We start from the raw sequence: 71,708 nt of genomic DNA, 5'->3' as shown, positions 1-71,708 counted from the left end.
AAGGTACTGAGCCCCAGTCTAGGATTAAGATCCTAGGATTATCAAGTCCACGATCATCCCCCTTTCCTTCTACCATATACAGTATTTCATGTAGCAAGTGAATAGAAGGTAAGGATGGTCTCCAAGAATCAGGCTAAGACAAGACCAAAGCAAAATAACAAGATGCCTAGGTCAGGTAGAGCTAAAGATGGGCTTACCTATGTCAAGGAAACATCCCCAGAAATACAGGATAGAAAAGATCTGGTTTGAGGGGAGTTCATGTGAAAAAGACTTGGAGGATTTAGCTGACCACAAGTCTAGTATAAACCTATCAAGGTGCAGGACTCCATGAAGTAGCCCACACATTCTGCCAATATTATCCATCTTCTGCACTTAGTGTTTGGGCATTCAAAACTTGATAAGGAGACACAATGTTGACAATACCAAGAAAATAATAGATATTGGATAAATAGCAATGAATTGATATTATACCCTTTAGTCTCAATCATTTGTGCCAAACGTGGGTCTTTCCTATTTTGTTGTTCAGTTGTGTCCAACTCTTCATGACCCCATTTGGGATTTTCTTGGCAGAGATACAAGAGTGGCTTGCCATTTCCTTCCTAACTTATCTTGGCAAAGATACTGGAAAGGTTTGCCATATTCTTCTTCAGCTAGTTGTACGGGGGAGGAAACTGAGGCACACAGGGTGAAATGACTTGCCCAGGATCACACAGCTAGTAAGTGTCAGAGACTAGATTTTATCTCAGGAAGTCCTGCTGACTCCAGGCCTGGTGCTTTATTCACTGAACCACCTAGCTACCTATTTACTATCTTTTTAGTACCTAGAATAAAATGAAGGCCACTTATTTTAGCTCCAGTTGTACAGATGAGGATACTGAGGCCCAAGGAGGTTAAGTGACTTGCTGTTTTTACATCCTAATCTCCTTACAGATAGGAACTATTTCTGTGTAAAATCACTTTGCATCGTATTTACTAACCAACTTATAGGATAATAGAGATGAATGTATTACTTGACAGGAGGGTTAAGGCTTTTGGAAGATTTGTGGCTGCGAAAGAGACATGAAATTGAAGGTGAAATCTAGTTCTCTAAGGGGTCCCATTTTTCTTTACAATATCCTAGGTGCTGGCTTTTCAACCATCAAATTGTGGACCAAAAAATATCATTTATTTCTAATAATGCTGGCAGATATTTAACATGGTCCTTGACCCTGCAAGGAGAAGAGGGCAAGGACCATCGGGGTCAACAGAAGAAAGAAGCAAGACTCAAAATCAGAGTTGGGAAGGGCCCCTCAGAACATCTTGTCCATTGTGTATCTGAATGGAAATCCCTTCTACAAACGATTTCTCTGGCAAACAGTCATCCCATAATAGGGAGTACATCTCTTGTAGTAGTAGCCCATTACACTTTTTACATAGCGTCCTTTGCTGGGATGTTTTCCTTTTTAACAGAGATTCTTAAGCTGCATCCAGTGAATTTGCAATTAGTTTTTTTTAATACATTTTAAACTGTATTTCAGAATACTGATCACCTTTATAATCCCATGTATTTTGTTTTATGCCTTTAAAAGCCTTGTTTTAAGAAGGGGTTCCTAGGCCTCACCCAACTTCCAAAGGGGTCCATGACACAAAAACAGTTAAGACCCCCCAGATTAAGGCTGTTGTCGTTCTCAGTTCTGTCTTATGGAAAAGGGAAAGCGGAAATTGTTCACCTCTTCCCCAGACCAAAAATCCTCAGTTTCTTGAACAAGTTTCATTTGGATGGCGTGGTGTCAACTCATCTCCCTATACTAGCCACCCTCTGCATGCACTTCAATTTGTCAGTGACTTTCCTGAAATGTATCCCAAATTGAACCAAATATTTTAGATGCTATTTGACCGGGGCAGAAATCAATCGGACTATCCTCTCCCTGGCCCTTGATGCTCTACCTCTGTTCAGGAAACCTAAGAGTGGTTTCCTCAGCTTTTGGGGGCTGTCAAGTCACGCCTGACTCATTTTTAGCATACTATTCACTAAACCCCCCAGATATTTGAAGTACAATTGTTTACCCATGCTTCTTGTATCCTATTCTCGTGCAATAGATTCTGACTCTTCTGCTTCCATTGTCTAACTTTGGGGTCATTATCTGGAATTGCTAATGACTTGTATGTACCATTTGCTGCTGGAAACTGAGCCTCTAATTTGGTTCTCATACCAATGAGAACACCAGTTGGTTCTCTAAACTTAATATTTCTTGTAATGAGGACCTCTTTGGGGTGCATCATAACTTAAGGATGCCATCAGCTAGCCTTCCCCTGCCTCTCTTTGCTTGGAATTGCTTTATATAGTTGATTACGTAGCTGCAATATATATACCAAGTAATGGTAATTATATGATTTGTTTCCATTTTGCACTTAAAGTTTAATCAGATGAAGCAAAGTCACTTTCCTTAGACTACATGGAATCAGAATTACAGTTTAGTGTTTCTGGCCTGAAAGTTCTGTCAGGGAAAGAGAAGGGGGAAGGGCATAAGCATTTATATAGCACCTACCTTGTATCAGGGACTGTGCTGAACACTTACAGATATCTCCTTTACAAATATCTCACAAGCCTTCGAAAGAGGTGCTATTATTCCTGTTTTACAGTTGAGGAAACTGAGGCAATCAGAAGTTAAGTGACTTGCTCGGGGTCACACAGAAAGTAAGGGCAGATTTGAATTCAGGTCTTCCTGACTCTTAACCCAGCACTCTTATCTGCTGGGCTGCTGTTAGATGGGATGTATAAACTCACCTCACAATTACAGTCAGATCTCACTCATCATTGGGATTCCACTGCTTTAGAAACTGACCACGCTGGTTGAAGATTACTTCTATACTGCTGTAACTACAGGAAGAAAAAGGATAGGCCCTTCCTAAGTAAATTACAGTTATCCCTTCCACATGGGGGGGGCACAAGCACCCCCAGACCTGGAAAATCCACACAAAATTATTTTTTTTGTCTTTTTTTTGAAGGGGGAAGGCTTGAATGTAAGAAAGGTACATTCTTTAAAAATGCTCTATAATTCATCCTTTCTCCCTAATTGTATATTTCCCCCAGTTACTGTGGGTAAAGTGTTTCCACTTGTAATTGTTGCCAGAGAGTCAGGGGCACTGTCTAATGTGGCGTAGGGGAGGGAGGCGGGTGTGGATAGTACTTTGTGCTTTGATGGTTCATTTACTCTTTTTAAAAAAAAAACTTGAAATAGGGTGAAAGACTAATGATAAATGAATCAGAGGCTTGAGAAAGAGATGAAATTTGGCTGTCTTTCCTTCCGGCAACCTTATGCTGGGCTGGTCCTAAATGGAGTCAAAACCCTGGAGACTCGTTGGCGTCCTTTGCTGGCAAGCCAATGCAGCTGCACCATCGCTATTCACATTGCTCAAAAAGACTGGGAAGATGAATCTTGGAAGTATGTACTGGTGGAGAGGCTTGGAATGACGAGCACTCAAATTCAGGCATTATTGGATGAAGGGGAGAAATTTGGTCGAGGAGTTATTGCTGGTGAGTGATCTTTGGCCTTGAGTGTATTAGGGCCTTAATAAAAGCTGATCAAATTGAATTGAATAGAATAACTAAAAAGTTTGACATACACAGACTCTTCCTACCTTAAAAGACACACACACACACACACATATACACATGCATATATACACATACAAATTTACCCAGCAGTCATCTTAGAAACATCATTGAATTTGAAGTCTGAGGTCCTGGATTCATTTTCTAACTGTTCCCACTAACTCATTGCATGACTCTGGCCATACCATCTTGACTTCACTTTACTCCACTGTTAAATGAGAGAATTGGACTAAATAAAAGGCCCTGGAGAGCCCTTCCATTTCCAAACCTAAGATCCTATGCTCCTATGAAGAGATTACCTTTATGGTCCCTTTTGGCTCTAATAATTTAAGAATCTTTATAAGCATTTCAGTATTCCAGGATCTTTGAGGGTTGCGGGGTTGATGGTGGTGGTGGTTGTGGTAGTAGGCTGGTGGTTTTGTCTGTAGGTGTATATTTTTTTTAAATAAAATGTCTCCAATGTACTTCAGTGTAACCCATTCATAATGTTTATGTTACATTGAGTAGAGATCTCCTTGGAGATCATTGAATTATAGAGTGATAGAATGTTTGAGCTAAAAGAACTCTTAGAGACCATCTGGTCTAACCCCTTAATTTTACGTAAAGAGAAACTGAGGCCCAGAGAGGAGAAGGAACTTGCCCCATGTCACACAGGCAGTTGGTGGCAAAGTTAGGACTCAAACACGGTTTTCCTAACTTCCACTTCAGGATTATTTCTATTCCAGCCTAATAAAAATACAAATATTTCCTCTTCTGTCTTATTCCAGGCTGGGAGAAGACTAGCAACCTTAGTTATGAGTCACCAGATTTTTCTAAGACATGATGTTATAAATCTATATTCTGACTCATTGTGACCTGGGCCAAAATCATCTACCAGGATAAGACTTTAGGGGAGTTACTACTTTAAGCAGCACCAACCTTTCAGACAACAAATCAATGGTGGTCTTTTTAATCATCTGGGGGACAAGGACCATTGGTCTCATATCTACTTGTCCATCCAGATGTAGACATCCATATTCAATCTAATGTCAGCAGCATCATTTTTGAAGATGGACAATGGCGTTATTGCACAGTTACATATATGTGTATGTGTATGTGTTTGTGTGTTATGGGAAGCTATTTATACAGCCCTTTCCAAAGACTAGAGAAAGTGGATGTTATCCTGAACCCTCCCTAAAGAATCATAGCCCTACATGGCAAACATCTGATATAATACATAGTTATAATTCCAAGCTCAATAAGCATTGAAGTTATGAGAGTAATCACCCAGCATAGCTCTCCTAATCCCCCATATAGGGAGAAGTCTAGTCTCCCTGAAACGCTGAGGGGGCCATTGCAGATCTACCTATAAATATTGGTTACATGCAGGCCTCCCAGTACTTGTTTATGTTGTGGGCGGGGGGGAAGGAAAGGGGAAAGAAAGGCATTTATTAAGTACCTACTGTGTGCCAGGCACCGTGCTAAAGTGCTTTACAACTATATCATTTGACAAAATATACCATTTACATGGTATTTTGTCAATAGATGATAGACATCTTTGCTTTACATAGTTCCTATTCTTAACATAGTGTATATACATATACATACACCCCCCCCACCACTGATACCTTAGCATACTCAGGACATGGTCTTAAGTTTTCAAAGGTGCAAGGGCCTAACAAACTCAAAAGTTCTCAAGGACTGGGCCAGCAACAGAATGTCATGTGAGACCCAACCCAGCTAAGCACAGAGGAGCTTAGTGCTGGAAGGTGGAATACCAAGAGATGCCTCAATTTCAGCCTCAACAATTGACAAAGAAAATCTACTTGTGTGGTGGGGTTAGGATCTCCATTACCAGAGGGAATGACAGTAATTTTCATTGTTTAGTTGTTTTCAGTTGAGTCTGACTCTTTGTGACCCCTTTTATTGTGGAAGGGTGAAGGAGGTTTTCTTGGCTAAGATCCTGGAATGGTTTGTTTGCCATTTCCATCTCCAGCTCATTTTACAGATGAGGAAACTGAGGCAAACAGGGTGAAGTGACTTGCCCAGGGTCACACAGCTAGTAAGTGTCTGAGGCCAGATTTGAACTGATTGTCTGATTTACAGTTAGGAATGCAGGAAGCCAGACTTGCACTCAAGGAAGACTCATCTTCCTGACTCCATACCCAGCACTTTATCCACTTCACCACCTCAGGTCTTAAACTTAGGTCTTCCTGACTCCAGGCGCGCCCCCCCCCCCATCCACTGCAGTGCCACCTAGCTGCCTAATGACAAAAAAATAGCTGATGTTTATATGGGGTTTTAAGGTTTACAAAGTTCTTCACATACCTTATGTCTTTTAATCCCTACAATAACCTTGAGAGGATGGTGCCATTTCTACCCTCTTTTTTCCAGATGTTAAAACTGTGACTGAGAGACATTAAATGATTCACCAGAGGTCAGATAGGCCGTCTAAGGCAGAATTTGAACTTACTAGGTCAAAACTTCACAGAGCAGTCCCATCGATAATCTTTGACTTCTCATTTTTCTCATAAAACTCCAACAATGTAGAGAGGAGGCTGGCTATAGTCTGTAGCATCTTTCTTTGGGTAAATTAATACTCTTCCTGTTGCTCATTTCTCACATAGAGAGCTGTGTTCTTTTAATAATGGAACATTTCATATGTAGAAGGAACACATTCTTATTCAATCAAGGGGGAAAAAAACCCTTCATGTGTGCTTCTTTCCTTCCATCCAGGGCTTGTGGACATTGGGGAAACATTGCAGTGTCCTGGAAATCTGGCCCCGGAGAAGTTGGTGGACCTGGAGAACAAAGCTGTACTCACCGACTTGAAACAAAAGTACCTGACACGTCTTTCAAACCCAAGATGGCTATTAAAACCAATACTTGCTAAAGGCAGAAAGGATATATTTCAAGTTGAGATCCCCAAAGAACTGATCCCTTTGGAGCAGGGAAATCTTATCATGGCTTCCCAAGAATAAAATTGGCAGAGAACTGAGCCAAACATCTTTAATGGATATGGTTCCCACATGAGCCAAACTGTAAATTCCTTTTATTATATTAATTGCACTAGATGTCCTCTAAAGGAAAAAAAAAACATCATTTCTCAAAACCACATCAATGGGAATCGTGATTTTCAAGCTAAAGCATCCATGAGGTATATATCTTTTTACCTATTGACAATAATGTTTCAGATCATTAGGTCTAATGCAGACAATGACATCGGCCAATAAATGTCATCATGTTACTATCTTTATCCTTTTTCAATTCTGTACATTTCAAGACTTTAATAAAGTATTTTCAAAAGAAGTTTTGGTTCTGCTAGGCTTGGTTTTATGTGCTGTCCTATGTTAATTCTAATAAAAATGGTATTACATGTCTTACACAAGGCTATTGCTCAAATCAGGCTCTCAGTCCAAACAGATATTGACTGGGAAAGCCTTATTCAAGATCTGAATGATGCCAAGATTTAAACTGATTTTAGAAAAATGGTATTGATCCCTCTTTCTTTTGATATCATAGATGTTTCCTGATATTGCCTTCCTTCCCACTTCTCCCTCCCTTCACCCCATCCTGCCATGGAACCCTTCCTTGTCATAAAGAAAAGTAACTGACATAGCAACTGTCTGATAGGCAAAGGAGAGAGGCCTTCAACTAATCTATCTGTGTACCATCAACATGTTTTAAAATAACTTTTATTCTGTCAAAAAATCGCCCTCCCCTTCACCCCAGATATTCTTCAGTTGGCAAAAATTCCCATCCTCTGACTTTCCCTGTCTTACCAAACTTTAGGATACAGTGATCTATAATAGTGTACGCTCTCACTGTCCACATAGTCCTTAACTCCCTTATAATCTGGTTTCCACCCCCCACTTTATCAGTCCTAGTTTCCCTAAGGTTACCAATTACCAGAATTCTAGAATCCTTGACTAAGTGGCTTTAAAAATAAAAAAATTTTCTTGATGCTTTTTGTTTTTACATCGCAGTTATTATACCCTTCCTCTGAGTCCTTGTCCTAACACTACCACCCAGTGAGCCTTCCCTTGGGAAGAAAGAAAAACAATTAGAAAATCAATGTAGGACATGACTTGTCAGCATATGCAGAAATCTGCACCTGTAGTGGGCTTCCATCTCTCTAAGGAGAGAGGGACTATTAATGTTGCCTTTTAAAAGCCTTCATCCTTCTGGTTTCCTGATTGTCCTCCCAATTCTCATGTATTCTTTACTCTCTTGCCCCCTGAATGTAGACATCCCAGAACCTTCTGTCCTCAGCCTTCTTCTTTTTACACTCCCAGAGATTTTTCATTTGTTCCTGTGGCTTCAACTAGCACCTCTTTCACTAATCCTTCCTATGACCCCCCTAAACTTTACCATATCCCCCCCCCAACCAGGTATGGTGTCCCTTCCCTAGGACCCCACCACCTAGCACTTAATACCTCTCATTAAGTGGGTAATGTGAACAGCTAGGTGGCACAGTGAATGGAAGGCCGGAAGGTCTGAGTTTAAATCCTGCCTGTGTGACATACATACCTGTGTGACCCAGGGCAACCTCACTTTCCTCCCTGGTAAAGGGATAATAATAGCATCCATCTCCCAGAGTTATAGTGAGGACCAAATGAGATACTATATGAAAAACACGCTATAAACTATAAATGCTAGCTACCATTTATGCTTTGTATTAAGGTCATGTTCACATACTTGTGTTATCCCCCTTACTAAATGATCATTTTCATCTTCGGACCCCCTGCCGTGCCAAGTGTAAGGCGCTGTACATAGTAGGCTCAGTAGATATGTGCTGAATGAATGGACAAAATCCCTTTACATGTCAGATCCAAACAAAGGAGCCCTAAGACAAATCTTTTCCTAGATTCAGAGTTTTATTTTAGGAGTGAACACCTTTGCAAAGAACACTCCTACGTTCATCCTGACAGGCTGATAAAGTGTAAGGTGTTGAGGGGGAAAAACAGAGAGAAAACGCTGTCTAGATTTTTTAAATGGTTTAATTTGTATAGATTTTTATAAAGACAAAAATAGGATCATGGCATTCATTACAAAACTGTAATCGTTTTAGTCAGAAGAGCTCTGTGGACTCTGGGATGTTACTAATTGGCTGATGGCTTGCCAGTCAATTGGCAGTTGCAATCGTAGTAATTGCAAACAGAGCAAGGTTGGGCTGAGGAAAAAACCTGCTGCTCTCTGGGCTGTGATAGGGGGACAGTTGAAGCCGCAGCCACGAACATAGTAAACCATGGGTTAGATAAAGTAGTGATTTGAGCATTCAGAGATATAAAGTCAGGGTAGAGTGCAGGTGTCAGCAGCCCAACAATGGGAGGGTCAGTTGCCATAGGTGGTTCTTGGGGTATAAAAGTATTTAACCCAATGCTGTTTGGGACTTCCCTAGGGTGAACTTGGGGTAGATTTTGTCTGGAATGGCTAGCGGAATTCTCCAAAGACCGTGTTGAGGGAGCATGGTAATCATGGCTCCTCTTTTTCTTACTATGCTGAAATTTCTTCAGCATCTTTTTTTTCTCTCTTGGCTATTAATAGCCACCTGATACTCCCTAAAGGAAAGCTGTCTTTTTAGGGCCCGGGCTCTCTTTCTCTTTGGAAGAGGAAAGACAGAGCTTGATGGAGCACTATTCCCAATGCCCACTCTTCTTTTAATTCTTTGAATCAGGAATGGACAGTCTCTTTTAAAGTTGGGATTGCGATAGATCTACAAAGAAATCAAACACATTTTAGCCATTTGCAATTAGCTATAAGCCCCACAAAGATATTCTTTTGGGATTTCAGTTGCTACTCTTCAGTTTGCAGGTAAAAAAAAGCTATCATAATTATTTCATCTTATGCTATGAGACCAACCCAATTTGATTGAGTCGTGAAAAGCACTGTATATTTCAGCCGTTTCTATGTTAAAAACCTTCATATCATGAAAATGTTCCATTTATAATAAGTAAGTATCCTTTTGAAATAAACTAGGTTATTTGCGATTTTTAGTTAATTGAAAACATAAAGAGTTATACATTAAGTAATGAGATCTTGTCAGAGTCTTTACTGTCACCCTTTCCATCAAAAGTCTTACCTGCTCTGAGATATAACCCTTTCAGAGTATGGATTTCCTGTTTGTTTGCCATTAATTCCTTCACTTGTCATAATAGCAAAAGAAAACTAACTATAAATCAAAGAAATTACTTTAGCATAAGAACTAATTTAGTACTTTACCATTATTTTTTTTATCCCCTGATGAAAGCGAGTTGACGGCAAATTTATACGAATTTTAGAGAATCCATAAAAATTAAGCTGTCGAATGAAACTTTTCATGCTGGATATTTCAAAAATCCTTATTAGCCCTTTCCTATCCAAAATTTCTCTTTGGAAAAACTCTTCAATGACCACGAGGTCTCTATTATCATTCCAACTGACAGACTTAAAGTAGTCACTTTCTACTATTTTCCAAAGTTTCCTAGGAAAGGAGAGATAAAGAAGCTCACCAATTTCTGCCAGATCCAGGCACTGGGTACTAAGCTCCCTTACTGGGTAAGTGGGATCCCTATTCATGGCTTGGGAAGCATGTTCCTTCCACAAAAGCCCAGAAGTTCCTGACTGTTTCTGGTCAGTTAAAGAAAAGGGAGTAACCCTTTGAATTGACTCCTCAGAATTCAATATACCTACTGAGGTTTCAATTTTAACTCTGACTTTGCCCTCAGTAGAACTCAGTAGAACTTTGCCCTCATAAAACTAAGCTCTGTTCTGAAACATTTTAACCTGTTATATCCACTGATATGTCTAGTCTAAAATGATTTCAGCAGCAAAAGAGGCATTCATTTAATACTGGTGGCAAAAATCTAGAATCCAACACAAAGTTGAAACCATAGTGACGTTTCTTAGGTGAGTGATGCCATCCATTCCAAGCTCCCTGACTGGTGTGAAGTGCAGACTTAAACATTTAATATCACTTTCCAAAGGTATGTCTGCCAAGCCATGGAATATTCTTGTCAATTTCACTCTCTCTTTTTAATGAAACACAATTAAAGGGGACAAATTGGCCATCAGTTTTTATTAGAAAGTAGATGTGAGGGGAAAAAAGAAAGTAAATGTGGGAGGGGGCAGCTGAGAAATAAAGCATTTCCAATTCCATAGGGGCACTGAAAGACAGAATAGCAAGAAGAATTGTGCTTCACAGTTTTTAGGAGAATGTTTCCTCTGACCTTTTGTCAAACTCTTCCCCCTTTTAACTACTTTGTAAATAAAGCAAGTACTTCTAGATAATTGCTTAAATCCATAGAAGTGGAACTTCAAGGAAGAGAATGGGGGAGGGGCGGAGGAGCATGAATGAACAATAGATCAGCTAGCCTCCTTGAGAGGACTTGGAGGAAGGTACTTCCCCATTGTTCTTTCTCTCCAGATTAGGAAGTTTGGGGGGAGTGAGAGGATCTTCAGGGTCCTGAGGAGAGGAGCAAGTGAGCAGGCTGGCAGTTGTATGTGTGTGGAGTGGGGGGAAGGGGACAGAGGTCGGGGGATCACGGTTTGCTGGCTTTATGAGTGCTAAAGAGTTTGGGTGGAGCCAGTTTGACTGTGTGCCTGGGTAGTACCGATGTGTCTTGCTGTGTAACACAGCATTGCCAAAGAAGATGAGCTGTTGTTTTCTGTGAAAAAGACCAAAGTGACTGTGTTTCTGTGGATAGAAGCAGCTGAATGCTCTGTGTGTCTATGACCCTCCTCCCTACACCCCTCCTTTCTCCCAATGACCTACTGCTTATCTTTTTTCGAGGTGGTGAAGCCATTTGGAAATCCAAGGCAGGCACCCCCCAAACCAAAGATCCCTGTGCCAACCAACACTGGGGCAGATATCTCCCTAAGCTGAAGGGAGGCAAAGCTCCTAAAAAGATACCCTAAGGAGCTCCCCAGGACTAGAACAGCACCCAGATAGCTCGTGGGTATCATGAAGAACACCAGATTTGGGTTCAAGAAGCCTGTGTCCTAAGCATAGCTCTGACACTTGCTAACTAGCTGTGTGGCATCAGACAAGTCACTTAATATGAATGGACTTTATTCTCTGAACAGGAATCATTAAGGGCCTACTATGTGCAAAGCACCTCAGTTTCCTCATTTATATAATGAGGGGATTGCACTGACTTTCCAACTCTGATCAAAGATGACCTATAAACTCCCTTCCAACTCTTATAGAATCAGAGAATGCCAAAGTTGGAAGGAACCTCAGAGTCCATTGAGGCCAAGTGAACACTAATAATGTCTCCTCTATGCCACCCTCAACAATGGTCATTTGGCCTTGGAATTGAGACCTCCAAAATCTTGTGAATGTATCTCTAAGTTATTTTTCATATAAGCAGAGCTATAGGGACATTAGAGATCCTTTCATCCAACCCTCTCATTTTACAGATGAGGAAACTGGGGTTCAGAGGTTAAGTGACTTATAAGTTACAATTACAGTGAAGATATTTTATTGTAATGTTTTATATTACTATGTGTATGTATATCCATCTACATATATACATACACGTGTATATGTATGTATGTATGTGTGCATGTCTATTTTGGAGCTCTACATTGATTGAGCAAGTTTCCTCACCATGTGTTCCCCAGACCAGTGAAAGTACGGGCTCAGAACACTACCACCACCGAAAAGCCAGATTCACCTCATATCTTGAGAGACGACAGGGATGTGAAGGCCAATGGGGCCTGCTTGCTCACAAAAAAATTCAGAAGCATTTAGTTTCTACTGAAGCATTCACCAAGTACTTGTTTATCATTTTCAGTCAGTATCATTTGCTACCTAGTGATATCGATCCATATCACTGCCTTTACATATGAGAAAATTAGTCAACCAGTCTGTTAAAGAGATTGAAGTGATAGACTTCGTGATTTCAGACCCTGCAGTGTGCCCAATCTGAGATAACCCCTGAGCCTAAAGCATGGAATATCCCAACCTGGCTATCAGGACCAGGCTCTAAGGAGTTCGACCATGAGGGGATTGTAGAGACCATTTAGCACCTGAGGCATTTATATTCATTCATTCTTTTATTTAAGAGCCCAAAGTCTAAAGCCCTGACCTTTTTCTCTGGAGCTTTTCAATATTTCCTGTGCACCTAACCCTCCAGCCAAGATTTTGAGAGGCTGTAATGCCAAGCAAAGGCAACTTCCCAAGGTTCAAAATACCAGCATAGGTGCTCTCCATTTTATTCAGTGACAAATTAAGAACAGAGAGAATCAACATATAGCATAATTCAAAATACAGCATTCACCAAGTGTGATTTAATCAAGTACTACCCCACCCCAGGACATTACATTCATTTAATCAATTACAAAGTCCCTCTTCTAAATATTACTCCACCCCTAGGCTGTACCTTCATTTAGTCCATCACAAAGCCCCTCTTCTCAAATGGAGATTAGTTTCCAATCATAAGTAAAGTACATTCATTTGTTTAATCACAGAGCACAAAAAAGTCAAAAGTTCCCCACCCTTGGACTACAATTGAATCTACCCCAGAGTTACAACAAGCTTAAGCACAGCATTTAATACCCAAATGGAGGTCTTTTCTTCATCTTGACACCAGGAAAGTTCTCAGCAATCTTTGTTCCTGGGGAGACAAAGCTTGGCAAGGCCACAAGATACATTGCCAGTGTCTTCATTAATTCATTCTCTGTCTGCAGAACAGTCCTAGGACCCCTGAAAACATTAGCAAAACCCCCTTCCAGGATTTCTGTAAACATACAACAAGAAAATCTTTCTTCAGGGCTTCTGAACCAACAGCAAGGTTACATGACCTCCGCAACAACAGCACTGTCCTTCACCAGTGGACAGTATTCACTCTCTGTCTGCAGGACAGTCTCAGGAGCTCTGAACCAACAGCCAGGTTCCAGAACTTCTTCAACAACAGGACTGTCTTTCACCAGTGGACAAATCTGGCAAAACAACATCAAAACAGACAGACAAAATACCAGCATAACAGTCATGTCTCCTCACTCCTTGGCAGCTCTGGGGGCAGGTCTCAAAAGTCCTGGGCAATTCAAAGTGGCCCTCAGCAATCCTCTAAGCCTCTCTCTGCCTCCAAGATGCTGCTTCCAAAAGGTTCTTCTGCCTCTCTCTTTTCTTGTGTCTCTCTAAATTTACGTCATCAGCTCCTCCCAGTTCAGCCCTCTCTTTTCACATCAACAAGTCCATCCCACAAGTGGGATTCACAAGCTCTGGGTTTTAACACAATCAAACCAAAAACCAAGCCAATACAGGGGGATCTTTAAATTCAATTACTATTACAGAGGCCTAATCTAATCAGTTAGAACAACTTTAAAAGAGAGAATGTGGATTTAAAATTTGAGGAAATTCTAAGCAAACTGTTGAATTTATTTTTCTGACCCAGTTGGTTACTCTTGAAAAAGTCTTTTTCTTGTGAAAAATACCTCAAGGTTTTATTAGATTGTGAGAGAGAGTGGGAGGGGAGAGAGACAGAGGAAAGACAGACATATAGACATAAAGATAGAGAAAGAGAGAGACATAGAGAGACGGGCAGAGAGACAGAAAGAGGGAGAGAGGAGGGAAAGAAAGGGAAGAGAGAGAGAGAAAGACAGAGAGACAAAGAGAGGGAAAGGGAGACAGACAGAGAGAAACACTTCAGAACTTTTGAGCTGGGGGAGATCTTAGAGGTCACCCAGTCCATCCTCTTACAGTCTGGGCAGTGCTCAGTCTGCTGTACCACACACCTGGCCTTCCAGAAGCTTGCATTGTACTTACAAACACTGAAGTTTTCATTCAATTACCAAAAGAATTTAAAGGGTTTTTTTTGGTGGGGGTGTTGTTTATTTAAGGAAAGAAGAGCTCCATTCCTAGAGAGGTGCTGGGCTAATGATTCTGAGCCACTAAGTAGGGGGGGCAGAGAAAATAGGACTAGGATGATTGGGGGTGCCTGGATGTGAGGACTTCTCAAGAGCAAGTAACCGCTTGACCAGAAAAGAAAGCTACACAATCCTTTCCAGACCATACATGCTGTCAGTTTAATGGTAGGAAGGACTATGTAGCAAAACATGGAAATCAAGGGAAGAGTGTCCATTTTTCTTCTTTGTTGTTGTTTTTCTAGCCAGGATATTTAACCCTCTCCCTAATACAAGTATTTATCTAGTTGGTCAAAGGAAGGGACAGTTTATTAGTCCAGCTCTGTGCAAATGTAATGACTGATTGCTCTGGGGAGAAGGGATGAGGCAGCACCTTAGAGAAGTGGGGGGCTGTGGGTGTATAATGTTGCATATGCTGTTAGAAGCTGGGGCTTTCTAATATGGTGGAACTTTTTTGTCAGCTAACAGTGGTAGCTAATGGTGGGTAGAGGTAGTACAACAAATACATGGATAAAACTTTAGAAAACGCAGTGGGCAAATGGGTCAATGCCAGAGTTTGTATGTCTTTTGGTAGTGCCAGAGGGATGGGTTTCCAGAGTTCCATTTTGGGTTATGTTGATTTCAAGGCCGTGGAATTAGTCTTCAGTTAAATTAAATACCTAGGAGTGAGCCCAAATTTGACTTTCAGGAGGAAAATTACTGCTACTAATTAGCTCTACTTAAAAAATGGCCAGTATCCATCAATCTTATCCATAGATAGTCGACAGCTTTAGTGTCCAATCCTAAAAGACTACAGCAGCATGTCACTGACCAGTTTTTTTTATTACTGCTTTTATTTCCTTAAATTTGTGACCATTTTCTGATATTTAAGGATCCCCAAGTCCTAGTCTTAAAAAGGGTAAAAATTTTCTCTCAAGATTACTGTCATGATTCCCAGAGAACACATTCAAATTTAATTTTAGTAATTTTATCCAATGGGGGGCATGGTGAGGCAGGTTATAACATTGAAAATGGCATAAAATCATAGTCTGCCCTCCATCCTCTGGAATAAAAAAAAAAAGCAACTCAGAGCCTCAACATTTCAGAATCTTGCTATTCTATTTTTTTTTAAAGCAATTGGGGTTAAGTAACTTACTCAAGATTACAAGCCAGTTATTTCTGGGTGTGGTGCTAAGTATCTGAGCCCGGATTTGATCCCCAGGTCATCCTGACACTGGAGCCAGTGATATTACTCGCTGAGCCACCTGGCCGCTGCTAAGAACCTTGCTATTCTAAAGCAAAGGCCCTTACCTGCCCCTCCTGGACAGAATACTTCCCAGCTTTGGGCAGAGATAGGGGACCAGGGACCATATAGAAACCAGTGTATATATAAACGACCATAAACAGTTACCATTTGGCTCTTTCTTACTGTTGCCCTTTGTTACAAGTGAAGGTTCTATTAATATGGGGTGGGGGTTGGGGGGAGTTGTTGCCCTCTTAGCCACTGTGGTACCAAAACCAAAAGATGCTCCCAAATGATTAAACAATTTTTTTAAAAGAAAGTTTATCTTTCATGTGGGGAGGGAGGGAATAAGGATTTATTAAGCACCTACTATGTGCCAGGCATGTAAATGCTTTACAAGTATGATCTACTAGAGGCTAATGTTATCCTTAATTTTACAGTTGAGGAAGCACTGGGGCAACTCGGTGCGACAGTGGACAGTTCGGGGTGTGGGGGTGGAGGGGAGCTAGGAGAGAGACAGAAAGACTTCTCCTCCTCCCTGGAGTGGAAAGACTTAAGTTGCAATGCAGCCTCAGACACTTACTAGCTTTGTGACCCTGGGTAAGTCGCCTCACCTTGTTTGGCTCTTCCGTCCAATGAGCTGGAGAAGGAAATAAACCTCTCCAGGATCTTTGCCAAGAAAACACCCCCAAAAAGGAGTTATGAACAGTCGGTCGCGACTGAAAAATGACGACACCGACGGTTGAGGAAACTGAGGGAGATGGGGTTTGGCCAGGGTCACACTAGTACATGTACCTAAGGTAGGATTTTAAATCAGTTCCATTCACGGCGCCACCCAGCAGTCTCCAGGGAATGGTTTGCTGCCTTGGCGTCAAGGGCACAGAGCAGGAATGCACAGCTCCTCCGCCTAACCTGGCGGGCCCCATGCTGGGAGGGAGGGGCCTGCCTGCTGCTGCCCTGCCCCCGCCTCCGCCCAGAAAGTCGGAAACAGGGACAGAGATGTAGAGGAAACACACCTTCTTCCTCTTGGGGGAGGAAGAGGTGAGCGCTAGCGGAATGCCTGCCCATGTCCCTGAAATGTTTTCCTTGTTTCCAAGGAGGAGATTGGGGTGAGGAGCTGGGGGAGGACGAGTTCATTGGAAATGACTACTTTTTAAAAAGGGAGAGCAGTTTTCGAAACCCGAGAAGGAAAGCGGGGACCATATACAGTACATTTTCATAAAATTTACATCACATGGCAAATTGAAAAAATGTTGGAGCACTTAAGATAAGCTTGGGTTGGCTGTCCTAGAAAATTCGCTTTTAAAAACATATTTTTAATTACAATTTTAAAGAGCCTTTTAAAAATACCAATCACTTCCCAGTATATTCCTCATCTCCCAACGGGAACTCTTCTTAAACGTTAACAGAGAGAGACCGGTCCAAGGGACAGGCTCGCCCTGGGCCCCCCGCCTTGCCGACCTGTTCTCTGGGACCGCATTTGATCATTACAATTAATCCGAATTTTTTGAGTATTGTTTTTGTTTCCATAATTGTAGTCTGTGTCCATTGTTCTTGTGCTAAAAAAAAAAAAAATTCACTTTGGCAGAGCATTCCCCAACAATGAGGGATCGCCATTAGGCATAAGACCGCTGGTGGGTGGTGGTTGTCACCCCCCCACTGTGAGGAGGGAACTTGTTGACCTTGGACTGGTAAGGAATCGACCCGTCTTTGCTTCAAGGTCCTTTTTTGATATTCTTCCTTAAATGCCCTGCCGTTCAGGGACTGTTTTTGTCCAATGATTTCACTAAATTATGTTACAAAGTAATTGGGAATGTTTTGATAACTAACACCCCTCCAAATCCAGATTCAGAGCTATGACAACATACAAATGATGTTGTCCTGAGGCTATGCAGATATCTGCTCATTAAACAGATGTCTGAGAACATCTGGAAAAGATCATATTTTAACCCTATGACAGCAGCTCCAGTCAGTAAAATATCTTTTCCCACTGGTCCTGATGAATCACTGGATAAACTGACACCTTCTCAGTCCCCCAAGCTCTAGGGGCCCCTCCTTCTAGCTGGAGAGGATTGGGGGAGCAGGGGAATCCTCCATTTAAGGAGAACACCAGGGCTTGTGACCTTGTCATTTCCCACCTAGCTGCTGCTCTCTGGGACTTCAGGATTTCCAGAAACTCATCATTGTGTAAGCTGAAATCAAAGTTATTAATAATATTCTCAAATAATGTCTTGCACTCATCCTATCTGTGATCATTTAAGTCATAATTCGCATAATTCTCTTTAATTGCATAATCCCTTTAAAATCTTTCCAAGCAAAAAATCACCCCAATTTACATCTTGCAAATTCAGAGTTTTATATACTGGGTTGCTTTAAGCAAGGTACACTGATATTCCAAAGAGTTCTAATCAGAAAACTGCTTAAGCAGCATGTTAATAAAATTGTTTACTTTGCCTTCATTGATTCAACTAAAGATCACAGGGCATCTGGAAACACAATATAAAGTATTACTTTGTTCTTTTAAGAATCCTTATTATTCAGGGTGATGAGCTCAAAAAGTCACAAATACTAGAAAAGCTAATTGTCCTCATTTTATACATGGGACACAAAGCCAAACTACAGACTGTGGCTTGAATTTGGATTTTACACTTCTTTGCTTCAAATATATTTGTCTTCAGGCCCTCTTGTAACAGGGGGCCTTTTAAAAAGAAAACGAGGCCAGTGTGCCTTTCTGGATTTGGGTTTGTTTGGATTTTTTTTGAACACTTTTTTCTCAGTGTGATGTGGGAGGGCTTTTAACCCTATCCTTAAACACCTGCCACAAACTGGTAAGCTTATTCATAATGGCATTTGACACGAATCACCCTCTCTAAACAGATTTCATCTATTACAGCACACACAAGTCAAATATCCCATGTGTCCTAGCCTAAATATCCCATGTGACTCTATGAGAAGACAAGGTCAGCATAAATAAATAAAGTGGTTCACTTGACAGAGTTGAATCTTGGGAACTAACAGAACTATCCTAAACCCAGAAACAACCGAATGAGTACCAGAAAACCCTCAAAGAATGACAGGATTGGAACAAATCTCAAGGGCTTTTAATCTTCTGATCTGTAAAATGAGAATATTATTACAATAAAGCAGAATGCTGCTTATGAGGTAAGTAAAACTCTGAATGACTAGAGGAAATGTGTCACTGTGTTCTCCCTAAGCCCTGGCTTACACAGCAATGCTTGGTTTTTATTCACATCAGGCACTTTCAAAGCTTCCCCATCTCTAATAACTAAACTCAAGGTCAAAGGGTTCCAGATATATGGTTTATATATATAGCACTATACTAGGCATGAATGGTGTTATTGATACTAATTCTTTACCTCCTCCCCCTCCCAATACACATATACTAGAGGTAACTAGAAAGAAAGAAAAAAACCAGGAGTGAAGCAATTAAGTTTATTCTTCAGACCAAATAACCTGAATCATCTTTGTTTTTTAATGCCTTCCCTCTTTAAAAAAAATGAAAAAAGGGACAGAGTTACATTCAGCAGTGTAGCCTGTATACTAGTTGCAGCTTGGATCCCCTCTGGGAGACTGAACATTGTTTGAAGAGCTGCAGTTGCAAAGGGGACAATGTTGGTACTGAGAGGATTGTTGCTGTTCGGAAGACATGGACATCAATGTGGCAGAGGCAGCAGCCATCATGGACACTGAGTAGCACGGGCCACAGAACGGCAGAAGGCTGGCCAGGTGGGCCTGTATGGCTGTCCGTTCAGAGTACACTGCTGGGTACGCCACAGACTGAAAGGAACCATTCTGGATAGCATGATAGAGAGATGCAAATCCATCTGCACTATGCATGTTCAGCTGAGGAGGGCCTACCAGAGGAGCCAAGTAGGAAGGAATGGACTGGTTCAGTCTAGCATGAGGAGCTCCTCCTACCAAGAGTGGGGAAGCAGAAAAGCTGCCTCCAGACGCTGGGCTGCTGGCAGATGGCTGTGCCCTGACATGGTTACTCTCCACACTTTTTGGCCCCTTCTCTCTTGAAGTTGAAGAAGAAAGAGAAGAAGTAGTAGAAGAAGCAGAAGCAGAAGCAGAAGTAGTAGCAGGAGTAGTAGAAGAAGGAGAAGAAGAAAAAGAAAAAGAAGAGGCAGAGGCAGCAGCAGCAGAAGAAGAAGAAACAGAAGAAGAAGGAGCTGAACATTTCTTAGCTGACTTGCTGGTCAGAGCAGATTTCTGGTCTTCTGGCTTTTGATGACCCACTTTTAAGAAATTCTTGCTCTTATTTTGACTTGGCAAGAAAAGAGAGTTAGCTGTATTTTTCACACCCAATCTTCTCTTCAATCTTAACACCAGGTGAGGGGAGCCTCTTTTAAAATTGGGATTACAGTACACCTGTAACTAAAAACCAAAAGGAAAAAAGGTCAGAGGCAGAAGAAAAAAAATCTATCATACTCTATTCCCTTAAAATCATAGATTTTTGGAGCTGGCTAAGCCTTAGAGTTCTAACCCTTAGAGGTCACCTTTGGCCAACCTCTTCATTTCACACACTAGAGAATCATCTCACTAAAATGATTCATAATTTAGCCTCAAGATGCTAAGTGGAAATTTCTTTTAAAAAGTGTTTGTAAAGACATGGTAAACTTTTTTTTAAATACACAATATTCATTAATTCATGACTGGGAGACCCTTGAAAAAATGTAAAATTCTGCTAATTAATCAGCCACCAAAAAATACTGATACTTCATAATTATATACTATTTCAATGTGATATTACATTACATTTTGCATAATTGAAAGTACCATTTTATTACACTGAAATATTTACTCTAATATTAACCTCCTAGCTTAGGTACTCTACCAATGTTAATGGACTAATTTTAATGAAAATACTTTTTAAAAAGGCATTTATCAAAATCCAAACAAGTTAAGAGCAATGGAATTTAGCCAAAACAAAGAAACTTAACTTGAACATTATTATTACATTTAAATAAGAATTTTCATACTTGTATCACAGAGTCATTATCTACTGATAATTGTTAAATCATATTCTACTATTAAAGTTACCTTCTTTGATGGTAAAGTTTCTTTTTCTTCCACTAAAAAATCATCAAGGGAGGCTGATCTTTCCGAGTCTTGACGAACCTTGCTGAAGCCATAGAGATTAAGCTGGCGGATGAAACTGTTCATACTATCAGTTTCAAATATCCTAATAGGATTTTTCTTTTCTAAAATCTCTTCTTTAAACTTCTCCTCATCTATTACTATGGAAGTTCCATCTTCATTCCACCAAATTGACTTGAATCGATCACTTTGAACTATTTTCCAAAGCTTTATAGGAAAGGTGAGGTAGAAAAATTCATTTTTTTCCATTATCAAGCTTTCATTGGAAAATGTAAAACATGTTCTTTTTGCCAAAGGCTCTCCAGTCAAAGTCTGAAAAGCATTTTCTTCAACCTCAGCCTGCAGGTCAGCATTCATAACTGGTATCCCACCTTCTTCCAGAGGTGCAGGAGAAAAAGTAGAATTATTTCTATGTTCTGTGTCAATGGGTCCACCTCGTGGAGAATTTTCTTGCAGCTCTGATTTACCAGAATCCATTTCCAATCTTTCAGTCTTCTGTGTTTTTCTCAGCTATAGCCATTATATCTGCTCACTCTTAGTGCTTTTAAGCAAGTAAACAGGTTAAAATGCAGTTTACAAGAAACTTTAAAGTAAGCCTGGGACATCATAATGGTGGCTCCAGTTACATAGCTGTGACATCACAGGATGATTTTGGTTTCCTAGCAAGCACCACAATAATGATTAGGCTAAATAAGTTACTGAGATGAGGCCTCCTCACAGCCACCTGTCAGCTCTGAAAATTCCACTCGGAATGTTCTCATCGGTGCTGTGAAAAACGGAAGTTTTTACATAAGCATAATTTCATATAATTAATGGCTAGATTTCTAATGGCCAGTAACACTGTTATTGAGCTCTCATCTCTAGAGTTGGCTCCACATGAACAGGACTAGCACAGGAGGGAAGCTAACTGACCTTTTGCCTTCTCACTGAACTATAGATAAACAACGCATCTTGTTCCCTAAAGCTAGTAGTCTTTACATTGCTCAGCAGAAGGGATTTCATGTGACATCACAGGATAATTTTGGTTTCCTCACAAGCACCACAATAATGATTAGGCTAAATAAGTTACAGAGATGAGGCCTCCTCACAGCCACCTGTCAGCACTGAAAATTCCATTCGGAATGTTTTCATCATGCTGTGAAAAACGGAAGTTTTTACATAAGCATAATTTCACATAATTAACGGCTAGATTTCTAATGGACAGTAACACTGTTATTGAGCTCTTATCTCTAGAGTTGGCTCTGTGTCAACCGGACTAGCACAGAAGGGAAGTATACTTTATTTACCCCTTGCCTTCTCACAGCTATATATTCCAAGCATTTTATTTCCTAAAGCTAGTAGTCTTTATATTACTTAACAAAAGGAATTTCATGTTCAAAAATGCTCTACAAAATGACCCAAGTTCTCATACAGGGCACAATTCTTTTGGGCACACACTTCTTTAAAAAGGAAAAAAAAATCACATACCTGGTAAGCTTTGCAGATCAGGCAAAAGTCCTGGGACCAGAGATGTACAGCTGGAAGGGAGCTTAGATGCCACCCAGCCCAACTCCCTCCCTTTTTACATGAAGAAATTTGAGACCCAGAGACAGAGTGACTTGTCTAAGGTCACAAAGTGGAAGAGCTAAGATTTGAACCTAGGTCCCCCTAAAGCCAAATTCACCACATTTTGCTCTGTTATTTGCTTCATTCAATTACTTGGCTTGGTAAAAATCACACAGGTTCAGTTCACTGGGTCTAAACGAAATGAATCAATTCATTTTCAAAAGAAAACAAAAAGGTGCACAAAGAGTAACAAAATAGGATATTATGTTCCCATGTTCAGTCCAAGGGTATGGGAAAGTAGACTGCCCACATTCCCATGAGGAATGGTGTCAGCAAATTTTTCCCATCAACATTCAACAAAAATCCTTATTTCTTCCTCTAAACCCGTTAAAGAGTAACATATCTTGGTTCGCACTCCAGGATTTGAACATCCTAATCATTTTTACATGGGGCAGTGCCAGAAGAACAAGCAAAAATAATCAGCAAAAACTGTAGTCCCCCAGTTAGAAAAATTATTACAACAGGAACATCTTGCTACTGATTGGGGGGGTGGAAACAAAATGTTCTGTAAAAAGTAACAGCACTCCCACCCCCTCACCTGCCCAAACAAAAGAAACAGAAGAGCTAAATCCTAGAGATTTCCTTTTGACTGAAATATGGCCACACTAAAGGTCAGATTTAGAGCTGGAAGGGATATTAAAAGCCACCAAATCCAACCCTCTCATTTTATAGATGAGGAAACCGAGGTCCAGGGAGGTGGTGACTTGCCCAGGGTCACACAACTAGGAAGTGTCTCAGTCAGAATTTGAACTCACCTCTTCTGTGACTTTTTTTCCCCCATGCCCTGCTCAAGTCTTTCACTTAACAGCCTAAAAAAGTGTGACTTTTTTTCTTGACTTCCTGGAGAAAATTTATTTAATTGTTCCAGTTAACTTAGTGGGGATGTATAGTTCTCCTGTTTAACTGTGAAAACCAGTAAATTTCTAACTTACCACAATAATGCCAAGGGCTTAACGGTTACTCCTCCAGATGGACTGCAACCCACTTCTGTTTTGTAATCCCAGTTGCCTGAGACTCAGGGAGTTTTAAAGTGATTTGGATGGGGTCATAGTGTTTCAGAGGCAGCAGCACTGAAATCGAAGCTTTACTGATTTCAAGGGCAGCCCTCTAACCATGACACCACATTGTTTCTAAGAGAACCCTCACTTAATGAATTTCTTCCTGTAGGGTTTAGAATAGCTAGAATGAGACAAAATATAGTTATTTTATTTACTGTGACTTGCTTTGTTGTGTGAGGTATCTTAAAGAGAATGACTCACTTCTGGGCAACTATAGCAGTTAGTTTTCCAAAAATCCAAGTTACAAACTGAATTAGCAAATCACTACGGACTTTTTTATTTTTTTGCTTTTTGGAGGGCATTTGGGATTAAGTGACTTGCCCAAGGTCACACGGCTAGTTTTTGTGTTAAGTGTCTGAGGCTGGACTTGAACCCAGGTCCTCCTGACTCCAGGGCTAGTGCTCTATTCACTGCGCCACTTAGCAGCCCACTGTGGATGTTTTAAAATAGTTCTGTACTTTTCCCCATATATTATTGAAAGTTTATTGTAGAGTATAAGAAGCATTCAATGATGTCTACAAATCAAGTGTTGATATGGCAGGTGCACAAATTCTTTGACACCAGGTAAAAACATACCAAGTTTTATTGACCCCAGAATCTCACAGTGGGCAGAGGATCTCCTGGGGCTTGCACTAGTTTAATTCCTTTTTTCTTGTGCAGCAATTTCGCTGTTGTCTCTTCAGTCAGTTGTCAACATAAGCTTTATTTTTTAAAAATTACACTTGTTCTAACTCCAGAAGGAAAGATTGAGAACAATACCTGGAAGTTTTGAAGAGGGAGGTTTAGGCTCCTTAGACAAGATAGTGGTGGAGTGATGAGACAGCATAGCATGCTCATCTCAAAATCAGGCAGATCTAGGGTTAGATTTGACCTTAGACACTAAGCTGAGTGACCATAAATCACTTAACCTTTCTAAGCCTCAGTGTGCTCATCTGTAAAATGAGAAGAATAATAGCATCAACCTCACAGCATTGAGGATCCATGAGTCAAATAAGGTAACAAGTGCTTTATAACCTTAAGGTCAGCTGTTAGGTAAAGAACAACTTCCTAACAATTATACCATCCCAAAGTGGGACCCAAGGTCAACATCTAAGTGAACCATCTACGGTGAAGGGGCTGCTTTGTATGACTTAGACCATCAGGTTCTCCACCAACTCATGATGCAGGATGAGGGAGGGGTGGCCACTTGGCTGATTGCCCTCCAGCTTCTGAGATGGACTGAAACAGGTCCAGAGGATTGTATGCAAGCAAGGGACATCCAAGAGAGTCCACCTGAAGTCTTACTACACTTATGGAGGATGTTGACTTAAAGGTCAGTCATAACTCCTCAGATGATGGTGTGGCTGCTCCCCATACTCTTGCGCTGAATGAGTTTACTATGGCAACATCACATCAGGAGGGGAAAACTAATGTTTTTAATGACCATCATGCAAAACAAGTTACACAACATGCACATGAAAAATGAGGAACCAGTTTATTGAACAGCTATGTAGAGGGAAAAATAGTTAATTTTAGCTCAAGTTTTTACACACAAAACTGGAAAAACTCTGTTCCCTCCCACCCCCCCACCCCCAAACAGAACATATCTGTCCCTAGGCCAGTGCAAAGATTTTAGTTATTTACATAATTTACATTAAATAGAATTCAGACAATTAAAAAAAGTTGCCGATATTGTCAAACACTTTCAGATCTATCCTGAGGAAAAGTATCAAATCATTCTTTTCATTTGTAGTCAAAACACTGTTATGCTGGAGGAATCTGACTTCTTACCTTTGTAGCACTGGGATAATACTAAAATATTACTTTTCAATTCATTTGTAAAAGTATCTGAACTGGTGTAGCATTATCTATGACCACTAAGTCATTTCTGACCTTAAAATAAAGTTAATTCTGATGTATGTTTCCTCCTCCCAATTCCCATTTTAGTCAACTCTCAGTATTCCAATGATAATGAATGCTTTCTAGTATCAGTAAACTGATTCCAAGCCTTTTAGAAATGGATATGTCATTTATTTCCTTCTAATTTTCAGTGTTCTAAGATCAGACCTGTTGCAGATGTGGTGAATGAAAGTGGTAAATAGGGGACGGCTAGGTGGCACAGTGAATAGAGCACTGTCCCTGGAGTCAAGAAGACCTGAGTTCAAATCTGGCCTAAGACACGTGACACACTTACTAGCTGTGTGACCTTGGGCAAGTCACTTAACCCCAAGTGCCCTCCAAAAAATCAAAAAAGAAAAAAAGAAAGTGGTAAATAACAGAACTGTACAGTATGGTATTGCATTAACAAGACATGAATGACATATGCAAATGAACATCTAAATCTGGTTACTGATGATGTGATATATCAAGCTTTGAAACTGAATTCACTGACTAATATAGACCTAAATATACAAAAATCAGAATTTCAAATCAATACAATTTTCAGTCTCTGTGGTCATGTCAACTGCTTTAATAAGTTCCCATACCCAACAGACACACATTAATATTTTTAAAAGACTTGAAAGGACTTCTTCCATAATAGAACATATATCTTCATATATAAGCTTTTAAAAATAATATAATTATACTGTACAGAACTAGAATTTTAACAGAATATATTACACATTGCTAAAACGTTCATATAAATACTATACAGGCACGGAGTCACTCCATTAGAAAGTTTCACCAGTTAGACCATTAAAGATGGGTTCATGAGCATGCCCAAAGAAAATCTTAACAGGAGCAACACTAAAAATAATGCATAGGATGCTTTGAAACAAGTGGTGGAATAGAGAAATATTTACGCTGGTTGTAGATTATGTTTCACCATTGAGACTAGTACTACTTTTGAAAGGCATGGTAGCATTTAAAAAAACAGCTAGGCAAGTACTCCATTGGTCAATCTTACGAAAACAATTTAACTTGCCGATAGAAACATTTTTAAGTGTCAATCTTGAAAGCTTTCTCACACAGACATATATTAAAATAACTGTCAATATCTATATATTACATACTGATGGTTCACTAGTGGCTGTGATATTTATTCAAAGCATGAGATGAAAAGATTTGACTTTATTTCCAGTTCCAGTTTAGAATGTAGGCAAAGTAATGTAGAAGATATTTGTCTTGTGTATCTTTTATGCCACATACTGTCCATCCAATTCCTGAATTTAAACTTAATCTGGCATATCTATATTTAATTTTGGAGGTGGTAGAACATATTTTCCAGGGCTCTGTGTAATAACTACTCTAGTCTTCTTTCGGAACATAGGAGCAATTTTTGGAGGTTCTGGAACTGGTGTTTCTTCAGTTTCCTCACTGTCTTCATGATGTAGATCATATGAAATATTTCCATATTCTCTTAGAAAAGGGAAAATTTCAAGCAGAAACTGACAGAAATCTTTACGAATTCCAAACCACCCTGAAAAAAAATCCAATTAAAAAAAATAGGTTTAGGTTAAGTAAAATTCATTTTTAAAAATAAGTTTATAGTGGTACAGTCAACTAAAAAGGTGTTTATGAATTTTTTGGATTTTCTAATGGAAAATGAGAAATATAACCACAAGGACAAAAGATTCATTTTGTCTTAAGACTGTAGAAATGTCTTCTTTCTACAAGTCTTTCTACTTTTTATTCCTCCAAAGTGAGGATAAGATGCATTATACGTTTCAAATGAATCAAAGGGTTTCTCCCAAATGAATTTAAAAAAAAAACATTTTCCATTGACAGTTAGTTGTGATACAATAGGTACCACCCAGTCCCTCTAATAAAGCTGCCCCCAGAGTACAGTCCCTGAAAAATTAAGCAGAAACACCTCGCAAAGTGGCTGAAGTGGATGGAGAGCATGTCACTTTCCACTTTGAGGGTTTCCTCATCTGTCAAATTCCCAAGCATTTTTGTAAAGTGTCTTCACTTCACACCTGACCATACAAGGCATTTAAATATCCAAGACAGAAAGTAAAAACTTTTCCTGTCTATCAGGGGCTCAGTCTTTTTGGTCTTGTGAGACCCCTCAGGAAGTCTGATGAAGCTTACAGATGTATTCTCAGGATCATGTTTTTAAATGCATAAGATAAAACACATAGATTTACAAAGTAAACCAAGTATATTGAAATTCAGTTATCAAAACATTTAGGATAAACTAAACCAGGTCACAGACGCCAGAGTAAGAACCCCTGCCCTAAATAAACAACTTTTAACCTATAAAAAAAAGATCCAGAGCTACTCTTAGGAGGCTCTAGAAACTGATTTCTTCTAAAGTGATCACTTCTGATCACTTCTAAAGTGATTTCTTGTCAGCTTAACCTTGGTTCGTAGGTGCTTCTAGTAGAATTCCTGTGTCTAACTCAGGTAGTGGTGTTTCCTGTGATATGGAACTGTACACATCACCCTAGAGATCTCAACCATGGGCAGTTTCTAGAACAGCATGTAAAAATGGAAGCTAAAAGTCTTTTTTTTTTAAGTTTCTTGACTTAACAAAAAATTCTGCTAATTCCTAACCACCAATGAGAACTCGCCTTGTCCTTCATATCTGAAATTCCCATTTTTTTCCTCACAAGGTTATAGCCCTTTTAAACAGGGATAGAGATAAGATTTGTGATTTCATTGGTCGTGGAAACTTCCAGGTGTGGCTATTTCCTCTACTAATGTAGACTGGCATCTTCCATGCAACTTGTAATATTAATAGAGTTGCCTAGATCAGTGGTAGCAAACTCAAATTGAAGCAAGGGCCACTAATCCCTATGTAAGGATTCCTGTGGTTGGGTTACTGTAATTTTTACTTATTTCATTCATTCTGATGTGGTTCTGCTGCTGCACTTAGGAGTGTTATGGGTAATAACTCTGGCCCTGCCAGTATGTATTACAGCTAAGACTTGAACCCAGGTCTTCTTGGCTTGAAGGTGGACTCTGGCTTCACTGTGTCATGCTGCCTCTCACCTTTTTAAATGGCACAGTTAAAAGTTGTCATATAAAACAGCTGAGTGAAATTTAAAACCCAAGATATTTCCAAGATAGTGACTTACAGTGATTGCCTCCTTTTTGTCCAAATGTTGTTGCCATTAGAGTTATTAATGAAAGCCAAAGTGGAACAAATATAGGCACACATGAGAAAGCATTATGGCCATCCAGTTTATGAACTAGCAGAATCTGAAAGAAAAAGTTTTCAACATAATCTGTTCAGAAACATTAAAAAAACGCAGATGAAGTCAGAAGCAAGAGATCTATTAAGCAATGTCAAGTCTAGCAGTATTAACAGTGGATGGTGGGGAAGGGACAACCAGAACCCTGTCTACCTTTAAGAAAAATTCCCCTTTTTGATTTTTCTATCTCTTGGCTACCTACACAAAGCTAAAAATACTATTTGTCAGAGTTGTTTTTGTATTTCAAGAATCTGTGACTTCATCACTGCACATGTTCAGTTAGTCCACTGATGCAGATCCAAAGTCTCCATAACTTAGTATGTTGCCATGAGTTGCTATGGCCCCAAACCATTCATCACCAGTTAGCCAACCATTTGGCAATGAGGCTTTCTGAACTCGGCTAGGCTGGTCCTCAGACAACAGGCTTACAATCTTAAAGCCTTTCCAGATCAGTATGTTTCCAGAGCTTATACTCCACTGATCTAGCCTCTGAAACAGTAGTCACCCTCCATACCATGGGTTGGCATGAGAGAAGGATTTTAGTGAAAGTTACCAAATTTTAAGTTTTAAATTCTAGCATTTTGCATAGAAACATATCCCTCTTGTTCTTGTAAGTGCACAATGACTTTGCCATTAAGGCAAGAAAAAAAGAACGATGGTTTCCCATTTTTATAGGCTGACATGAGAAAACAGAACATCTGACTTTCTGTATCACAACAGATCCCTAATAAACACTGGTACATAGCTGCTGTGAGGAAAGACTACCTCAAATGTAAGCAGTGGAACAACGATTGTCATCCAGCTGATAGCCATTGTTATGTGTGTTCTCCTTTGTTCAGCAATCACATCCATAGAGCGTAAGAACAAGACAGACCAAACTATATAATACAGCACGACCAGGCACAAGAAGGACATCAAAATCCACAGAGGAACACAAACAACCTGGAGAAAAAAGAAGAAAAGACCTCTTTATTAAGGATTTTGTGGTAGGCCTTGGTAAAAAAAAAAGTTCACTATATGGGGGCGGCTAGGTGGTGCAGTGAGTAGAACACTGGTCCTGGAGTCAGAAGAACCCAGATTCAAATCCAGCCTCAGACACTTGACACACTTACTAGCTGTGTGACCTTGGGCAAGTCACTTAACCCCAATTGCCTTGCCTTCCCCCCTCAAAAAAAAAGCAAATTAAAAAATATATATATAAGTCACAAGTTATCATTAGCAGAGTTTAAAAAATGATAATGTGCACTTATATCATATTTTCCTTGTTCATAGTGTTCTCACACACATCATTAGGTAGGTGATCCCTTGAGCATAAATAACTCGACTTCATCCTAATCTAATTCTAACATGCTCTTTTCCAAGCAATGTTCCTATAGGCCTTGTGTTCTTCAGCCTTTGTGTGTGAAATTCTTCTTCAGAACCTTGGACTGTTGCATGGGTTCTCAACCTGGGGTCTGGGAACTTTTTAAAAATATTCTGAAACTAGTATTTCAATATAATTGGTACTTTTATAATCCTAGTTATATTTTACTTTATGCATCAAAAACATTGTGTCCATGGCAGAAAAAATGGTTAAAAACCCTTCTGCAATAAACAAACTTTCTGAGAGGACATTGGAACGAAGGTACCGCCCTTATGATGAATTCAGGATGGGGTGAGTCTGTCTTTAGACTGTGTTAAAAGTACCTTGTTAACAAATGCTTCATCCAGCCTATGGCATGAAAAGAGAGTGTCACAGCAGGGGTTCAGTATGGGATTAGCATTTGTCTGCAATGACTTGTCCTCTACTCTAGAGAGTTAATTTTGTTGCATACTTTTGGCCCTGCCTTCTCCAGACATTTTATTTACAGATACCCTTATTGATTCTTTTCTCGGTTGGATTTTTAATCGACATGATTAATACTTCCCCTATTACTTCCTCTTTTTTAGGATCACAGATATAGAACTAGAAGGGACTTCAGAAGCCATCTCGTTTACTCTGTCCCTACTCATTTTACAGATGAAGAAACTGAGACCGGGGGAGCTTAAGTGGTTTGCCCCAAATCACACAGGTGGTAATCGACACAATTTTTACATACTGACTTAGTGTCCAGCACTGGGCTAAGCAATGGGGATACAAAGAAAGGCAAAAACATGGTCCCTACCCTCAATGGGTGAGACAACGTGTATATTACTAGACACATACAAGATATCCACAGAGTAGAAGGGAGATAAAATGACCAGGACTGACTCCAAGGCCAGTGCTTTTTCTGCCTAATTATATCTGGGAATGCTGTCTAGTACCACTTCATATGCTGAGGCATACACACGATCAGGGCTTGCAAATCTACCCATCCATTTAGAAGTGAATTGCATTTTAAGGTTCTGCCTCTTACTACCAGTGTAAGCTCAGCAAAGTCCCTCCCCCTCTCTGGGTCTCAATTTTCTCATCTGTAAAATGAAAAGGTTGGATTAGAGGGCTTCTAAGGTCCCTTTCAGCTCTAAGAAGCCTATGATCACAGACTAAAGGAGAAATTGGAAACGTCTGAATCACTAATAGCTTTTTCTTGCTGGTGTCTAAGACTAGAACTTCCTATGTTGTCATGGTTTCTGCATCACTCATAACCCGACAGGCCCCCAATCCTACTGTTGCTTTTATACAAAGAACAGTTAGAAGTGAGCACCAGATAAAAACTGGTGCTCAAACTGCTTCCAATGAGGGAGTCAACACCAAAGAACTTAACTGAAGTCTGGGAAGCTCACCTTTACTCATGATAGTTGGGACTCATTTTTCTTACTTGCTTCCTTCCTTTTGACTAAGTGAATAGGGAATTATAAGTAAAATTCACACCCATTAATTGAAGCAAGAGTTTAAAAAGCAGGTACAAAAAAGAGACAAGGTACATACTAGCCAGGGCCAATGGATGATCTTGTCCAGTCTTAAGGCAATAAATATAAACTGAAGAATGTTGACGGAGCACAGGATCTCTAACTAAAAACAGAGAAGAAAAATATTATTTGATAACAAAGCTGGAAAATACTACTATTTCTAAGTTAGCATACTACCAAGTCAATAATGGAAATTGTAATGACATTATTACCTAAAGGGGTTCATAAATTCAGCCCAACACTTAAGTCCTGATTATCATTGTTAATGAAGAACAAAGACAGACAGCAGCAAGATGGAGCTAATTGACACTTGCTCACTCCTTCACTGAGACACTGACAGAACCTCACTGCCCAGGCTGAAAGTAAGGCAGGCAGCAGAGAGGTGGTGTGCTGTGATAACTCCATCTGACACACAATTCTAGCCTGCAAATTCCCTCCACTGCTTGGAATCTATTCTTCAGCCCTTTATTCCCTAGGCTAGGGGCTACAGACTGTATGAATATACCATGTCATTTAATTTAGTTGAAGGAAGGGAGTAAATTGAGAGAATGCATTTTCAGTAGATAGATGGGCAGAGACCAGTGTTTTCTGAGATAAAACAGGCAGGAAGTGATCCCAGGACCTAGGCCATGAAAATACTCTGTCTGGAAAATCCATGTCATGATGACTATCAATATTCTCTTCTAGGCATCCTTGAATATGATACCACAATGAATAAAGCCTGGCTCCAGAAATTTTATGACTGCACATGTGATGGGGCTATAGGACAAAGATATACATGTATGAGCAAGAATCTGCATGTAGGTCCCAGGATAAGGTGGGTGGTGGGAGGGGTGGTGCTCACAACAGTACAATTTTCAAATTTTGCTCTAATTGTATTTTTCTTAAAGAAGAAACAATGAAAGTGGTATGGCAGTTACCTTCAAGAACATGCAGAATTAAGAGAAGGAGGCATATATTTCACATAACAGAGTATAATCCATATCTCATGTTCAGAGATGTGGAGAAAGGCTTTCAGCACAGTGTGTACATCTTCAATGTAGAAATCTTCAATTTAAAGGGTGATACACACAAGAAATGGAAAAGAGGAGAAGGCATAGATAGGCTGTGCTCTCCCCCACACAGGGAGTACCCAAACTAATGAAGGTTACAGGTCTAGTAAAAGATTTGTTTATCCAGGCTTTTTAAGTCAGCCTGGCAATGAAGAACTGAGGAGCTTCAGTTTGCATTTTGAAAAGGTTAACATAATGAAAGAGAAGCAGGATGGTATAATGGCTAGTGGGCTAGCCTTCAAGCTAGGAAGCCCTAGGTCCAAATCCTATCTCTGACTCATACTATGTGACTCCTTAGTGCCCTTAGTGCCCTAGGCCAGGGCTTCTTAAACTTTTTTTTTAAAGCAACTGGGGTTAAGTAACTTGCCCAAGGTTACATGGCCAGTTATTTTGTGTAGGTGCTAAGTATCTGAGGCTGGAACTGATCCCGGGTCTCCCGATGCTGGGGCTGGCGCTCTTACTCACTGCACCACCTGGCTGCCCCAACTTCTTAAAATTTTTCCACTTGAGACACCTTCAGTGCTTCTTAAACTGTGGGTCTTGACCTCTAACTATAAATAATAGAACAGCTGTCAGTCAGTCTTCATGGGTGGAAGGAATTTCCACATCAAGATTCATTCCTCCCCCCCTTCCCCATCACCATGAAATCTCAGGTCCAGACCCCTCCTTATCACTAACCCCCAAGCAACCAAAAGCACAAAGCATCTGTGAACTTCAAAAAAAATTACAATCAATGTAAGTGGCATCATGACATTGCACATTCTCATACAAATACTTGGCAGTATTTTTGAAAGCACTTTTTTAAAAAGATAAATTTAGCCAATCTTCCTAACAGATTATATAGACTCTAAGCTACATTATTATGGTCAGTCAAAAACAGATACTTAGTATCTCAACTGTCTTTCATGTTTTTCATTTTTCTAGCCTACCCATTCTCAACCAATGGATAAGCATTTATTAAGTGCCTACTATGTGCCAGGTTCTGTGCTACAAAAAATGAAACAATCCCTATTTGCAATGAATTTATATTTTAAAGAGGGATATAGCCAATACATGTAAGCACAGAACGCATAAATTTAAAGTAAATAAATACAAATATATATGAAGTAGTTAAAAACAAGGTAGTTTTAGAGGGAGGGCATGAAATCGGGAAAGGCTCCGTATGGATGATACCTGAGTTTTGTCATAAAGGGAGAGGAACTCTATGAGGTACAAAATTCTAGGCACAGTGATGGGAGATACTCCATCATGGCAGCAGGAAACCACCGGAGTTGACTGAGTAGGGGAGAATCACATGGTCAGATCTGTGCTCAAGGAAAATGACTTTGGCAGCAGTGTATAGGATGGACTGCAGTGGAGCAAGAGTTCAGGCAGGGAGACCAATGAGGAGGCCAATGCAGTGGACCAGATGAAGGGCGATGAGGGTCTGAATTAAGTCTACGTGAATGGAAAGTAGGGATTGCCTCTGAGAGATGCTGAGAAAGATTTTGAAATTGACTGGACACATGGCAGAGTGAGCAGTCCAGGACACCAGTAAGTTCAGGAACTTGGACACTGGAAGGATTGTGGTCCCTTCCCTGAGGAAGAGGGGAGGCCTTAGGGGGAAAGATAATCAGTTCAGTTTTAGATTGCTGAATTTAAGATAGCCCCGGGGACATCCAGTTTGAAATTTCCAAAAAGCAATTGGAAAGGTGAAGGTCAGAAAAGAGACAGTGGCTACATATACAGACCTGAGAGCTGTCAATGTGACGGTTAAACCCATGGCGGTGATGAGGTTACTGAGAGAGGGAGGAGGGAAGAGAGAACAGGGTCCAGGACAGAAGTTTGGGGACATCCCAACATGAATGGCATGACATGGATGATGAGCCAGCTCAGGAGGAGCAGTCAGACAGGAAGGAGAACCAGAGATAGTTTGAGGGAATGGTATGGTCAAACAGGGTAATTTCAAGGATGGGAGAGGTCTGGGTATGTTTGAAGGAAATAAAGAAAGAACTAACTGATAAGCAGAGGTTGAAGACTGGAGAGGGGGGATAAGTGAGGCACAAGCTAAGAGACAGGCAGGTTTTGCCATGTTTTCCCTTCTAGTAGGTAGGCCTGCCAAGACTGTGGCTCTGAAAAGGTTTTTCCTCTAACTCTGCAGCTACAAATAACTGTTCCATGTACAACACTGCTAGTATTTATATGTACATTTACTTTCTCAAAAACAATACCAAGAATTACATTTTGAAGTCTGCAAACTATAGGCCAATGAGTTTGACCTCAATTTTTGGCAAATTTCTAGAACATATTATTCAAAAGGATGGTTAGACAACATCTCAAAAAAGAAACAGTGATCACAAAGAGTCAGAAGGGCTTCAACAAGAACAGGTCCTTCTAGAATAACATAATTTGCTCCTTGGACAGCATTACTGGACCAGTGGATGATCAGGGAATGCTGTAGTTTAGTTTACTTAGATACAAGCAAAGTATCTGACACAGACCCTCATGCTTTTCTTGTGGACCAGATAAGGAAACATGGGCTAGAAGATAGTACGGTTGGATGGCTCTGGAACTTGGTGACTAGCCAGATGGCATGAATAGTCATTGATGGTTCACTGTCAACTTGGCCCAAGGATCTGTGCTTGCCCTTGTGCTATTTATCATTTTTATCAATGACTTGGATAAAGGCTTATCTGCAAATTCAGAAGGTATGCCATCTAACACAAAGTTAGATGAGATAATTAACACACAGGATGACAGCATCAGGGTCCAAAAAGATCTGAGCAGGCTAAACTATTTTGGCTAAATCTAGTAAGTTGGCATTTATTAGAGACAATGTAAAGCGTTACACTTGGATTAAAAAAATAACCCAACAACCTTACTAGTACAAAATAAGGGAGTTGTGAAAAGGTTTCTATCTAGTTTTTTTTTAAAGAGAAGAAATGATGGTCTAAAAGCTCAAGGAGTTGACATGTGATATGACAGACAAAAAAGCTCATGTAATTTTCAGAGGCATTAAGAAAGGCGTGGTTGCCATAAGTATGGAGGTAAAATTTATGCTATACTTTGCTCTGGTCAGACCATATCTAGAGTACTTTGTTCAGTTCTGAGCTCCACATTTTAGGAAACGACATTGATGTAAGCTTGAAAGCATCCAGAGAAGGCAAACAGGATAATGAAAAGCCATCAGAAGGGAATGAAGAAGACTGGTCTAGAGAAAAGGAGACTGGTAGGGGTAGGTCATGGAATGACAACTATTTTCAAGTAGATGAAGAACTGTTACATACAAAAGGTATACCTGCTTGGCCTCAGAGCTAGGAGCAATGTTTAAACAGTGGAAAGAGAAAAATTCAGGTTTGATGTAAGGAAAAACATTCTAACATTTAGAGCTATCTAAAAGTGGAACAGATGATCTTAGATGGTCATCAGAAGGTAGTGGGTTTCTCATTAGAGGCCTTCAAGCAGAGGCTAAATAAACACTTGTTAGGTAGGTTGTAGCAGGGCTTCCTATTACAGTACAGATTAGATTCCCATGGGAAAATTTTTCTCCACTGCTTTCAAACAATGCCTATTGAAATTTCTTCTTGGGGCAGCTAGGTGGTGCTGGTGATAGAGTACCAGCACTGGAGTCAGGAGGACCTGAATTTCAAATATGGCCTCAGACACTTGACATTTACAAGCTGTGTTACCCTGGGCAGGTCACTTTTGCCTAGCAAAACAAAAAACAACAACAACAAAAAAATTTAAAAAGAAATTTACTCTTTACATAGTCAGGAAGGAAGTTCAAAGGGACTAACAGAAACTTAAGTCAATTTGATGAATATAAAATATTTTAAAATGCTAGAAGTAAAGGTCAAATAACCAACTTTAGATATAAAAATCATTATAAGCTTCTGATGGATCACTTTATTACTTTGTATACACTTTTTTAAATGTAAGAAAAGGACACTGTTATTGCTAGCTTCTTGTGTTTTTATACATACACACACACATACTCAACTACATTAAAATGACTGGTTGGAAATTCATGATAAAAAGTAACCAACAGTTTTACTGTAAAATATCCACCTTCAGTTTATGAAATTTTACCTCAAGTGACCTGTCATGTCGGAATCCCCATACACAAGCTGCAACAGATACTGGGGAGACAAAGAACAGCGGCATGAAGACCAGAAGCCAAAAATGGCTTCCCCTCTCAATCCTGTCACAGACCAGAACCTCAAACATCAACAGGAGCAGGTGGATGCCCACGGCAATTAACATGGCTTTAAACTCCACACAGGTTTCTCCTTCTGCTCTAAAAATGGTCAAGAGGAGAAGAAAAAAGAAAACACCAAATATCTCTGTTCAAATTTCTGTTAGAAACAAGTGTTCTGACAAAACAGTACCAAATATTGTATTCGTATAAAGGAAAGTAAGAAAGATTTTAATGTAAATGGAATTTTTAAAATGTAAAGGAACTACCCCACATGGAATCAAATGACAGCTCAGACAACCAAACTAGACTGCCCCACCTTGTGACTTCATTGTTTTATTTTTACTTTTTGGGGTCTGGGGCTGTGATGAAGAATGTTAAGAATACTCATAAGCAAAACACCACCAGATGCTTCCCTGTCCAGTGAACCTGGTGCTGGCAACCATCATAGAAGATTAAAGATGACATTACTATACCAAGTCTTTTTTTTTAAATTTTTCAAATGATTTATTAACTTCTGATTTACATCATTCATTTCCACCAGATTTTGAGTTATAAATTTTCTCCCAGTTTTTCCCCTACCCACCGTCCCAAAATAGCACTATACCAAGTCTTAATGCTGCCACTGGTATTTTTGCATACAACTTTAAATTCAAGTGTAACTTTCTTTTCCAGGATTACTACCACAGCCTCATACCCTTTTATATATCTTAGGATCATAATTTTAGAGCTGGAAGGACCTAGAAGGCCAACTACCACAAGTGTTAGAGGGAGAAACTGAGGCCTGGAGAGGTTAACTGACTTGCTCAGAGTCACAGAAGGGGCAGCAGTTGTTGACAGAGTTGGGATTTGAACCCAGTTCTCTGACTTTAAATCCAGCATTCTCTCCACTGTACCACAGTGAGTTTATCGGTAAATAAGAAACTCTGCAAACGACAGTCTATTCTAATACAATTTAAAAGCCTCTAGTCTCTCTAGAAAAGCTGAAGAAGTGGCAGAGAAGGGAAAGCTGGGTAACTTACAAATGCTTCCCAATCCTGAATTGAGAACTGCTTAGAAAGTATTTTTTCTAAAACCTTTGAAGTCAAATAGCAAGTAGAATTAATTACTCTCACTTTACCAAAAAATAAACAAGAAAATGCAGAGGCAGTTCAGTGTAGTGGAGTAACACTGGACTGAGAGGCAAGAAGCCTGGGTTCTAGCCCTGGCTCAGCCATTTCATCTCTCTAGGCCTCAGTTTTCTCACCTGTAAGATGGAAGGATTTAACTAGAAGATGTCTAAGATCCATTTCAGCTGCAAAATTCTATTATTCTATGATTCAAAAAATAGAAAAAAAAACCACTACAGGTTTATGTTCATATGACTATTCCATTTTTTCCCCTCTGCAAGTCATATGCTCTGTATCAAAAAGAGTACTTTTTAAACTGCAGCTCAGCCCCTTATATGAAGAAAGAAGGACTCACATAAAATTGTGATACACTTTTATAGCATAACCTTGTCAAGAACCATTATATTTACATATACAAAAAAGGGTTTCTTACTAAATTTGAAAATTACTCATATAGCTATGACATGCAGTTATCTCTGATCACTTCAGAAGCTAATCACACACTCTCTCTGACAAAGCAACCTTACCGATACTGGGGGTTACGTGCCCAGACTCCAGTTCCAACGGAGGCACCAACGATGACCATTAATTTCCACAGCCATATTGGAGCAAACACGGCCCAGTAACTCCACTGAATAATACCATCTAGCCGAAGGGCCAGCAGCACGGAAAAGAGCAGCAGGCAAGCATAGATGAGGAATTTACTAAAAGGAAAAAGAGAGAGAGGGGGAGAGAGGGAAAGAATACAATTGAGAAGAATCCCCTTTAGCAAAGCATTATTAGCATGGTGAGGGAGAAAACTGAGGCTCCTTGAAGCATAAAAATATTCTCTACCCAGGGCTGTGGAGATTGATTTTACTTAACTTTCTTTTCTTTTTAAAAGGGGAGGCTCACTGGGAGTGGAAGCAGATGATGACCACATTCAGAAATGACCAGGATGTAAAAACAAAAGGCATCATCAACTAAACTCTGCTTAAAACTTCTGTAAAAGAAAAAATAGTCAAAATCCATGTTCATAACCTAACATTAAACACATATGTACAAAATAATCACAACTCACTTGAGGTAATTAAAACACGTCCCTCTTGATGTCTTGAAAATATTTATACAAAAGTTTAATGAGGTGTTTGAAGGGATTATATAATTAAAATATAAATAAATCTCCCCATATGAACCTTAGAGTATTATTGAGTCATCCTGACTTTAATTATTTGTAATCTATTTTTTTTTCACAAAGAAAAGAATAACAAAATCTTAACAAAAAGAAAAAAAATTCATATAATACTTTAATTCTAAAAAGAGGTCTTACTAACTCCTGGACCTATATGTATAAACATAATGGTGATTTTCCTTAAGCATAAAAAAATCCTACAGAATCAGATTCAGTTGGAAGCTATGACATTTCCTATGATTTTGAAACCTAAGGTTTGCCAATGAAATCGCTAAAGGGGGTTTAATTTCACCTTGCAAAAAAAAACCAACCTACATCCTCCAGCGTCACCAAATGGTAGTGGTATTGACCTTTGGGCTTAAGTCAGGAGTTCTGGGTTCAAATTCTAGGCCTGACACCTGCTGTTTGGGTGACTTGGCACAATTCTCTTCACCTTTCTTTTTTAAAATTTATTTATTTTTAGTTTTCAACATTCATTTCCACAAGATTTTGACTTACAATTGTTATCTCCCCATCTTTCCCCTACCCCCACCCCAAAATAGCAATCCTACTGAATACCTCTTACCCCAATCCGTTCTCTCTTATATTCTCCCCCATCACCCCCCTAACTTTCTACTAGGGCAAGATGGATTTCTACACCCCAGTGCCTGTATATTTTATTTCCTAGTTGCATGTAAAAAACAATTTTTTTTAAACATTTGTTTTAAAAACTTTGAGTTCCAGATTTTTTTCCTTCTTTCCTCTCACCCGCCCCCACTGGGAAGATAAGCAATTCAATATAGATTGTACATATGTAGTTACCCAAATCATTTCTATAGTTGTTATATTGTGAAAGATCTGTTCACCTAAGCTTCAGCTTCCTACTCTATAATGTTTGCATTAACTTACTCATTGAGGTGATGTGGAGAAAGCAATCTATAAAGCTTACAGGGCTATATAAATATGTCTGCTTTGCAGAAACTTTGATGGAGCTCTCTGTGCAGGTCTCTACTTCCTAGCTCTTCCTCTTCACAAGTGAACAGAATGAAAAGAATAAAAAGAGCCAGAGGAAGAAATAGCCAGTAGTCAGTAATACCTTTTGGGAAGCAAACAGAGTCTTTGTTTTTGTTTTTTTATTTAAGCAATGGGGGTTAAGTAACTTGCTCAAGGTTACACGGCCAGTTATTTCTGGGTGTGGTGCTGAGTGTCTGAGCCCGGGATTCGATCTCCAGGTCGTCCCAACACTGGAGCCGGTGCTCTTACTCGCTGAGCCACCTGGCCACCCCTAAGCAATCGGGGTTAAGTAACTTGCTCAAGGTTACACGGCCAGGTGTTTCTGGGTGGGTGCTAAGTGTCTGAGCCTGGGATTCGATCTCCAGGTCTTCTCAACACTGGAGCCAGTGCTCTTACTTGCTGTGCTACCTGGCTGCCCCCAGAGTCTTTGTTTAAATATAAAAGCCCTTGTGCCTGTTCTCCATCCTCTCCTCCAGGGAAGAGAAGTATTCTTACCTCCAACTACCATCTCAAGCAGAATTGAGGGGAAAAAAAGAATATAATGAACGCTTCTTTTTCCCCTTGCATTTTGTAAACCAATACATTTTGTTTTAATACAGTTGAAAGACACAGACAAACCAGCATACTTACTATCTGCAACATGTATTCCTCTGTGCCATACTCGGCCCTGCTTAGACTTCCTTGATGCCAGAAGAAAGCTGGGGGGGGGGGGTTTCCTATCTCTCTCTGACACATCCTGGCTGTGTGACTCCTGGGGAAGTCCCAGGACCAATTCCTTGGTGTTCCAGCCAACTCTCGAAAACTCTTAGAGGCAGAGAAGGTGCTACCCAGCATTGGGAGAGGAGTTTTTTTATCTAGGCGTTCCACCTACCAGTGAAATCCCAAGTCCAATTCCAAACCCCATCCCTACTTGTTTGTGTAATTGTTAAAAACACAAGTGGCACTGCTATGGTCTGCTGTGCTAAATCTAGGTGGGAGGGACCCATCCCAGTTTGCCTTCCTTTACTTACCTGTAGTTGGTACATAGATTAGGATCTACTTACTTCATTCTATATCTCTGCCTACAATTTTTTGCATCAAATTTCTTCATATTCTTTGTTCCTTGTTGAGGTGCTAACAACTTACATACAAAAATAAATTTATACATCATTTCTAGATGCTAGATTCTTCTTAGGAACCTCCTAAGCTTGATAATACAGTTTCAATGACAAATTGTCTCATTTAGAAAGATACCTCTTATCCCCGACACAAAGCAGAACCTTGTGAACAGTAAACAGTGTTTTTGAATAGAAATTTCAACTGTTTTAATTCCAGATGCAAAAGTGTATTATATACTAATAAGGAAGTACATTAAACCATTGGTGTTAAACTCAAATAGAAACAAATACCTGTGGGAGAAATATTGATTTAGAAAATTAAAAATATTGTCTGTGTTGTTATTGCATTTTCATTTACTTTATTAAACCTTTCCCAATGATACTTTTCTCTGGTTCAGCAGGCTCTTAGTGAGGATGATACCTCTGTATTAAACCATACAATAAAAACAAAATTAATGTGGTTCATAATATGCCTAGGACATGAGAGCTGACAAAATTAAAAGACTATCTGGATGACTGAATTAAATATTGGGAAATACAATTACTAACATTATCAACAAAAGGGAAATGTTTTTACCCACATTTTATACTCGGAGTATAAATAGCCAAGACTGAGTAACAAATCGCCCAGAAGGAACACATACTCTAAATTACCATTTGTAACACATTTGGTTCTGGAATTTAATTCAAGGTTTTGATTTGATTTGATGAATATTTCCTCAGTCCTAATGTCCCATATATTGCCGCTCTACCTGTGATCACTTAGGGTAAATGAAAATGCCAAGCTCTCAGATTATGAAACCTAATTAAGGGAATTTTGAGAAACTTCTAAAATGCTTCCTTCATCTCTTTGACCCTGCCAATCCTGCACTTACTATTTTTTCCTTTTTGGAGGGGGGAAGGCAGGGGAATTGGGGTTAAGTGACTTGCCCAAGGTCACACACACAGATAGTAAGTATTAAGTGTCTGAGTCTGGATTTGAACTCAGGTCCTCCTGACTTTAGGGCCAGTGCTCTGTTCGCTTTGCCACCTAGACACCCCCTCTGCACTCACTTTTCAAGAGCACAGGTATGTTTTTATTCAAGAAAAGTATAAATACTATGCTCAGGCTCAACATTCAAAGAGCAACTGTCAGGTCACTTAGTTCCTCTATGGTTTCCTACCCAGGGTTGGGATTATTTCCAAAGAAGATTTTCAAAGAGCTTCTGAGCAATGGCAGCATCACTGAACTAAGTGTATACCCAATGTTCCAAGGGGACTTCTTTAAAGGCCAAGAGTCATTTGGATTTATGTACTTTTATCTGTGTGTGTTTTTGTGCCTGCAGAGTCTAGGTTTCAATCAAAGCACCTCCTTAAACGAAAGTTCCTTATGACATAATGTGGTTACTTGCTTCTGGATTAATTTCTAGAAGCGATCAGGTTGACTGCAGTGAAATATCACTTTATGTTATTTATGTTAGGGAAGATGACTTTTTTATAGATGGTTTGAGATAAGAGATGAAAAAACCCCACATGGAAGGGTAGGGAAGGGGTGAGCCCTCAACCAAATGAACAGCTGGCTAAGAAGATGGTATCTGAGAACAGGAGTTGGATTTCTCAATCACAGCTTAAAATATAGCAGTAATGGGCTCCTGGCCAGGGAGATTTTAGGGCTGGTAAGAATCTACTTGCCCAGAATCTTGTAAATCTAATTAGAAGAATTTTAAATTGAAAAGGAAGGGGAATGGAGAAAACTGCCTCCATATCTACACCAAACTGGATACCATAAAGGGCAGCTACAATGTGGGAGGAATAGCAATAGAGATGCCTAGCAATTCAGAAGACAAAATCCAATAAAAATCGCCAATAAGAGAAAAGGCATGGCCTCAGATGTCTGTACATGAATGCCCAAAGCAAGCCACACTACAGATCTGAGTGCAATGAGGCACATGTGCAATCACTACAGTGTGACTCTGGAAGGACATACCTTCATCAAAAGCAACACCCATTAACCCTGGGCCTGATCTCTGAGGCCAAGCACAAGTCTGATCTCTCTTGCACATGACAGCCATAACACTAAAAAGAACTTATTACTACTTCAAACACTAGGTTTTTGATGATAGATTTTTGTTGTTCAGTCATTTTTCAGTCATGTATGACTCTCTGTGACCCCATTTGGGGTTTTCTTGGCAAAGATACTGGAATGGTTCGCTATTTCCTTCTCCAGCTCATTTTACAGATGAGGAAACTGAGGCAAACAGGGTGAAGTGACTTGCCAAGGGTCACACAGCTAGTGAGTGTCTGAGGCTAGATTCGAAGGGGAATCTTTCCAATTCAAGGCCCAGTGCTCTATCCACTGTACCACCTAGCTGCCCCACTGATGACAGGCAGCATGTATGATTTTTATTTCTTCGCATGTATATTTTTCATGTAATATTCACAAAGTAAAATTAAGAGGTGGCCTTATACCTTACCCTCTATCTGCTCAAGTGATCCCAATTCCATTGCATCTCTACTACCAGATAACCTCCTGTTATTCCCACTCCTATCATTTATTTTCGATCTCTCAGTTTCTACTGGCTCCTTCCCTACTGCCTATAAACTGCTCATTTCTCCCTCATCCTCAAAAAATTCTTATGTGATCCTACCATCCCTGATAAACTGTCTTTTCTACTCTTTGTGGCTAAGCTCCTCAAAAAGGCCTCCAATAATAGGCACCTCCACTTTCCCTCCTCTCATCTGCTGAACTTTCTATTGTCTGGCTTCCAACCTGATCATTCCATTGAAACTGCTTTCTCCAAAGTTACCAATGATTTCTTAATTCACCAAATCCAGTGGCCTCTTCTCAATCCTTATTTTCCTCAACCTCTCTTCAGCTTTTGACACTGTTGAGTATTCTCTCCTCCATGATACTCTCTTCCCTCTAGGTTGTTGCAATACCTCTCTCTCCTGGTTCTCCTCCTACCTCTCTGACCACTGCTTCTCAGACTCTCTGCTGGATCCTCATCCAGATACATCCTCTAACCATAGGTGTCCCTCAGGATTCTGTCTCTCTCTATATTATTTCACTTGGTAATCTCACAACCCCCATGGATTTAATGACCATCTCTATGCTGATGATTCTCAAATCTACCTATTTTGCCCCGACCTCTCTGTTCATTTCCAATCCTGTATCTCCAACTGTCTTTCAGACATGTTGAACATGTCAAATAGACATCTTAAACTCAACCTGTCTGAAACTGAAGTCATTATCTTTCCCCTTAAGCCCTCCCTCCCCTCTACCTTCCCTATTACTGTAGAAGGTAATGCCATCCTTCCAGTCCTCTAGACTCAAAATCTAGATGTCACCCTCCATGCCTCACTATCTCTCACCCTCCCCTTCTCCCCATATCCAATATGTTGCCAAAGCATGCCAATTCTATCTCTCAGATATGCCCCCTTCTCTCCCGATATTGCTACCACCCTGAGGCAGGCCTCCATTCAGCCACCAAAGTGATTTTCCTAAAGCATAGATCCAACCATGTCACCACAAACACCTATTCAATAAACTCTCTCTCTCTTTTGTTGCTTTTTTGGAGGGCAATTGGGGTTAAGTGACTTGCCCAAGGTCACACAACTAGTTTTTGTGTGAAGTGTCTGAGGCCGGACTTGAACCCAGGTCCTCCTGACTCCAGGGCCAGTGCTCTATTCACTGCACCACCTAGCTGCCCCCTCAATAAACTCTTAATGGCTCCCTACTGCCTCCAAGAGCAGATACAAAATCCTTGGTATAGAGTTCAGTGTCCTTCCTAACCTAGCCTCCTCCTACCTTTTCAGTCTTCTTACATCTTACTCTCTGACATAAACTCTCTGCTCCAGTGATAACAGTCTTCCTGGCTGTTCCATGACTAAGACACTTTACCTCTCATCTCCCAGCACTGTTCTCCATCCTCATCTTACCTACTGCCTTACCTAGCTTTCTTCAAGTAACAATAAAAATCCCAGCTTCTCCAGGAAGCCTTTCCCAACCTCTATTACTTCTAGTGCCTTCCTGCTGTTAATTATTTCCCATTTATCCAGCCTATAACTTGTTTGTACATATTTGTTTACTTGTTATCTCCCTCATTAGATTGTGAGCTCCTCAGGGCAAGGACTACCTTTTGGATGTTTTTCTATCTCCACCGCTTAGTACAGTGCCTGGCACATAGTAGGTGCTAATGTTTACAGACTGAATGACTAAGAACTATAAAGCTGGAGAAAGAAACACTATACCCAATTCAGCCAGTGCAGTTGATGCTCAAGAAGATGTAGAGGCCCATTTATTCAATAAATATCATATTACAATTCCTCCAAATTAATTTGACTGAATGACCAAGTTACTGCTAATCCACATAAGTTCAAGATATAATGAAAACTTTTAAAACGTGGAACACAAAATCCACTTGGTTTCCTCTAGATTTTTTGACTCTGATCAACTCCTAATAATAGGGATAGGGAAGGGGTTGAGGGCCAGGCTTGGCAGTGGGGTGCAGTGAGAAGAATGCTGAATTTCGAGTCTGAGAACCTCAGTTCAAATCTCAGTTCTGTCACTTACTACCTATGGGACCTTAAGCAAATTACTTCACCTTCATGGGCATCAGTTTTTCCTCAGCTACAAAATGAGGAAGGTAGAATAGAGCCAATGATTTATGACTCAATCTTCTCACAGTTTGTTTTACAAATAGTCATGGAAAAATAATTAACATTTATAGTCATTTAATTTTAGCTATACCATTTAAAAAAACACCATTATAAATATAAATATTTTGATGACACCTATTAAAGTTCAACCATCAACTTGTTGCTATTCATTTATACTGATATGGCTTTACTGATGTGGCTTTAAAATATGTAACATACTGAATTTTTAAAAGGACTAGTTGATGAATCCTCTACTCTCCTTTCCTCTCTTTTCACCTAGGTTCCTTCCCCCTCAGCTTCACTGAACAATCCAAGCTGGAATGATGCTGACCCCAGACTCTAATTTGTTAAAAAGGATGTCAAGATCTTAGTTCTATCTTAGAGTCTACATGCTTCAGAAGTCCCAGTGATGGCTCATAAGCCACAGGTACTGGGCAGCCTTTTTTATCCTCTGTAGTAAGGAATCTCCAGCTTTCATGATTCTAAAGGATTAAAGTAGTCACACTGATGCTCTGGATACATGCAAACCAGCAGCCACTCTGAAATGAGGTTTAGAAATCCCATGACTAGGGTGCCCCAGTCATTAGAAAGCCTCATTCATGCAGGTAATGACTGTTGATGAAGCCAACATATCTGATTCAGCAGGTCTTAACTTGCTGTGAAACTAGAGAGTAATTGTGAAAAGAATGTCATGATGCTGGAAATAGGCTCACAGCTGTTACCTGGTAACCCAGCCTGCCCATCCAAGTGCTGAGAAACCACCATCAGCCCTATCCTGGAAAAACACCACCACCACCACCACCACCCTGGTCACTTCAATTCCCATAGCTATCCCAGACTCAGAAGGCTGGAATGATCTGGATCCACTGTTGAGTTTAGGTATCTGCCACAGCTCTGGGCCTCTCCCATGCAAATATAATGACAATCTATTTCTGATGGGGATTGGGGGATAGGGATGGGATACCCATGCTTCAGGACTCCATGGAAGTAGTAACTGAAAATAACAGCATGGGGTTTCCCCTAAAGATTCCCAGATTGTAGGATTCTGTAGGGAGCATGGGACGACCACTGCTTCTTAGAATCTTGGAGCCAGGGAGAGAGGCCTTATTGATCCAGAGGTTCTTAACCTTTTTTAGAGTCATGGATCCCTTGGGCCTCAACTTGTGAAGTTTGGATTCAGTCAAAGGGCTGAACCTGAGGAACTAGAGAGCCACATGTGGCCTTGAGGTCACAAGTTCTCCACCCCTGCCTTGGGCCATCAGTCTGGTGAAACACATGGACCCTTCTCAGAATATTTTAAAATGCATAAAATAAAATATCTGGATTTACAAAGGAAACCAACAATACAGAAATACAGTTATCTATTTCTCTCTCTATATATATATTTTAAAAGTACATGGAATCCCGGTTAAGAATTCCTGATCTAATCAAATGCTGTTGTTTTACAATTGAAGTCCAAAGAGTGACTCAATTATTATTAATGGCAAATTTTGCAGAACCAGAACCAGGTATTCTTTCTTTTTATGTAAATAGTATTTTATTTTTTTCAATCACATGTAAAGACAATTTTCAAAATTCATTTTTTATGAGATTTTGAGTTTAAAATTTTTCTCCTTCCCTTCCTCCCCAAGAAGGTAAGCAATCTGATATATCAGTATTCTTTCTATTAGATGCATAATGCCTTTTAAAAACTGAGCTTTATAAGGCAGGGACCCACACTCTCTAATAATAGGCTCTCTCCCTAATTCAACATTGGATAGTAAGTCACTTGAAAGCAAGGGCATAGAATGTGTGTGGTTTTTCATCTTTCTATACCTAGCACAATACCCACTAGCTTAGAGTATGAAACTCCAATTAAGGCAGACATCTATTTAAGTCATACACAGAGTTCCTGGGGAATCGTCTGAGGTTAAGTAACTTGCCCAAGGTCACTATACTACTATATCCTGCTGGTATTGAACTGAGGTCTTTCTTACTCAAAGCACAGAAATTATTCTCTGTACCAGGTTACTGCTATGCCTGGAACAAAATTAGGGCCTAATGTTTGCTTAATTGGTGTTGAATAGCACCCAAGTATATGCCTGAAGGACCCTTTATAACATATAAAGAGGAAAAGATGTCATAAAGACAAATCTGTCGTGCAAAACATACCAAATTCTTCAAAAGTGCCGTTATAGCCTTTGTATGACATCTAATCCCACTAAACTGAAGTAAAACTCTGATTTGTTAGTAGTTTCAAGAGAAAAAATAACACACCTCTTGGAATCTCTATAATCCAGTTCACTCTTAATGACTTCAAAGTGTGCCAATACAAAAACAATACAAAAGATAAACTACAATACAAAAGACAGTTTAACATTTCAAGTATATGTAGTTTGTAGTAGAATTAAAATAATAAGTTGATGATTGTCAAATGCCAATTTGGGAATATGAAATTTTCTTATACTGATCTCAGAAGAAACTCAACATACCAAAATGCTTAAAAACAAAAACAAAAAAAAACTCCTGCTAATGTTTTTGTAGCTGCAACAGCAAGGTTCTTCCTGCCAATACCCTTAGTCACAGGGTCATAGATTGGAAGTTGGAAAGGACCTTGGAGATCATCACCTAGATCCCAGGTCACACGGAGTCAAAGATCTGAACCCAGGTCATCTGACTCCAAATCCAGTGTTATGGCATAGGTAATTACTTCCAATTCTGAATTGTTGGATTATTATCCAACAAATTTGGAATCCTTTTTGGCAGGGAAGTGCTGTACAATCACTGTCACATTTCTGGTGAGAGATCTAACTCCCTCCACTGCTAAAACAAACAGAGGAGTGGCCCCAGGCCACAAAGCAGGTTCCTATGATTCTAGCTCTAGATCAAGATGGGTCCCAGGAGTTTATCTAGTCTAAGTCCCTCATTTTACTGATAAGGAAGGAAACACAGGTCCAAGGAGATTAAATGATTTGCCTAAGATAACAGAGGATTTGAATTTAGATCCTCAACTCCAGAACTAGTGTTTTTTCCACTGTACCATAAGTTCAGTTTTTATTAGTTTTTTCATTTTTTGGCACTTCATTTCTAATTCCATTCCCTTCAATTCATTCTTTATATCCAAATCTCTGATGTTTGCTTGCATACATCTCATCATGCCACTCCTCAAGCATCCCGAAAGGTTTTCTACTGCCTATTAAGTCAGGGTCAAATTCTTCTTTCTGGCATCCATGAGCCCCCACAATCCTATGTCATACAACTTCATTTTACTTCTCTTCAGGCATCATATTCTATCCTCAAGGAAAATGAGGCATTCTCTCTGTTCTTCTTTAAATCCCTAATTTAACCTGCACCTCTTCCTCATTTACCCCTCTGCTTGAATTATTCCCTAGGTCTGGAGGTCCACCCCCCCCCCCCCCCCTTTTTAAAGGCCACCTCAAACATCACCTTCTCCAAGAAGTTCTCCCTGATCACCTTTATTATTTCGGAATTCTCTAATACACTTAGCATGTAATGTACCGTTTTATCCCAGTTCTATGCCCCCCACCCCTGCCCCCACACAGCAGTTTGGTAGATCCACTTAGCCAGAACCTATGTTTTATTTAGACTTTGTATACTCTTCCCCTCCACCTTAGCACAATGCTCTGCAAACAGCAGCTGCTTAACATGTCTGGTGAATGAATGAATGAATGAGGATCAAACATTAGCTCTTAGTGGCATTTATAGTAGTGGAAAACTCATTTCTGAAGCATTGAAAAAGTTCTCCATTCCAAGATACCTGGGATACAACATACCTATGAGGCTAACAATGATGCAGCCTATTTCTATAACACACACACACACAATCCACTACAATCTAAGCCATATGCCTCTATATTACAAAACTTCCAGTTACCTTTTTCCTGCCCCAGGACTTTTGCCTAGAATATGGAGTTCCACAGAGGCATTGCTGTATACAGGAAGACACCATAGCCCGGTTCAACACTAATTTGATGAGGAAAATCATGACTTCTCTGCCTTAGTTTTTTTCCATTTGTGAGATAAGGAACCTAATTCTTGCTTCAGTCAGTCAGTCAGTCAACAAGCATTTATTAAGCCCATGCTATGTGCCAGGTATTGTACTAAGCTCTGGGATACAAAAAAAGGGCAAAATTACAGTCTGCTCTCAAAGAGATCACAGTTTAATTAGGGTGACAAGGTTAAAACAACTCCATACATAGGTTATATATATATATATACATACACAGTGTAAATGGAAAGTAATCACAGAGGGAAGGCTCTAGCAGTCCCTACCAAAGCTGTATGGTGAAGCAAGAAGGTGGAAAATTCTAAGTTTCTCATTAGAAGATGCTATGTAAGGCAAGTACCAGTATATCTTGTCATCAACTCTAGGCTGAGTTCCAGATACAAATTCAGCAAAATAAATAAAGGAAAGAAAAATTTAGGGAGAGCAAAGTATAGGGTTGAAAAATCAAGGAAAACCTTAGGGGTTTAGAGTAGCAGGTCGAGAGCAGGGTGGTAAGACAAGGGTGAGAGAAATGAAAGAGGTCTGATGCTGAGCCCTGGAAGGCAGAGGGGGGTAGGAGAAAAAGAACAAGGGAACGAGAAGGAAGTGGTGAAAACAATGAAGGGGGGAGTCGAGGAAGCGGTCTGTTAGCTGTGTTTGTGTGTGTATGTGAGTAAGTGTCTGGTTCGTAAACTGACAAATAACTTGAAAGCAGACATTCAACGTTTGGCCTAGGAGGGGTGAGGGGAATTGATGGTAATGTCAGGGGAGGAGAAGAATGAAGGAGAACAAGGGTCGTTTCCAGGAAAGGCCCTTTACATAGTAAAAGAGGAAGCAGAGGGGAACAGTATCAGGATCTCTTTCCCGGCCCCCCACGGCTGTTCTCGCTGCTTCCCCCCACCTCCTGCTTCTTCCCTCCGGTGTCTCTGGCCCTTCACTTCCCGGGGGGCGCTGCTGGGCCTCACCTTGGGTTAAAGTCCTGGAAGAGGCCCCTCAGGTTCATGGCGAAGAACTCCGCTGCTTCCTCCTCTTCTTCCTCCCCGACACCGCTCTAGTCCGTCACAACGGATTCATGGTGCTACCCGTCCCGCCGCTGCTCCGGGTCCGTGCCTTTCCTCTTTTGCCTCAGCCTCCTCCTCCTCCTCCCCCTCCTCCTCCTCCCGAGGCCCTAGAGGCCGCCTCCTCTCCCCCACCCCACCTCCAACTCCTCCCTAACCGGCTTCCGTAAAGGGACTGAGCATGCGCTCCGAACCTGACTTACCCTTCGGGCTCTGAGATTCTAACCAAAGGGAGGGAGGATGAGCAGAGTCGGGTGGGGCGGCCGTAGAAGCCCACTGAGCATGCGCTCACAGGCGGAGCATTCCGAGGCGGAGGTAGTGTGTGAGTAGTGTGAGAGGGAAGTTCGCTTGACTTTTCTCAGCGTGGGAGGAGAGTTGGGTTGAGAGAGAAAGCGATGGCCAGGGTCCGTGGTGGAGGAGCTGGGGAAAAAGAGGAAGGGAAGGGAGTGGGGGTGCAGGGAGAAAGACTAGAGGAAGGAAAAAACCGATCAGTTGAGTTGGGGAGGAAGAGAGTAGCCAGATTGAGGGAAGACAGTGGGAGAAAAAGTGCGGGTAGAAGGCTTCCAACGTCTAGACAGCACGCCTCGCTAGCATTAACGCTTTTCCCGCCCTCACACCCCTGGGAAGACTTGTTTTGCAAAACTTTCCACGTCCGCCTATGCCCGTCCTCCCTTAGAAAACGGACTTTTTTTTTTTTAAGTTCCTCCCTCCTAGCCCCTGCCAGATTGGAAGGGCGAACACGTAGGAGAGCGATTAGGCGTGTGGTCGTTGTCTCGGACTGCGTTCGCGCGCAGGGTTCCATGGGAGCGAGCCCAGGCTTCTTAGCCGTCGACCCTCCGAAGGGGCCAGTCGGGGACGTAGCCGAGTGCCCCTGGTGGAGCAGGTCTTCAGGCCACAGGATGGGCGGTCCATGCCCGGTGGCCCTTTTGGTGGAAGGAAAGGGCAGAGCAGAGCACAGGTTGCTGTGGCAGGAGAAGTGAGTGCTCCTTTTCTGCCCACCCCCTTGCAGCCTGGTATTGATGGTTTAATAGATTAATTTAATGCCCCATCATCTTTGGCTAGACTTTCTGCCTCATTGTACAGTCGGTAAAGGACACTTTATTTAGCTAGGTGGGGGACGGGAGCGGCGTTCGCAATGTGGGGGGGAGAGGGGGCAGAATTAGGGGCTATCTCTAAGCCTGAGGGGCTGCCTAGGAGAGGTAAATTTACTCACTGGAGGACTTCAAGTAAGAGCAGGTGATTTTAATTCTTTTATATTTTATATTTTTTTATATATTTTATACTGCAGTCTTCTGCCCCCCCTCCTGCCCATGCGAGGCAATCGGAGTTAAGTGACTTGCCTCGAGTCACCCAGCTAGTTAAGGTAAATGCCATCTTTAATGGTTTTAAAAAGATAGCAAGCAAGGAAGTAAAATTAATAACAACCATTGTAGTCCCCTCGGAGACTATTTTTCTAGCAAAAACATCTGCGTCATCGCCGTTGGCCATTTTGTGTAGCCTCGAGAATAATGGCGGAATAGGGTGATGGAGAAGATGGCCAAGGGGGTAGAACACCTGGCAATAGGGATGTTAAGGAAAAGTGAGTTATAATTGCAAGATAGCTTAGCACTAAGTGGAAGGTAAATAGTGGGATTGATCACCAGAGAGGCAAGTGACTTTCTCAAGCTAGATAACGGCACTACCATTTTGGGTGATGAACGGAATTCGGGCTGTTATTCTTCCTCGGTGCTTTCCCAGAAGCATCTTACCTGTGTTTCCCCGATAATAAGACACTGTCTTATTAATTTTTTGGGACAGAAAAACACCAGAGGGCTTATTTTCAGGGGAGGGCTTATTTTAATGAACATTGACAGCAATTTTAATAAACAGGTAAATGTGAACAAAAAAAATGTACCTTTATTCAATAAGCAAATCACTGGGGAAGAACAGGATGACGCTCTCACTGCTGCAGCTCTGATTGGATGCAGGTGGGAGGGTGGCGTGCGTTTCACAGGGGGGGGGACGGTGCATACAGAGGGTACCGTAATGTAGCGTGTAGCGCAGGGGATCACCTTCACTACAGAAGCAATCTCAATAGGGCTTATTTTCGGGGCAGGGCTTATTTTAGAGGAATCTTACACAGTAAGGGGAGGGCTTATTTTCGGGATAGGTCTTATTATCGGGGAAACATGGTATTTCTTCTCAAACCATAAAGACCGTTCTGTAGATCTTAATTATAAGCTTAACTGTTAATATTCTTACCAAGAGTAGATGAGGAAGAAAAAATCTAAATAGTTTTTCTTTTCTCTCTAGTATCATGATTCCTAACCTTTATTACTTGATCCCCCAAGAGGTCTTCAGTACTCAAATGTTCTAAATAGAATTTAAAATTCAAAAGTTTAGATTGATTTTTAAGTTCACTGTTATTTTGAAAAAGTTAAATGCTATTCATCGTTTGGAGAAGATCTATCTGTACCACCACAGTTAATTACTAGACATCCCAACTCGACTTTTGTGAACATAAATGCATCTGTCCAGTTCTGCTCCAGTTCCTGTGTTCTCCCCTCCTTCCTCATCCCTTCTTCCCTCTATCCTGTACTCCTCCCTCTGATGCTGTGATGAAAGCATAGAAAGGAAACCAAAGAGTAACCACAAATGGTCTGTGGTCACCTCCACAGGATTATCAAATAAGCATCTCAGAATGAAAATCTCAGTGGTGCCATTGGTCTTTTATGTGTAATCAGTGACTTCTACCAGATTTTCTATATGTAGCTATCTACCACTACACTAGACTGCAGACTTTGAACACTCCCCACAACTGTTGATCATCTCCACTGTGGCTTAACTGCTGTTTCTGTTTTTCCTCAACTGAGTTGTATGAATTCACATGGCACTTTTGGCTAATGCTACTGAAAGGGGAGGAATCTGAGTTCATTCTAAATTAACTATCATTTATTAAGTATCTGCTATGCTTGAGACACTTGGCTATATTTTAATATCTGAGGCTGTTTTCCTGGATATGAGGGGTCTGGTATTTAAAGCTGGTCCTTGAGATGAGGGTCTGGTGTCTGAGCCTCTGGGCTTGGTTCAGGTCTTGAAGGTGAAGGAACTGGTGTCTAAGGCTCTGATTCTATAGATAAGAAACCTGATGACTGAGGTTCAATACTTATAGATGAGAGGCCTGGTGTTTAACGTTTTGGTGCAGGCAGTATCAAGGAGGTATAAGCTTTTCTTTGATTGGGTCTTGGAGGTGATAAATTTGATGCCTGAGCTTCTGGTTCTGGGAACAGTCTTTTTTTTTCTTTTTTGGAGGGCAGTTGGGGTTAAGTGACTTGCCCAAGGTCACACAGCTAGTTTTTGTGTTAAGTGTCTGAGGTTGGATTTGAACTCAGGTCCTCCTGACTTCAGGGCCAGTACTCTATTCACTGTGCCACCTAGCCACCCGTGGGAACAGTCTTGAATGCTTGGTTCAAGGCCTTGTGTGAACGCCTAAGCAAGGTCCTCATGATAACAGATCAGGCACCTAAGTCTCTTCCTACTCCTAGACAGTCCTAGAGGTGAGGGACCTTATAAAAATGGCTTTGGGCCTGGAGGCAAATGGTGTGTTTGTTCAACAAACATTTTTGAAGCTCTTATTTTGTGTTAGGCACTATAGTAGGGCCTGGGGGTACAAAGACAAAATAGTCCTTGTCCTGGAGGAACTCATTCTACTGCAGGTACACAAGACATACAACGTATGCAAAAGGAAATAAAGTAGTATAGGGATTGTGGGGGGGGGAAGCACACTAACAATTGGAGGTATCAAGAAAGGCACCTAGGCTCTTCCCTAAATGAAGCTATAGGCCTGGGGGTACAGCTCTTGCAAAGAAGGGAGATGGAATGTCACGTATAAGGAATATCATGTTAGTTAATAAACATTAGTTAAAGGCCTACCATATGCCAGGCACTGTGCTAAATGTTGGGGATACAAAGAAAGATAAAGTACACCCGAACTCACAGTTTAATGGGACAATATGCAAATAACTGTACAAACAAGTTATATATTGGATATATTGGAAATCATTGACAGAGAGAAGACATAGCATTGAGAGGGATTGGAAAAGGCTTTCTGTAGAAGGTGGGATTTTAGGTGAGACCTGAAAGAGGCCAGAGAAATTGGGAGGCAAGCACGAAGACAGGGAGAGAGTTCCAGGAAGGGGAGGGTGGGCAACCAGAGAATATCCCTGGAGTTTGGGCCATGGAGTCTTGTTCAAGGAACAGAAAAGCAGCAGTACATGGGAGGGGAGAATATAAGGTGGAAAAAGAAAGGTGAACAGGGGCAGGTTAGGGTTTTGAATACCAGAGGATTTTCTGTTTGATCCTGGGGGTGATAGGGAGCCCACTGAAGCTTATTGAGTGAGAGTGGTGCTGATGAGATCAGACCTGAACTTTAGGAAGATCACTTTGAAAGCTGGGTGGAGAATGGGCTGACTGGCTGCAGCAGGCAGTATGTAAAAGGGTCTAATGTGCAACCAAGCTGCAAATTTAGGGTTAGAGCAGTTTAGTTTGGAGCCAGATTGTGAAAGTATTTTATAAGTGTTAACTGTTACTGGTATGAAAGGTTATCTACAAAGCAAATCATATTGTTCTAATGCTCACACACATTCATATACCTTTCCAGTATGACTGATGAGGAAACTGAGGCAGAAGAGGAGGGACTGAATGATAAGGATACAGGAACTAAGCTGAATTTAGAAGAAAGCTGCTAGTTCCCCTTTGGGAAATAACTCCTTGTTACTCTGCCTTTCTTAGATTATAAGCACTCAAAGTAGCTGTCGTAGCTCAGTTTGGTGGGCATAAAAGACAGTACAAAAGCATGCAAAGTATGGTCTCTCCCCCCTTCCTCCCCCTGCTTTAAAGGATTACTTCTGTGTAGGTATTTCTACATGGTGTACATTGACATATACTTTCTATTTCTCTCCTCTAGTGTGTGTAGTTGGTAGGTAACATCTGGCATGCCCTTGAGTATTGACAATAGGAGCTTGTCTGAATAGGTTGGGTGACAGGGAATGGAATTGTGGGGGACAGTGTTTGCCCATAGCCTGGGCTTCTAGAAGTGAAGGTCAGTTAGTTATTCATTGAGGAGAAAAGACAAGATAAGATAAGTTTTGAAACCTGGATATGTGAAAGGATAGTGGTACTCTTGAAAGAAATAAGGAAGTTCAGAAGAATTTTTGCATATGATGACTTTGAGGTGCTTAGGGGACATAATTTGATGTGTCTAGTAATCAGCTGGTCATGTGGAACTAGAGCTCAGGAGAAAGGTGAGGGTCTGGGCATCAGAGAGTCCTCTTTGTAGAGGCAATAAAGGACTCTATAGAATCTGATGAGATTAGAGTGTAGGCATGTATTACCTATACCAAATTGCTTGCCTACTCATAGTGGGGGAAGGGGAGGGAGGGAGAGAATTTAGAACTCAGTTTTATAAATGAATGTTGAAAATTGATTTTACATGTAATTGGGGGAAAATAAGATACTAAATTAATCAAGAGTGTAGAAAAGAATTTGGGGGCATGATAGTTCCGATGATCCAGCAGAAGAGACAGAAGGAAAGGTCAGACAGGTAGGAGGGTAACCAAGAGAGATCAGTGTCATGAAACACACAGAAGAAAGTATCTAGAGAGCTGTTTAAAGTTGTAAAAAGCTGAAGAAGATTAACAATTAAAAAGGCTATCAGCTGTGGCAATTAAGAGATTATTGGCACAAAACTGAAAATGATTATTTGGTACTTCAGAAATTTTCAGTTGAATGTTAAGAAACCAGACTGCAGGGGGTTGAGAAGTGAGTGAAAAGAGTGAAGGCAACCAGAGTAGACAGCTTTTACTAGGAGTTTGACCGTAAGGGAAGAAAAGAGAGTGGAGAGACATAGGAGGGGAGCCCTGGATTTTGACCATTCTCCTTAGCTCTCATAATCTTTTATCTGGCTAAAGTCAGGTAAGCTATATGCTTTGACCAGAGATGTACTTACTGGCACCATCTGATTAAGAAGCAATCAACAAATATTTGTGTGAAATAACTATGGAATATTATATTCATTCTTCCTCCTGTGTCTTGTTTTATAGCAATAGTTGGTTTCTGTTTTCACCTGTGGAGGCTATGCATAAACTGTTCTACAATTAGCATGTATGTGTATACATTTATTTTTATTCAGTTAGCCTCTGTATGGTTAGTTTCCATACTTCATTGGTCCCTTTTTATGGGTAGCCTGTTAATTTGTACAATCTAGTGAATTACGTTTTTATCCACCTAGCTATCCAGAGGAAGGAGAGGCAGAAACCCATTCCTTCTGTTGGTCTAGGTATTGCTACACGGTCTGGACACAGGCCTAATACGTAATTAGGAGCCTTCAAGGAAGAGCAGGGTTCAAAGAAAAGAAATGTGGAGGAAGGGAATGTGGAGGTCTTGGGTTGTTAGATTACTGCGGCATAGCAACAGGTCAAGCTCCCATCTCTAGAATAGGGATATGGTTCCCACTGAAGTTGAAGCTGTGAGGTCAGATAACAGCTGCATTAGAGTATTAGTGGAATTGTCCTTCTGCATGGGGTGGAGGGGAAGGGAAGGAAGTCGGAAGACCCAGCATGGATCCAAGAAAGTTCACTAAATTACATTTCTGTTTTATAGTGCCCAAGGGCACCATTGTCCCTGAGCAAATGAATGACTTTTGATTCTGAATTTAATGTTTCTCTGCATTTAGGCTTTACGTATCTAGATTCCGGGGGTAGGAAACCTGCAGTCTGGAGGTCACATGTGCCACAGGTTCCCTACCCTGATACACAGATGCACAGTTATCCCTTCTGTAATCTAGAAAATCTGCGTAAAGTTTTTTGGCCCTCCCTTCATACCAGAGAAGTTTGAATTTTTTCTCTTTTATGGGGTGTTTACAGTACCTTACTATAAAATTTGGGTTAAGTATTTGGTCATAGGCTCAGTGTTGTCTGCTAGCCTTGCCTGTCATCTGTGGTTGCTGCAAAACTCCCCCCACCCCGCAAATTCCCATTTAATTCTTATGCTGACCAGCAATATATCAAAACCATATGGAAGGAATAGCCATAGACAAGGGATGGGGAACCCCCTTAATAAAAGGATTCGTTTTGTAAAACTTGGCCTCAGTCAAAAAGAAGGCCACAGGTGGCCTCAGAGCTTCAGGTTCCTCATCCCTGCTGTAGAGTTTGAGGGCAGGGAGTGATTTTAGTTTTCACTTTGTCTCCCTAGTCTCTTGCACAGTGAATTAATTCTCTGGGACTCTGAGAAGTTAGGTGACTTAGTTTTATATAGCTAGTATAACCTAGAGTCAGAACTTGAACCCAGTTCTTTCCTCACTCTAGTCCTCTAACCACTACTCTCACCTTGCTCTTAGTATCTGTTTAATAATCTGCTCATTGAATTGAATTGAATGAGTCTTTTTAAAAGTTGAATTTGTGTATATTAGCATGTAGGGTTACTTTGGTCTGAAGAATGTACTCTCTTGCAAATTATAAGGTATAAGGGTTTAAGAAGGTAGAGATCAGTTTGTCAACCTTTCTTTCACTGTCACTGTAGGGACTTGAGAAAGTCCAGGAAGCTGAAGTTGATCATTCATTAATACAGAAAGTATTTGGACCTGCAGAGACTGCCTTAGTGGACCCTTCTTCTAGTAAGATTATGAAGGTAGTAGTCATTAAAGGGAGGGGTTTGGAGTGGGTTATCCCAGTCATTTCCTTGGGCTGTTATTCTCCTTGGAATGGAGTGGGGTGAGGAGGAAGAATGTTGGAAGCCTTTGGTGATTTTTCTTGGGAAGAATAGAGAGGGAGAGACTAATAATGCATTTATGTTTATTTGTACAGATATGCAGTAAATTTGTATGCTTGAGAGAGACAGCTTGAACGATGAATTGGAAGCCCACTTCATCAACTGTGTCTGGGGCTGGAAATGCATCACATCCTTCAGAGAGACAAGCTCATCCATGAACTTCTCTGTTGAGGAGGCTAGTAACATGCTTCTTCTAATCTGTGGTTCTAAGTATTGCCCCCACGTCCTCAACTAGTCACCCTTTGTCTCCCTCCCCAACAGTATCCCCAAGTAATTTATTCATCACCTGACCAAGAGTGCATCATGTCTCCAATCTATCTCACCCTCGGAGTGGGAGCGATACCACCATCCCACCCCAAGTTACAGCATGTTTCCCAAGAGAGCATTGTTTGCCTTGCTTGAGTTATTATCTGCATGTGGGATCGAGGATGTAGGTATAGTGTGAAAAGGCTTTGAAATCTCTTTTATATGCCCTTTAACTTAACTTGAGGTGAGGCCCCAGAGGCACTCACTCTATAGTAAGGTCTGTTTTTGTGGAAGAAAAAAAAAGGTATTGCATCTTCATATTGGATCACTAAATACAGAATGTATTTTTCTGAGGGGCTTGATAGGACCCTCTCTAGCAAATGAGTAATTTAGTTTTATGTTGGCATCTTAGATTTGAGCAGTTCAAATTTGATTGGATTTGCTACATTATGTGGGAATGTACCTGATTAGTGATGAACCAGGGATGGTATATTCTGTAGCATAGTTGATAATTTGTTATAGATAATAATTGGAAAATGGTGGTACCATATCTTTGTGATAGAAACATGACATAGGTAGTCTGGATGCCCTTTAGAAACTTGATTTGGGAGAATCAATTAATGAGAACAAAATAAAAAGGTGGGGAAATGTAGATGTACATGTCATATAATCTCTGTTTCCTCTTCCTTTGTCCTTATACACCATTTCAGGCTGTTGTTTCCATACTTCCAGTGGGATGATCACCACCACTGGTTGCTTGTGGCTCATTACGGCTTGCTGTGGCTGTTTTAACTACAGCCCAAGTTGGGCACAGTGGAAGATGAATTGGGACAGATCTTACTTAACTGCAGTGACCCTGGAGCAACGTGGAGCCAGCAGGATGGGACACAGGCTGTTGCTGTTCTGAGAGAGTCTTTCGGCTGGTATTAGACTGGAATGGTAGTAGTTCCTGTGAACTTCAGCTACTGGTGAGATCGGACCAAAAAGACCGATCCCAAAGCCTGGTGTTTTTCTCTTGTTTTCACTGGGTGTTCACAAAGCTGATTTCAGCAAGTTCCAAAGACAATTCTTTTCCTTACTCTTTTTCCCATCTATAAACTGGGAGAAGGTTTGGGGGAAGACAAATCAAGGGAAGCACTTTCTTTACAACTTTGCTGTATTACAAATTATTGTTTACTGTGTTTTAATAAACCATATGGCTGCTGAAAAGCAAGTTGTTTGAGTGTTACGAATGAGGTTAGTTGATAGCAGATTTCCCACCTATGGGGTCAAGGTGGGAAGAGCAGAGAAGATTTCTGTAATTTTAATTTTTCAGTGCAATATTAATTTTTTTCTCCCCTAGATTATAATTTGAAACCAACTATTTAGGGCAGCTAAAACTGCCCAGCTACACCCATAGTGGGGAGGGAAGAGATTGTAGAAGGGGGTCTGAGAGGTGTAGGCAAACAGCATTTGGTGAGCATTGGGACTGTTGAGATCATCTGGAAAGCCTGCACATATATGTTGCATGTGCCTTGATGAAAATGTTTGACTGGTGGCTTGAGCATATCACCACCCAGTGAAAAAAGGGTTCATTATGCTCCTGTCCTGCTTAATTAATTGACAATCTGCTTTTCTGTAGGTGGAAGAAGGCAGGTGTACCAACTAGATGTGAGCAGCTATCGGTATTGTGGGATGTAGGACATAAATAAGCTATACACTTTGTCTGTTTCACTATCAAATATATTTTGTGCTGATGGTTTCTTTTGATTCAGTTTTTCTGTATATTTCTATGCTACGTAGTAATAAATATTAAATGTTTTATAAAATTGGGCTGTTAGTGATTGGGAAAGGTTTTAATAGAATTCGTAAAGATCCAGCATATTAGCATGAGGATGGCATTCTCTCTGAGGATCAAAGTACCACGAGTGAGTGCTTAATTGGAAGAATTAAATAATCATGGGGTTACTTAAAGCATTAGCTTGTGAGCTTATTTTGTTCTTAGTTCTATACATAACAGTATACTTCTGTTTTAGTAGCTTTAATAAATTGAGCAACCAAACTGGTACTAGAAATTATTAATGTGGCAAGGCATGTTGTTGAATTGGCAACCTACCAAGGGGACGTGGTCCATAGGTTCCTTACTGAATACTTACGGACTTTAGTCCGTAATGCTGGCTTTGAAAGTCCATTCTGACTACTGAATTGGCTCTGGGTATATATTTAGGAGCAGTGATAAGGATCCAGGAAGTAGCCTCATAAAGCTCTTGGCTGAACTTTTCTGAAGACACTCATTTTCCTTTCTTGGAAGGAACAGCCCCTATGCAGGGGTATGTATGGCACATTGGCTAGAGAACCCCTGCATATATAAATTCCAATACTGCTAGATCCAAGTTTGAATCCTAACTGTCAATGCTTTTAAAAGGGGGAGAGAGGACAGAAAAAAGTCAAAATCTTTCCCATAGTGCCTTAGAACAACCTTTGAAAGAAAAAAAATTACCAGAGATTGTAAATTTAAAGAAAAAACATCCAGCTGAATGTTTAATTATAAAGGTAAGATTGATTCTGGAAAACAGATGAGAAGACACCCCCCCCTTTTAAAGAGATGAGGGAACCTTGAGAGTGGAAAATTTATCATCTGTTCTCAGATATGTTGATTAGTTTTGCTGAACTTTTTATTCTTTAGAACAAGTGTTGATTAACTGGGTACAGGAAACAAAGGGATATATTCCAAGATAAAGGTGATATAAAAACAAAAGGTCAATTTGTTTTAGAAAGTAGCCCTCAACTCATCAACCATGGACATATCTCTTATGCTGTTTGGATAATAGGACATTGAATAAATTGACAATTCTGAATCCAAACTTAACCAGTATCAAAATAAGAATAAAGAAAACTAGGTCTAGGAAAACTTTGTGATGTGCATCTGTAATTCCTTAGCCTGTCTGTAGAACACAATGTCACCAGTGGTCTTATTGGCCTTGTTGTTGTGGCTTTGACCTGTTAGCTGATTGCGTGGTATAAGAGTGGATGAGAAGTAAGGCAAAGAAGGGCTGCCAATCATCTAAGAATGATTTAGCCATTATCTTGGTCTATATCCTGAAGTCAAAAGCTAATACTTCTTTTGAAATCTCTGCTTGTTCTGGGGAGTGATGCAGTAGGAGCATTAGATCTGGCAATTAAAATAGGATTCTCTACACTTTGGGAGATGTTCTCAGTCACAGAAAGCCTCCATTTCAGCTTGCCTATATAGTAAACATATCTGACCCCTTTAACCTAGATGGAACATCACCTATGAAAAGTCAGTGTCCCAACTATGATGGAGAAATCTGAGTTATTTTATTAGAGTGAGAGGATGATGCATGGCTTGATGAGGTCTCTCAAAATAAGCAACCATAGCCACACATTATTTGGAGGAAAATGGTAAGTATCCATGATGGATAGCTACTCCATGATTCAGAGCTGGGTGGGCCCTCCTCATAAGGGAAGAATAACCTGACAGGGAATTTGGGGTAGGGTGATAGACACTTGAATAATTACTCTAACGGTTTCTCCCTACATAAGACACATTTAAATTTACCCTTGACTGGTTCCATGTATCTCTTAAAAATTATATTTTTTCTAAAATTTTAATGATGCCTTTTCCTTTTATCATCGCATTGGTTTCTGTATATATCTTGTCTTCCCTACTTAGTGAGACTTCTCTTGTAAGAAAGATTAATCAAATTTTTAAGCAAAACCAACACATTGGCTTTATCTGACAGCATATGTAAATTTTCACCCATAGTACCCCACATAACCATCAAAAGGAAGAGGATACATTTTCTTATCCATTTGGTGCCAAGCTTGCTCAGTATAATTACAGAATAATCAGTTTTGTTTTATTCTTTTCATGTGTTGTAATCATGTATGTTTTCCTCGTTTCTTGGTTCTATTTACTCTGCATCAGTTCATAGAGTACTCTTTCCATGTTTATTTGAATTCTTCACAATCACCTTTTTTATGGTGTAATAGTATTCCATTTGTGTTTATTGATTAATTTAATGAAACAACATTACAGTTTATTGATGCACTCCCCAGTTGAGTTCCTTTTTTATTTCTAGTTCTTTGCTACCACCAAAGTGCTGTTTTTAATATTTTTGTATATATAAGACCTTTATTTTTTACTTCCTTGGGGTATTGTGTGTAGCAGTTGGTTCTCTAAGTCAAAGAGTATCACTTTTTTTTCCTTATTCTTTTCTGTTGTTGCATAATTCCTAATCTTTCTCCAGAATGTTTGGACTGATTCACAGCTCTTCTATCTTCCACAGCATCTCTAATTCTGTGTCTAGGAGTTATACTTAGAACTAAGTTAGAACTCACTTCAGTCTCTAATATTGAATAATTTCGTCTTTGCAAGCTTGCCGAGTGTGAGGCAAAAACTGAGTGGTTTTCATTTGCATTTTTCTTACTAGTGATTTTTGAACATTCTTTAATATGGTGGTTGATAGGTTGTAGATATTCTTTTGAGAACTTGTTTGTTCATATCCTTTGACTGCTTATCTATTGGAGAATGATTCTCTGTCTTATGTCTGTCTATTTCTATTTATTTTGGTTATTGTACTTATATCACAGATAAATTTAACTCAAACTAATTTTTCCCCAGTCAGCACTTTCCCTTCTTGTCCTTGTTGTATTTTGTTGATGCAAAAGCATTTCAATTTCATGTAGTAGAAATTGTCTAATACGGTGCAAAGAGCACTTACTGGATATAGAGGAAACCTGTTCCTATCTGTCTTCTACACGATTGTGCATAAGTCACTTAACCTCCTTAGACCTCTTTCTCACCTATAAAATGAGCTTGAACTAAATGGATTTTGAGGTTCCTGTTGGCTCTAGATCAGTTATCCAATGATCTTTTGTAATTACATCTACCCCTTTTAGGGTTTAACATTCTCCTCCTAGTCATAATCGTGAAAGGTAGTTCCATTTTTGTCCAAATTTTAAAAATCCTGTTGCCTTTTATATTTAGGTAGCTTTGCCTCATGTATCTCATGAGTTGGACTGCCTCAGTGTGGGCGTGGGCAGTGAGGGGGAAATATTCTTATTTGTGTTTACCACCTAGAGAGAAAAAGAATGGATAACTAGACAGAAGTCAGGCCTTTTCTGATGAAGGTACTCTTGTATATATCCTTTCTCCCTAGATGATATCACCACTCGCCTACAGACAATGTAGGACAATTCTTCAAGCCAATGGCAGAAACCAAGGAGAGAGGACATCAGTGGTCCACCTACACCCCAGCTTGGGAGTCTTAAATCTGGTGGGCATCTTCCCTGAATATATCAAAGACAATGCCTCAGGCATATTGTTTTATTTATGTCTGTTTTGGATTTCCTTAGGAGCTCCTATGCTAGTTTGATTTTGTGTTTATTATTTATGGGAGTAGGTAGATTAAGTAGTAATATTAAGTAGTAATGCAGTATATTTTGGAGGGACTTTATTGACTGCACCTCTGTATAGCAGGAATCAAAGGGTGAAATAATGTAGTCTGACCAGAAGGAGCATTATGTCCTGTAGGGAGGAGGGGACAGCTAGAATGATCAATAGATTCATGCTTGCAGTGCCTGCAATGTTGTAAGAAATTCTACCAGTCCCTGTGTGCCGCCTTATCTAGTTTACTCATGACTGATATATTCAAAAGGTGCTTGGACTTTGTTTTTTACCCTAGGTTGGTACATTTGAAAAAGGCTCCAGCTTCCTTTTATCACCCTGGGTATAAAATAGTGCTACCTCTGGCAGTTGGACGCTCAGACCTAGCCTGTAGTTCTGCACAGGGCTAGTTTTCCTGGAACATAACACCTGATATGCTGCTTTGGTTCTCAGGGAACAGAATAGACAGCCAAGAAATTGGGTGGCCAGTGGAGCTCATATCCTTTTGATGCATACTACTAATACTTTGTACATTATCAATAAAGCCCACAACCTCAGATTGAAGGAATATAACTGTTTCTATACTTTGGAGATGCAGAATTGGAATAACTTACTAGGCTTTTGATTTTGATTGCTTTCCCATTGGCTATGAGTCTCTGACTCAGTTTCCTGTTCTTTTCCTTTTTGTTCTGGACAACTCTTTTCTCTCTTATTCTCTTCCCCTTTGAATTGCTCTTGTGCTGTGACATCTTTTATCCCCAAGGCTTGTGGGCTGGTCTCACCTAGTCTCTTTGTGGATATCTTCTCAGTATCTGTTTGATGACTTCATGACCTGATAACACTAACACCTTATGCATCAGTCAAAGGCAAAGTTGTTTTTTGTTCATTTGTTTGTTTTTAACACCTGTTGCAGAGACACTATGGAGATTGAGCACATGGCATAGAGAAGCTTCCCACAACTTGCATCAGGGCTACAAGAGATTAGTGAGAAAGTTTTCAAAGTGATTTTATTGTCCTTTCAAGTTTTCTGGGTTTTCACGTTTTTGCCCAGGGAAACCCTGGGTGAGAAAATGGACTCTCTGTGGCTACCTCCCTCTCTATTTCCATTTGTCATCTCTAGATGCCAGTCTCTAAAAATATTATGTCATTTAGCGTAGCCGTGCCATCCTTGGTGCTCTCTTTCTTGTTCCTAACTTAGGTAATTTAAAATACTGCTAATTCAGCTAGTCTTTTTTTTAAAACTGCTAAAAGAGATCAATGGAGCCTTCTCTCGGTCTCTTTTGCTTTCCCGTCTCCAACTAGCAGAATATTTGAAAAGCTGTGATCACTAAGTGTGTGTTATAGGCCTTTTCCATTGATTTTATGCAATAAGTAGCTGCTTTAACATTTTTCCCCAGAGTATGAAACTTTTCTTTAGTTTTCATCTTTAAGGTATTCACAACATATTATGATTTAGGAGGGAGAGTTATGATGGGAAAAGCTTTTGTGAAACACCTTATTCTGTTAACTTGATGGACCAGCTTATCCAGTGCTTGGATTTTTAATTAAAAGGTGATAAAAGTAACTTAGATAAGACAGAAAGGTTAGAGATTTTTATTAACAGACACAACACAGTCTTAGGTGGAAATAAGCAATCCAATGGATCCGTTCCTTTTCTTAAAATGTTTAACTGATTTTTTTTCTTGTGTTGTACACCACAGGTACCCCATGATATTTCTAACATACACAATCAAGAGAGAGTGGTGACTAGCAGTCATAGAATCATAGATATATGAGGGGACCTCAGAAGTCATTTAGTTCTTGTCATTTTACAAATGAGGAAACTAGACCTTAAAAGTTACATACTTTACCTAAGATCACAGACACAGTAACAGAACTATAATTCAAACTAAAGTTCCCTGACTCCCAAGCTTGGTTCACTTTCCAGCATGTTTGTATTGTGGTCCTGTTGCCAAAATGACATCCCTATTCTGTACAGCTAAGTCCGGAACCTCAGTCTCCTTCACTGTGGCCCCCTCTGATACAAAATATGTGGAAACATGCAGGACACTACTGCAAAATTTACTATACCTCCCGTTATGGGAGATACAATCTTATACCCTGAAGTGGAAACTGAATGCATGACCCACAAGTCACATGTGACCTACAAAACTCCTGAGTGTGGTCAGAGCCAGGTTAAAATGTAATTAGAAATATTTAACAAAAATAAATAGAAAATATAGTAAAGCATAGATGTGGTTTTCTAAGTATGATCCTCAAGTCTCCTTATGTATGGGTTAATGGTCCCTTTTTCTATTTGAATTTGCTCTGAAGGAAGTCTGTATGAAAAAATACTGGCAGTGCTTTCATCATGTCTTTTCTGTCAAAACCTTGTTCAAGACTTCTTAGTAGTAGGCAAGGAACAAGTAGAAATTTGTGATGTGGGGGACATGAATTATTTTTCCCCTGGGAGTAGCTAAGGACAGATAGTGTAGGGGTTATGGATTCAGGTCTCCCAAACTACTTCATGGGTTACTGATATTTTACAACTAGAAATAGGACCAACGGATAGAAGTTTCACTGAGGCAGATTTCAGCTCAATAAGGAAAGAATGCTCCAAAATTAAAACTTTCCAAAAGTGAAATGGTGTTTCTTGCCAGCGGAGGCTCGTAAGTGGTAGCTGGATCCCATGTGCCAAGAATCTTTGTAAAGGCCATATATTTTCTGTGTGTGGTTTGTCCTAAATGACCTTTGAGGTCCAAAATTCTATCACTCTGAACAAATTTCTATATTTGGAAACTATTTCTATTGGTTTGAATTTGGATTGAATTACTTTCTTTCCTATCCCTTGGTAAATGAGTTTAATATCTGTTGGTGTTTCTTTAAAATACTAATGAATAAATCTTAGTATCAGTGCTGTTTCTTTTTCCTTCTTTTTAAAGTTATATATGTATTGTTGGACTAAATGGTCTTAGTGTCCCTGACTCTGTGATTCTCTGAAATGGGGCTAAGAGCCATGCAGTCTGTCTCACAGAATCATAAGGAAAAATGCTTTGCAAACACTTAAGTACTATAGCAAAATGAGTTATATGCATACCCAGGAAAACTTAATATATTAACAGATGCACACTTAAAAAATAAACACATAATTTACTAATCCTCTGGATCCCTTATTGAGGCCTGTAATAAAACTTGGATTTACATATTTTTTCAGTTTCACTTTTCAATTTTAATGTAAAATATTTAAGATTGAATGCATCACTCTTGGTCACAATATTATTAGAAGCCTTGACAAACTGGAGAGGGTCCAGAAGAGGGTGGCCAGGATAGTGAGATTCCTCAAGACCATGCCAGATGTGGAGCTGCTGAGAGGAACTGGAGAAAGTCTTAGAACTGTGCTGACTGGGTACATTGCAAGTGCATGTTATCCAACCTCAGCTAGACTCTCACTCTTCTCAATAAGCCAGTCCTTTCATTGTTTCCTATTTGGTTCCCTATCTCAGTCCCCATAAAAGTTAAACCTCTTCCCTCCTCAAGCTTCTGCTTCCCCTCAGCTAAAGATCTTGCGTCTTTACTGAAGAAATTAAGGCCCATCTCCCTCGAATCTTCAACCTTTACTTGTCAATTGGTTCTTTCCTTACTGCCTTTAAACATGTCCAAGCCTCCACTATCCTTAAAATTCCCCCAGTTGACCATACCCTTTCTGAGCCAAAGTCCTTGAAAAAAAAATGATCTACATTTGCTACCTCCACTTCCTGTCTTCCCACTCACTCTTTATCTTTTTCAGCCTGGCTGCCAACCTCATCACTCAACTGAAACTGCTCTCTCTCTCTCTAGAGTTACCATTGGTCTCTTAAATAGCAATTTGATGGGTTTTTTTCCAGTCCTCCTCCTTCCCAGTCTATCTGCTGACCACCTTCTTCTGAATATTCTCCTCTCTGGATTTTCATGATGTGTCTCTCTCTGGTTCTCCTTCCTGTCTGACTGCTCCTCCTGAGCTGGCTCATCATCCATGTCATGCCATTCATGTCGGGATGTCCCCAAACTTCTGTCCTGGACCCTGTTCTCTCTTCCCTCCTCCCTCTCTCAGTAACCTCATCACCGCCATGGGTTTAACCGTCACATTGACAGCTCTCAGGTCTGTATATGTAGCCACTGTCTCTTTTCTGACCTTCACCTTTCCAATTGCTTTTTGGAAATTTCAAACTGGATGTCCCTGGGGCTATCTTAAATTCAGCATATCTAAAACTGAACTGATTATCTTTCCCCCTAAGGCCTCCCCTCTTCCTCAGGGAAGGGACCACAATCCTTCCAGTGTCCAAGTTCCTAAACTTACTGGTGTCCTGGACTGCTCACTCTCCCATGTGTCCAGTCAATTTCAAAATCTTTCTCAGCATCTCTCAGAGGCAATCCCTACTTTCCATTCACGTAGACTTAATTCAGACCCTCATCGCCCTTCATCTGGTCCACTGCATTGGCCTCCTCATTGGTCTCCCTGCCTGAACTCTTGCTCCACTGCAGTCCATCCTATACACTGCTGCCAAAGTCATTTTCCTTGAGCACAGATCTGACCATGTGATTCTCCCCTACTCAGTCAACTCCAACAGGACCAAGTATAAAGTTCTCTCTTTAGCTTTTTTTTTTTAAAGCAATCGGGGTTAAGTAACTTGCTCAAGGTTACACAGCCAGTTATTTCTGGGTGTGTGTATCAGCAATGCCATATTCACAATGCCTATGGAAATTACAGATATGCTGATATAATTATCCATCACAAAATACATCATGCTTGCTATATGGGGGAATAAGCTAGAAAATTTATTAAGATACCAAAAGACTGAGTCCCAAAACCAGAAAGTGAAAGCCATCAGAGTAGTTATGAAATTGGCACAGGTAGATAAAGTAGAAAACACCCACATTCTCAAGCCTGTAAAACAGAACAGGCTACCTCAGGCAAAGGTCCTCCTCTCCCCACTCACAGCAACCACCCAGCGTCCCGGAAGCACGCTCCCAGCAGCTCCGGCTCCTGGCAGTCCTCAGCAGGAGTCCTTAGCAGAAATTTTGGCTGACTCTAAAAGGGCTTTGCGCTGCCGCTGCCTCTGCTGCTGCTGTCACCGCCACTGCTAGCCACTGCCACTGCTAGCCACCGCAGGAACTCTAGTTTTGGCTTCTGCTTCCTCTTGCTCCTCCCCTTCCTTCTACGTCAGCAAGTCCAATGGGGCATGGAAGATCTTTAAATCCCATAACCCTTACATTCAGCCCCAAGATCTTTCATGTCCTTTACTTGGCAAAAATACAGTAGGAATAACTGGTGTCAACAAAATTTCACAACAATATAACAAGAATAGCACACAATAAACACAGAAAACCATATTTTAGGGTGGGGCTTGAGCACAAGCTCCCCATCATATTTCTGGATCCTTTCTATTAAGGTGATGGTATCTGGAACAGTAGCATACAAAGAAGGAGTCACCTTATTCAACTGTCTATAATCCACAGTCATTCTCCATGTCCCATCTGATTTTCTTACTGGCCAGACAGGATTATTCCATCTTGTGGTTGTAGGGACTAACACTCCTGCTTCAACATATTCCTTTATAGTAGTGGTAATTTCATCTTGCCCACCTGGCACACGATACTGTTTTAAAGTTACTTCAGGAGGTTCAGGTAAAGTGATTGGGTCCATTTTTAGTTTTCCCACTAAAACTGTATTAATTCCTATCTTCCTCACAGCAAATTGGTATCTCCCTTCAGGTAAATTCAGAGTCATGCCTCTCAATACATCTACTCCAATGATGTATTCAGGAATGGGTACAACAACCACAGTATATTCTTTCTTAGGTAATTGCCCAATTTTCATTGTTATTTTAACCTGTCTGGCTGATATTTCAGGGCCTCCTAGACCTGTGATGGTAATAGGAGTTCCATGTTTAAACTTATCAGGGTTTCCATAGATAAGTGTGGCCTCAGCCTCAGTATCAAGCAGTGCCCTAGTCACAGTAGTTGATTCATTCTTCCAATATATTGTTAAACCAATATGGGGTCTGCAATCTCTTCTGCATATTTCTTTTATCTGGGCTGGGGCTTGGCCTATCTCCTATTCCCCCTGAAGGTGGGGCAAACTTGGATACAAAGATTCAGATTCAGAAATACCTGCAGGGGTGGTTCCTGCTTCCCTGTTCATTCTAATGCTAAGTACCTTTTCTTGGTACAGCTTATGCAGCTCTTCAGTTGGAATACCATCTATTCTTCTAAAGTCCACCCCTGCTCTTAATAGAGCAGTAAACAGTTCCTTTCTTGTAGGTCTATTTTGTCTCTGAATCCTCTGGCTGTTAACTCTTCTCTCTCGAGGCAATTTGTCTTTTCCCCATTCCCCTAAATCGCTTAATTGTGAAATCTTATCCAGCACCTCTGAAAGAGGGTGCCCTATTTCTCCAATTAATAGAGTCAGAATTAGGTGCTTATATGCAGGAGGAGCCGTCTTCACTATGATATTTCTATGAGGAACTCCTAGGGGGGTATCATAATATTCATTTGCATCTCCAATCATGATAGCAGTTTTCATTACCTCCTCCTTTAGCTTTCTCATACAGTCTCTAAGTGAGTACGAGGGTCTGTCTCCCCTAGGCCACATAGATTCAGTAGGATATTGCTTTTTGCATCCTTCTGCAGCTAAAGCTAGCAGATTAGTTTTGTTATTTCCTCCTTGCATATGGTGATCCCTAAAAGCCTGGTGTACAAAAGGATTCTGACTGATACTTACGAATTTTAAACAGTCCTCGTTGTCCAGTGTTATTCCTCCGGCGCCTTCATCAGTGATTCTTACTATCCAAGACACTAAAGACTCCCCCATTCTTTGGGTAAATCTACTCAATATATCAGTGATCTCCTGTTGAGTGAAATCCTCAATTATCTCCCTGGACTCTGTTTTGCCCTGGTGGTTCTCCTATCTTCTTCTTCGTATGGGGAGAGCTTCTACATTAGAAGACTCCTCATCTAACCTTGCTCCATTCTCCTGACACACATTCTCCTGGAAGCTGTCAGGGCAAGTCTGCCCAGCCTGTACAAAAGCTGCATGCACATTCCTTCTGCTAGTTTTTTGCTTCCTTTTAGCTACATGAACAGTAGCTTGCTCCTGGACCACATGAGTCCCTCCAGTTTGCTCTTCTGAGTGCTGTGACACAGAAGAATCCTCAGGCAAACCAGGTGACTCCCTAGTCATCCGAGCTCTTTCCTCCAGCAGCTTATCCCTACTTTTACACATAAGGCGATAACTTGTTAGCAGCACCCAGCCTCTCCTGCACACTCCTGCCAGTTCTTTGCCTGGTTCTATGGGTATTGCTTTCAAACATCTTTCCAAATCTCCAGGTTCTCCCTCTTTCAGCCTTGGTTCCCAGTTTTCACAGGTCCCTGTGCTTTTAGCCCATTCTCTGGCTAGAGAGGAATAAGGCAAATCCTCCCGTCCTGGAATAGCCATTTCTCCCTCTAAAGCCCCACTGCTTCCAAATAGAGGCCTGACATTTTGTGATCCCATCCTGGTCGCCAAATGTATCAACAATGCCATATTCACAATGCCTATGGAAATTATAGATACATGG

The 71,708-nt window shown here is 40.4% G+C and overlaps 4 protein-coding genes and 1 long non-coding RNA gene across 6 annotated transcripts in view; 2 read left to right on the top strand and 3 right to left on the bottom strand.

Annotated features, from left to right (window-relative positions):
• The window catches only part of EOLA2 (endothelium and lymphocyte associated ASCH domain 2), an 8,956-nt gene extending 2,073 nt beyond the window's left edge, over positions 1–6,883 (top strand). The window contains exons 2-3 of the mRNA XM_069063021.1: positions 3,222–3,517; positions 6,311–6,883. Coding sequence (XP_068919122.1) covers positions 3,241–3,517; positions 6,311–6,555 — 522 coding nt within the window. The 5' untranslated portion in view covers positions 3,222–3,240 and the 3' untranslated portion in view covers positions 6,556–6,883. The remainder of the gene's footprint in view (positions 1–3,221; positions 3,518–6,310) is intronic.
• Positions 6,884–8,676: 1,793 nt separating this feature from the next.
• Positions 8,677–10,132, bottom strand: LOC138142136 (heat shock transcription factor, X-linked member 3-like). Its single transcript, XM_069063120.1, is given in 3 exon segments — positions 8,677–9,113; positions 9,116–9,290; positions 9,797–10,132. Coding segments are annotated over 3 exon segments (948 nt in total).
• A 9,073-nt stretch (positions 10,133–19,205) lies between these two features.
• LOC138142093 (heat shock transcription factor, Y-linked-like) lies at positions 19,206–21,587 on the bottom strand. The gene is made up of 2 exons (XM_069063019.1): positions 20,709–21,587; positions 19,206–20,042 (listed from the first exon to the last, which is right to left on the bottom strand). The coding sequence occupies exons 1-2, from the start codon at positions 21,240–21,242 to the stop codon at positions 19,206–19,208; spliced, it is 1,371 nt and encodes a 456-aa protein (XP_068919120.1). The 5' UTR covers positions 21,243–21,587.
• A 3,290-nt stretch (positions 21,588–24,877) lies between these two features.
• TMEM185A (transmembrane protein 185A) lies at positions 24,878–50,838 on the bottom strand. Its single transcript, XM_069063020.1, has 7 exons — positions 50,601–50,838; positions 38,279–38,455; positions 36,537–36,744; positions 31,436–31,519; positions 29,314–29,490; positions 28,432–28,555; positions 24,878–26,828 (listed from the first exon to the last, which is right to left on the bottom strand). Exons 1-7 carry the CDS (start codon positions 50,636–50,638, stop codon positions 26,584–26,586), a joined length of 1,053 nt encoding a protein of 350 aa, XP_068919121.1. The 5' UTR covers positions 50,639–50,838; the 3' UTR covers positions 24,878–26,583.
• A 116-nt stretch (positions 50,839–50,954) lies between these two features.
• On the top strand, positions 50,955–60,531 carry LOC138142095 (uncharacterized). 2 transcript variants are annotated; one of them, XR_011163346.1, is made up of 4 exons: positions 50,955–51,008; positions 58,251–58,358; positions 58,535–58,674; positions 59,456–60,531. It is a non-coding gene; the product is annotated as an uncharacterized lncRNA (long non-coding RNA). The 2 variants fall into 2 exon arrangements; XR_011163345.1 differs by having other exon boundaries at positions 50,955–51,015.
• The last annotated feature ends 11,177 nt before the right edge of the window (positions 60,532–71,708 follow it).

The sequence above is a fragment of the Petaurus breviceps genome, unplaced genomic scaffold (genome assembly GCF_028583685.1).
Source record: "Petaurus breviceps papuanus isolate PSGF00001 unplaced genomic scaffold, PetGlider_PUasm1.0 90535, whole genome shotgun sequence".
In the NCBI taxonomy this organism is placed as follows: domain Eukaryota; kingdom Metazoa; phylum Chordata; class Mammalia; order Diprotodontia; family Petauridae; genus Petaurus; species Petaurus breviceps.
This window is presented reverse-complemented; position numbering and strand designations above follow the sequence as displayed.

Bases quoted from the DNA above. Each gene is read 5' to 3' on its own strand.
- LOC138142093 (XM_069063019.1), bottom strand. From the start codon at position 21,242: ATGGATTCTGGTAAATCAGAGCTGCAAGAAAATTCTCCACGAGGTGGA. The intron at 20,043-20,708 runs GTAACTTTAATA...TTTGGTTTTTAG, and splicing joins AAACTTTACCATCAAAGAAG to TTACAGGTGTACTGTAATCC.
- TMEM185A (XM_069063020.1), bottom strand. From the start codon at position 50,638: ATGAACCTGAGGGGCCTCTTCCAGGACTTTAACCCAAG. The intron at 28,556-29,313 runs GTAGTCTTTCCT...TTTTTCTTTCAG, and splicing joins TTCCACTGCTTACATTTGAG to ATTCTGCTAGTTCATAAACT. The intron at 26,829-28,431 runs GTAAGTCACTAT...ATTTTTTTTCAG, and splicing joins ACAAAAAGGAGGCAATCACT to GGTGGTTTGGAATTCGTAAA.